The sequence below is a fragment of the Phalangium opilio genome, unplaced genomic scaffold (assembly GCF_054372755.1).
Source record: "Phalangium opilio isolate 3A_F unplaced genomic scaffold, DU_Popi_V2 ptg000009l_1, whole genome shotgun sequence".
Taxonomy (NCBI): Eukaryota; Metazoa; Arthropoda; class Arachnida; order Opiliones; family Phalangiidae; genus Phalangium; species Phalangium opilio.
Window position 1 is genome coordinate 6,026,756 of NW_028324146.1, and position 72,089 is coordinate 6,098,844.

General features: G+C 36.7%; 3 protein-coding genes and 2 long non-coding RNA genes across 5 annotated transcripts; 3 read left to right on the forward strand and 2 right to left on the reverse strand.

Moving 5' to 3' along the window:
* Positions 1-19,470: 19,470 nt before the first annotated feature.
* LOC149713548 (uncharacterized) lies at positions 19,471-20,571 on the reverse strand. The gene has a single exon (XM_089843953.1). The coding sequence runs from the start codon at positions 20,569-20,571 to the stop codon at positions 19,471-19,473; it is 1,101 nt and encodes a 366-aa protein (XP_089700079.1).
* A 1,023-nt stretch (positions 20,572-21,594) lies between these two features.
* LOC149713549 (uncharacterized) lies at positions 21,595-22,803 on the forward strand. The gene has a single exon (XM_089843954.1). It carries the CDS (start codon positions 21,787-21,789, stop codon positions 22,801-22,803), a length of 1,017 nt encoding a protein of 338 aa, XP_089700080.1. The 5' UTR covers positions 21,595-21,786.
* A 25,441-nt stretch (positions 22,804-48,244) lies between these two features.
* Positions 48,245-53,493, forward strand: LOC149713550 (uncharacterized). Its single transcript, XM_089843894.1, has 6 exons — positions 48,245-48,418; positions 48,787-48,881; positions 48,946-48,988; positions 49,053-49,232; positions 49,292-49,600; positions 53,309-53,493. The coding sequence occupies exons 1-6, from the start codon at positions 48,392-48,394 to the stop codon at positions 53,339-53,341; spliced, it is 687 nt and encodes a 228-aa protein (XP_089700020.1). The 5' UTR covers positions 48,245-48,391; the 3' UTR covers positions 53,342-53,493.
* Positions 53,494-59,356: 5,863 nt separating this feature from the next.
* LOC149713551 (uncharacterized) lies at positions 59,357-60,883 on the forward strand. Its single transcript, XR_016371401.1, has 2 exons — positions 59,357-59,685; positions 60,045-60,883. It is a non-coding gene; the product is annotated as an uncharacterized LOC149713551 (long non-coding RNA).
* Positions 60,195-61,352, reverse strand: LOC149713552 (uncharacterized). Its single transcript, XR_016371400.1, has 2 exons — positions 60,619-61,352; positions 60,195-60,556 (listed from the first exon to the last, which is right to left on the reverse strand). It is a non-coding gene; the product is annotated as an uncharacterized LOC149713552 (long non-coding RNA).
* Positions 61,353-72,089: the final 10,737 nt, after the last annotated feature.

Genomic DNA, 72,089 nt, shown 5'->3' on the forward strand with positions numbered 1-72,089 from the left:
GTGAAACATAGAACAGAAAGAGTGAAACATAGAACAGAAAGAGTGAAACCTAGAACAGATAGAGTGAAACCTAGAACAGATAGAGTGAAACCTAGAACAGATAGAGTGAAACCTAGAACAGATAGAGTGAAACCTAGAACAGATAGAGTGAAACCTAGAACAGATAGAGTGAAACCTAGAACAGAAAGAGTGAAACATAGAACAGAAAGAGTGAAACATAGAACAGAAAGAGTGAAACATAGAGCAGAAAGAATGAAACATAGAGCAGAAAGAATGAAACATAGAGCAGAAAGAGTGAAACATAGAGCAGAAAGAGTGAAACATAGAGCAGAAAGAGTGAAACATAGAGCAGAAAGAGTGAAACATAGAGCAGAAAGAGTGAAACATAGAGCAGAAAGAGTGAAACTTTGAACATAAAGAGTGAAACTTTGAACATAAAGAGTGAAACTTTGAACATAAAGAGTGAAACATAGGACAGAAAGAGTGAAACCTAGAACAGAAAGAGTGAAACATAGAACAGAAAGAGTGAAACCTAGAACAGAAAGAGTGAAACCTAGAACAGAAAGAGTGAAACCTAGAACAGAAAGAGTGAAACCTAGAACAGAAAGAGTGAAACCTAGAACAGAAAGAGTGAAACATAGAACAGAAAGAGTGAAACATAGAACAGAAAGAGTGAAACATAGAACAGAAAGAGTGAAACATAGGACAGAAAGAGTGAAACCTAGAACAGAAAGAGTGAAACCTAGAACAGATAGAGTGAAACCTAGAACAGATAGAGTGAAACCTAGAACAGATAGAGTGAAACCTAGAACAGATAGAGTGAAACCTAGAACAGATAGAGTGAAACCTAGAACAGATAGAGTGAAACCTAGAACAGATAGAGTGAAACCTAGAACAGAAAGAGTGAAACCTAGAACAGAAAGAGTGAAACATAGAACAGAAAGAGTGAAACATAGAACAGAAAGAGTGAAACATAGAACAGAAAGAGTGAAACATAGAGCAGAAAGAGTGAAACATAGAGCAGAAAGAGTGAAACATAGAGCAGAAAGAGTGAAACATAGAGCAGAAAGAGTGAAACATAGAGCAGAAAGAGTGAAACATAGAGCAGAAAGAGTGAAACATAGAGCAGAAAGAGTGAAACATAGAGCAGAAAGAGTGAAACTTTGAACATAAAGAGTGAAACTTTGAACATAAAGAGTGAAACTTTGAACATAAAGAGTGAAACATAGGACAGAAAGAGTGAAACCTAGAACAGAAAGAGTGAAACATAGAACAGAAAGAGTGAAACCTAGAACAGTAAGAGTGAAACCTAGAACAGTAAGAGTGAAACCTAGAACAGAAAGAGTGAAACCTAGAACAGAAAGAGTGAAACATAGAACAGAAAGAGTGAAACATAGAACAGAAAGAGTGAAACATAGAACAGAAAGAGTGAAACATAGAACAGAAAGAGTGAAACATAGAACAGAAAGAGTGAAACATAGAACAGAAAGAGTGAAACATAGAACAGAAAGAGTGAAACATAGAACAGAAAGAGTGAAACATAGAACAGAAAGAGTGAAACATAGAACAGAAAGAGTGAAACATAGAACAGAAAGAGTGAAACATAGAACAGAAAGAGTGAAACATAGAACAGAAAGAGTGAAACATAAAACAGAAAGAGTGAAACATAGAACAGAAAGAGTGAAACATAGAACAGAAAGAGTGAAACATAGAACAGAAAGAGTGAAACATAGAACAGAAAGAGTGAAACATAGAACAGAAAGAGTGAAACATAGAACAGAAAGAGTGAAACATAGAACAGAAAGAGTGAAACATAGAACAGAAAGAGTGAAACATAGAACAGAAAGAGTGAAACATAGAACAGAAAGAGTGAAACATAGAACAGAAAGAGTGAAACATAGAACAGAAAGAGTGAAACATAGAACAGAAAGAGTGAAACCTAGAACAGAAAGAGTGAAACATAGGACAGAAAGAGTGAAACCTAGAACAGATAGAGTGAAACCTAGAACAGATAGAGTGAAACCTAGAACAGATAGAGTGAAACCTAGAACAGAAAGAGTGAAACCTAGAACAGAAAGAGTGAAACCTAGAACAGAAAGAGTGAAACCTAGAACAGAAAGAGTGAAACCTAGAACAGAAAGAGTGAAACATAGAACAGAAAGAGTGAAACTTTGAACATAAAGAGTGAAACTTTGAACATAAAGAGTGAAACTTTGAACATAAAGAGTGAAACTTTGAACATAAAGAGTGAAACTTTGAACATAAAGAGTGAAACTTTGAACATAAAGAGTGAAACTTTGAACATAAAGAGTGAAACTTTGAACATAAAGAGTGAAACTTTGAACATAAAGAGTGAAACTTTGAACATAAAGAGTGAAACTTTGAACATAAAGAGTGAAACTTTGAACATAAAGAGTGAAACATAGGACAGAAAGAGTGAAACATAGGACAGAAAGAGTGAAACATAGGACAGAAAGAGTGAAACATAGGACAGAAAGAGTGAAACATAGGACAGAAAGAGTGAAACATAGGACAGAAAGAGTGAAACATAGGACAGAAAGAGTGAAACATAGGACAGAAAGAGTGAAACATAGGACAGAAAGAGTGAAACATAGGACAGAAAGAGTGAAACATAGGACAGAAAGAGTGAAACATAGGACAGAAAGAGTGAAACATAGGACAGAAAGAGTGAAACATAGGACAGAAAGAGTGAAACATAGGACAGAAAGAGTGAAACATAGGACAGAAAGAGTGAAACATAGGACAGAAAGAGTGAAACCTAGGACAGAAAGAGTGAAACCTAGAACAGAAAGAGTGAAACCTAGAACAGAAAGAGTGAAACATAGAACAGAAAGAGTGAAACATAGAACAGAAAGAGTGAAACATAGAACAGAAAGAGTGAAGCCTAGAGCAGAAAGAGTGAAACATAGAACAGAAAGAGTGAAGCCTAGAGCAGAAAGAGTGAAACATAGAGCAGAAAGAGTGAAACATAGAGCAGAAAGAGTGAAACATAGAGCAGAAAGAGTGAAACATAGAGCAGAAAGAGTGAAACATAGAGCAGAAAGAGTGAAACATAGAGCAGAAAGAGTGAAACATAGAGCAGAAAGAGTGAAACATAGAGCAGAAAGAGTGAAACATAGAGCAGAAAGAGTGAAACATAGAGCAGAAAGAGTGAAACATAGAGCAGAAAGAGTGAAACATAGAGCAGAAAGAGTGAAACATAGAGCAGAAAGAGTGAAACATAGAGCAGAAAGAGTGAAACATAGAGCAGAAAGAGTGAAACTTTGAACATAAAGAGTGAAACTTTGAACATAAAGAGTGAAACTTTGAACATAAAGAGTGAAACTTTGAACATAAAGAGTGAAACTTTGAACATAAAGAGTGAAACTTTGAACATAAAGAGTGAAACATAGGACAGAAAGAGTGAAACATAGGACAGAAAGAGTGAAACATAGGACAGAAAGAGTGAAACATAGGACAGAAAGAGTGAAACATAGGACAGAAAGAGTGAAACATAGGACAGAAAGAGTGAAACATAGGACAGAAAGAGTGAAACATAGGACAGAAAGAGTGAAACATAGGACAGAAAGAGTGAAACATAGGACAGAAAGAGTGAAACATAGGACAGAAAGAGTGAAACATAGGACAGAAAGAGTGAAACATAGGACAGAAAGAGTGAAACATAGGACAGAAAGAGTGAAACATAGGACAGAAAGAGTGAAACATAGGACAGAAAGAGTGAAACATAGGACAGAAAGAGTGAAACATAGGACAGAAAGAGTGAAACATAGGACAGAAAGAGTGAAACATAGGACAGAAAGAGTGAAACATAGGACAGAAAGAGTGAAACATAGGACAGAAAGAGTGAAACATAGGACAGAAAGAGTGAAACATAGGACAGAAAGAGTGAAACATGGGACAGAAAGAGTGAAACCTAGAACAGAAAGAGTGAAACCTAGAACAGAAAGAGTGAAACCTAGAACAGAAAGAGTGAAACATAGAACAGAAAGAGTGAAACCTAGAACAGAAAGAGTGAAACATAGAACAGAAAGAGTGAAGCCTAGAACAGAAAGAGTGAAGCCTAGAACAGAAAGAGTGAAACCTAGAACAGAAAGAGTGAAACCTAGAACAGAAAGAGTGAAACATAGAACAGAAAGAGTGAAGCCTAGAGCAGAAAGAGTGAAACATAGAACAGAAAGAGTGAAGCCTAGAGCAGAAAGAGTGAAACATAGAACAGAAAGAGTGAAGCCTAGAGCAGAAAGAGTGAAACATAGAGCAGAAAGAGTGAAACATAGAGCAGAAAGAGTGAAACATAGAGCAGAAAGAGTGAAACATAGAGCAGAAAGAGTGAAACATAGAGCAGAAAGAGTGAAACATAGAGCAGAAAGAGTGAAACATAGAGCAGAAAGAGTGAAACTTTGAACATAAAGAGTGAAACTTTGAACAGAAAGAGTGAAACTTTGAACAGAAAGAGTGAAACATAGAACAGAAAGAGTGAAACATAGAACAGAAAGAGTGAAACATAGAACAAAAAGAGTGAAACCTAGAACAGAAAGAGTGAAACCTAGAACAGAAAGAGTGAAACCTAGAACAGAAAGAGTGAAACATAGAACAGAAAGAGTGAAACATAGAACAGAAAGAGTGAAACATAGAACAGAAAGAGTGAAACATAGAACAGAAAGAGTGAAACCTAGAACAGAAAGAGTGAAACATAGAACAGAAAGAGTGAAACATAGAACAGAAAGAGTGAAACATAGAACAGAAAGAGTGAAACATAGAACAGAAAGAGTGAAACATAGAACAGAAAGAGTGAAACATAGAACAGAAAGAGTGAAACATAGAACAGAAAGAGTGAAACATAGAACAGAAAGAGTGAAACATAGAACAGAAAGAGTGAAACATAGAACAGAAAGAGCGAAACATAGAACAGAAAGAGTGAAACATAGGACAGAAAGAGTGAAACCTAGAACAGAAAGAGTGAAACCTAGAACAGAAAGAGTGAAACCTAGAAAAGAAAGAGTGAAACCTAGAAAAGAAAGAGTGAAACCTAGAAAAGAAAGAGTGAAACATAGAACAGAAAGAGTGAAACATAGAACAGAAAGAGTGAAACATAGAACAGAAAGAGTGAAACATAGAACAGAAAGAGTGAAACATAGAACAGAAAGAGTGAAACATAGAACAGAAAGAGTGAAACATAGAACAGAAAGAGTGAAACATAGAACAGAAAGAGTGAAACCTAGAACAGAAAGAGTGAAACATAGGACAGAAAGAGTGAAACCTAGAACAGATAGGGTGAAACCTAGAACAGATAGAGTGAAACCTAGAACAGAAAGAGTGAAACCTAGAACAGAAAGAGTGAAACATAGAACAGAAAGAGTGAAACATAGAACATAAAGAGTGAAACATAGAACATAAAGAGTGAAACATAGAACATAAAGAGTGAAACTTTGAACATAAAGAGTGAAACTTTAAACATAAATGGTGAAACTTTAAACATAAATGGTGAAACTTTAAACATAAATGGTGAAACTTTAAACATAAATGGTGAAACTTTAAACATAAATGCTGAAACTTTGTACATAAAGAGTGAAACTTTGTACATAAAGAGTGAAACTTTGTACATAAAGAGTGAAACTTTGTACATAAAGAGTGAAACTTTATACATAAAGAGTGAAACTTTGTACATAAAGAGTGAAACTTTGTACATAAAGAGTGAAACTTTGTACATAAAGAGTGAAACTTTGTACATAAAGAGTGAAACTTTGAACATAAAGAGTGAAACTTTGAACATAAAGAGTGAAACTTTGAACATAAAGAGTGAAACTTTGAACATAAAGAGTGAAACTTTGAACATAAAGAGTGAAACTTTGAACATAAAGAGTGAAACTTTGAACATAAAGAGTGAAACTTTGAACATAAAGAGTGAAACTTTGAACATAAAGAGTGAAACTTTGAACATAAAGAGTGAAACTTTGAACATAAAGAGTGAAACTTTGAACAGAAAGAGTGAAACATAGAACAGAAAGAGTGAAACATAGGACAGAAAGAGTGAAACATAGGACAGAAAGAGTGAAACATAGGACAGAAAGAGTGAAACATAGGACAGAAAGAGTGAAACATAGGACAGAAAGAGTGAAACATAGGACAGAAAGAGTGAAACATAGGACAGAAAGAGTGAAACATAGGACAGAAAGAGTGAAACATAGGACAGAAAGAGTGAAACCTAGAACAGAAAGAGTGAAACCTAGAACAGAAAGAGTGAAACCTAGAACAGAAAGAGTGAAACCTAGAAAAGAAAGAGTGAAACATAGAACAGAAAGAGTGAAACATAGAACAGAAAGAGTGAAACATAGAACAGAAAGAGTGAAACATAGAACAGAATGAGTGAAACCTAGAACAGAAAGAGTGAAACATAGGACAGAAAGAGTGAAACCTAGAACAGATAGAGTGAAACCTAGAACAGATAGAGTGAAACCTAGAACAGAAAGAGTGAAACCTAGAACAGAAAGAGTGAAACATAGAACAGAAAGAGTGAAACATAGAACATAAAGAGTGAAACATAGAACATAAAGAGTGAAACATAGAACATAAAGAGTGAAACATAGAACATAAAGAGTGAAACATAGAACATAAAGAGTGAAACTTTGAACATAAAGAGTGAAACTTTGAACATAAAGAGTGAAACTTTGAACATAAAGAGTGAAACTTTGAACATAAAGAGTGAAACTTTGAACATAAAGAGTGAAACTTTGAACGTAAAGAGTGAAACTTTGAACATAAAGAGTGAAACTTTGAACATAAAGAGTGAAACTTTGAACATAAAGAGTGAAACTTTGAACAGAAAGAGTGAAACTTTGAACAGAAAGAGTGAAACTTTGAACATAAAGAGTGAAACTTTGAACATAAAGAGTGAAACTTTGAACATAAAGAGTGAAACTTTGAACATAAAGAGTGAAACTTTGAACATAAAGAGTGAAACTTTGAACATAAAGAGTGAAACTTTGAACATAAAGAGTGAAACTTTGAACAGAAAGAGTGAAACTTTGAACCGAAAGAGTGAAACTTTGAACCGAAAGAGTGAAACTTTGAACAGAAAGAGTGAAACTTTGAACAGAAAGAGTGAAACTTTGAACAGAAAGAGTGAAACTTTGAACAGAAAGAGTGAAACTTTGAACAGAAAGAGTGAAACTTTGAACAGAAAGAGTGAAACTTTGAACAGAAAGAGTGAAACTTTGAACAGAAAGAGTGAAACTTTGAACATAAAGAGTGAAACTTTGAACATAAAGAGTGAAACATAGGACAGAAAGAGTGAAACATAGGACAGAAAGAGTGAAACATAGGACAGAAAGAGTGAAACATAGGACAGAAAGAGTGAAACATAGGACAGAAAGAGTGAAACATAGGACAGAAAGAGTGAAACATAGGACAGAAAGAGTGAAACATAGGACAGAAAGAGTGAAACATAGGACAGAAAGAGTGAAACATAGGACAGAAAGAGTGAAACATAGGACAGAAAGAGTGAAACATAGGACAGAAAGAGTGAAACATAGGACAGAAAGAGTGAAACATAGGACAGAAAGAGTGAAACATAGGACAGAAAGAGTGAAACATAGGACAGAAAGAGTGAAACATAGGACAGAAAGAGTGAAACATAGGACAGAAAGAGTGAAACATAGGACAGAAAGAGTGAAACCTAGAACAGAAAGAGTGAAACCTAGAACAGAAAGAGTGAAACCTAGAACAGAAAGAGTGAAACCTAGAACAGAAAGAGTGAAACATAGAACAGAAAGAGTGAAGCCTAGAGCAGAAAGAGTGAAACATAGAACAGAAAGAGTGAAGCCTAGAGCAGAAAGAGTGAAACATAGAACAGAAAGAGTGAAGCCTAGAGCAGAAAGAGTGAAACATAGAGCAGAAAGAGTGAAACATAGAGCAGAAAGAGTGAAACATAGAGCAGAAAGAGTGAAACATAGAGCAGAAAGAGTGAAACATAGAGCAGAAAGAGTGAAACATAGAGCAGAAAGAGTGAAACATAGAGCAGAAAGAGTGAAACATAGAGCAGAAAGAGTGAAACATAGAGCAGAAAGAGTGAAACATAGAGCAGAAAGAGTGAAACATAGAGCAGAAAGAGTGAAACATAGAGCAGAAAGAGTGAAACATAGAGCAGAAAGAGTGAAACATAGAGCAGAAAGAGTGAAACATAGAGCAGAAAGAGTGAAACATAGAGCAGAAAGAGTGAAACATAGAGCAGAAAGAGTGAAACATAGAGCAGAAAGAGTGAAACATAGAGCAGAAAGAGTGAAACTTTGAACATAAAGAGTGAAACTTTGAACATAAAGAGTGAAACTTTGAACATAAAGAGTGAAACTTTGAACATAAAGAGTGAAACTTTGAACATAAAGAGTGAAACTTTGAACATAAAGAGTGAAACTTTGAACATAAAGAGTGAAACATAGGACAGAAAGAGTGAAACATAGGACAGAAAGAGTGAAACATAGGACAGAAAGAGTGAAACATAGGACAGAAAGAGTGAAACATAGGACAGAAAGAGTGAAACATAGGACAGAAAGAGTGAAACATAGGACAGAAAGAGTGAAACATAGGACAGAAAGAGTGAAACATAGGACAGAAAGAGTGAAACATAGGACAGAAAGAGTGAAACATAGGACAGAAAGAGTGAAACATAGGACAGAAAGAGTGAAACATAGGACAGAAAGAGTGAAACATAGGACAGAAAGAGTGAAACATAGGACAGAAAGAGTGAAACATAGGACAGAAAGAGTGAAACATAGGACAGAAAGAGTGAAACATAGGACAGAAAGAGTGAAACATAGGACAGAAAGAGTGAAACATAGGACAGAAAGAGTGAAACATAGGACAGAAAGAGTGAAACATAGGACAGAAAGAGTGAAACATAGGACAGAAAGAGTGAAACATAGGACAGAAAGAGTGAAACATAGGACAGAAAGAGTGAAACATAGGACAGAAAGAGTGAAACATAGGACAGAAAGAGTGAAACATAGGACAGAAAGAGTGAAACATAGGACAGAAAGAGTGAAACCTAGAACAGAAAGAGTGAAACCTAGAACAGAAAGAGTGAAACCTAGAACAGAAAGAGTGAAACCTAGAACAGAAAGAGTGAAACATAGAACAGAAAGAGTGAAACCTAGAACAGAAAGAGTGAAACATAGAACAGAAAGAGTGAAGCCTAGAACAGAAAGAGTGAAGCCTAGAACAGAAAGAGTGAAGCCTAGAGCAGAAAGAGTGAAACATAGAACAGAAAGAGTGAAGCCTAGAGCAGAAAGAGTGAAACATAGAACAGAAAGAGTGAAACATAGAGCAGAAAGAGTGAAACATAGAGCAGAAAGAGTGAAACATAGAGCAGAAAGAGTGAAACATAGAGCAAAAAGAGTGAAACATAGAGCAGAAAGAGTGAAACATAGAGCAGAAAGAGTGAAACATAGAGCAGAAAGAGTGAAACATAGAGCAGAAAGAGTGAAACATAGAGCAGAAAGAGTGAAACTTTGAACATAAAGAGTGAAACTTTGAACATAAAGAGTGAAACTTTGAACATAAAGAGTGAAACTTTGAACATAAAGAGTGAAACTTTGAACATAAAGAGTGAAACTTTGAACATAAAGAGTGAAACTTTGAACATAAAGAGTGAAACTTTGAACATAAAGAGTGAAACTTTGAACATAAAGAGTGAAACTTTGAACATAAAGAGTGAAACTTTGAACATAAAGAGTGAAACTTTGAACATAAAGAGTGAAACTTTGAACAGAAAGAGTGAAACTTTGAACAGAAAGAGTGAAACTTTGAACAGAAAGAGTGAAACTTTGAACAGAAAGAGTGAAACTTTGAACAGAAAGAGTGAAACTTTGAACAGAAAGAGTGAAACTTTGAACAGAAAGAGTGAAACTTTGAACAGAAAGAGTGAAACTTTGAACAGAAAGAGTGAAACTTTGAACAGAAAGAGTGAAACTTTGAACATAAAGAGTGAAACTTTGAACATAAAGAGTGAAACTTTGAACATAAAGAGTGAAACTTTGATCAGAAAGAGTGAAACTTTGATCAGAAAGAGTGAAACTTTGATCAGAAAGAGTGAAACTTTGATCAGAAAGAGTGAAACATAGAACAGAAAGAGTGAAACATAGGACAGAAAGAGTGAAACATGAATGAATGAATGAAACATAGGACAGAAAGAGTGAAACATAGGACAGAAAGAGTGAAACATAGAACAGAAAGAGTGAAACATAGAACAGAAAGAGTGAAACATAGAACAGAAAGAGTGAAACATAGAACAGAAAGAGTGAAACATAGAACAGAAAGAGTGAAACATAGAACAGAAAGAGTGAAACATAGAACAGAAAGAGTGAAACATAGGACAGAAAGAGTGAAACATAGGACAGAAAGAGTGAAACATAGGACAGAAAGAGTGAAACATAGGACAGAAAGAGTGAAACATAGGACAGAAAGAGTGAAACATAGGACAGAAAGAGTGAAACATAGGACAGAAAGAGTGAAACCTAGAACAGAAAGAGTGAAACCTAGAAAAGAAAGAGTGAAACATAGAACAGAAAGAGTGAAACATAGAACAGAAAGAGTGAAACATAGAACAGAAAGAGTGAAACATAGAACAGAAAGAGTGAAACATAGAACAGAAAGAGTGAAACATAGAACAGAAAGAGTGAAACATAGAACAGAAAGAGTGAAACATAGAACAGAAAGAGTGAAACATAGAACAGAAAGAGTGAAACATAGGACAGAAAGAGTGAAACCTAGAACAGATAGAGTGAAACCTAGAACAGATAGAGTGAAACCTAGAACAGATAGAGTGAAACCTAGAACAGATAGAGTGAAACCTAGAACAGATAGAGTGAAACCTAGAACAGATAGAGTGAAACCTAGAACAGATAGAGTGAAACCTAGAACAGATAGAGTGAAACCTAGAACAGAAAGAGTGAAACCTAGAACAGAAAGAGTGAAACCTAGAACAGAAAGAGTGAAACATAGAACAGAAAGAGTGAAACATAGAACAGAAAGAGTGAAACATAGAACAGAAAGAGTGAAACATAGAGCAGAAAGAATGAAACATAGAGCAGAAAGAGTGAAACATAGAGCAGAAAGAGTGAAACATAGAGCAGAAAGAGTGAAACATAGAGCAGAAAGAGTGAAACATAGAGCAGAAAGAGTGAAACATAGAGCAGAAAGAGTGAAACATAGAGCAGAAAGAGTGAAATATAGAGCAGAAAGAGTGAAACATAGAGCAGAAAGAGTGAAACTTTGAACATAAAGAGTGAAACTTTGAACATAAAGAGTGAAACTTTGAACATAAAGAGTGAAACATAGGACAGAAAGAGTGAAACCTAGAACAGAAAGAGTGAAACATAGAACAGAAAGAGTGAAACCTAGAACAGAAAGAGTGAAACCTAGAACAGAAAGAGTGAAACCTAGAACAGAAAGAGTGAAACCTAGAACAGAAAGAGTGAAACCTAGAACAGAAAGAGTGAAACATAGAACAGAAAGAGTGAAACATAGAACAGAAAGAGTGAAACATAGAACAGAAAGAGTGAAACATAGAACAGAAAGAGTGAAACATAGAACAGAAAGAGTGAAACATAGAACAGAAAGAGTGAAACATAGAACAGAAAGAGTGAAACATAGAACAGAAAGAGTGAAACATAGAACAGAAAGAGTGAAACATAGAACAGAAAGAGTGAAACATAGGACAGAAAGAGTGAAACATAGGACAGAAAGAGTGAAACATAGGACAGAAAGAGTGAAACATAGGACAGAAAGAGTGAAACATAGGACAGAAAGAGTGAAACATAGGACAGAAAGAGTGAAACATAGGACAGAAAGAGTGAAACATAGGACAGAAAGAGTGAAACCTAGAACAGAAAGAGTGAAACCTAGAACAGAAAGAGTGAAACATAGAACAGAAAGAGTGAAACATAGAACAGAAAGAGTGAAACATAGAACAGAAAGAGTGAAACATAGAACAGAAAGAGTGAAACATAGAACAGAAAGAGTGAAACCTAGAACAGATAGAGTGAAACCTAGAACAGATAGAGTGAAACCTAGAACAGATAGAGTGAAACCTAGAACAGATAGAGTGAAACCTAGAACAGAAAGAGTGAAACCTAGAACAGAAAGAGTGAAACCTAGAACAGAAAGAGTGAAACCTAGAACAGAAAGAGTGAAACATAGAACAGAAAGAGTGAAACTTTGAACATAAAGAGTGAAACTTTGAACATAAAGAGTGAAACTTTGAACATAAAGAGTGAAACTTTGAACATAAAGAGTGAAACTTTGAACATAAAGAGTGAAACTTTGAACATAAAGAGTGAAACTTTGAACATAAAGAGTGAAACTTTGAACATAAAGAGTGAAACTTTGAACATAAAGAGTGAAACTTTGAACATAAAGAGTGAAACTTTGAACATAAAGAGTGAAACTTTGAACATAAAGAGTGAAACTTTGAACATAAAGAGTGAAACTTTGAACATAAAGAGTGAAACTTTGAACATAAAGAGTGAAACTTTGATCAGAAAGAGTGAAACTTTGATCAGAAAGAGTGAAACTTTGATCAGAAAGAGTGAAACTTTGATCAGAAAGAGTGAAACTTTGATCAGAAAGAGTGAAACATAGAACAGAAAGAGTGAAACATAGGACAGAAAGAGTGAAACATGAATGAATGAATGAATGAATGAATGAAACATAGGACAGAAAGAGTGAAACATAGGACAGAAAGAGTGAAACATAGAACAGAAAGAGTGAAACATAGAACAGAAAGAGTGAAACATAGAACAGAAAGAGTGAAACATAGAACAGAAAGAGTGAAACATAGAACAGAAAGAGTGAAACATAGAACAGAAAGAGTGAAACATAGAACAGAAAGAGTGAAACATAGAACAGAAAGAGTGAAACATAGAACAGAAAGAGTGAAACATAGGACAGAAAGAGTGAAACATAGAACAGAAAGAGTGAAACATAGGACAGAAAGAGTGAAACATAGAACAGAAAGAGTGAAACATAGGACAGAAAGAGTGAAACATAGGACAGAAAGAGTGAAACATAGGACAGAAAGAGTGAAACATAGGACAGAAAGAGTGAAACATAGGACAGAAAAAGTGAAACATAGGACAGAAAGAGTGAAACATAGGACAGAAAGAGTGAAACCTAGAACAGAAAGAGTGAAACCTAGAACAGAAAGAGTGAAACCTAGAAAAGAAAGAGTGAAACCTAGAAAAGAAAGAGTGAAACATAGAACAGAAAGAGTGAAACATAGAACAGAAAGAGTGAAACATAGAACAGAAAGAGTGAAACATAGAACAGAAAGAGTGAAACATAGAACAGAAAGAGTGAAACATAGAACAGAAAGAGTGAAACATAGGACAGAAAGAGTGAAACATAGGACAGAAAGAGTGAAACCTAGAACAGATAGAGTGAAACCTAGAACAGATAGAGTGAAACCTAGAACAGATAGAGTGAAACCTAGAACAGATAGAGTGAAACCTAGAACAGATAGAGTGAAACCTAGAACAGAAAGAGTGAAACCTAGAACAGAAAGAGTGAAACCTAGAACAGAAAGAGTGAAACCTAGAACAGAAAGAGTGAAACATAGAACAGAAAGAGTGAAACATAGAACAGAAAGAGTGAAACATAGAACAGAAAGAGTGAAACATAGAACAGAAAGAGTGAAACATAGAACAGAAAGAGTGAAACATAGAGCAGAAAGAATGAAACATAGAGCAGAAAGAGTGAAACATAGAGCAGAAAGAGTGAAACATAGAGCAGAAAGAGTGAAACATAGAGCAGAAAGAGTGAAACATAGAGCAGAAAGAGTGAAACATAGAGCAGAAAGAGTGAAACATAGAGCAGAAAGAGTGAAACTTTGAACATAAAGAGTGAAACTTTGAACATAAAGAGTGAAACATAGGACAGAAAGAGTGAAACCTAGAACAGAAAGAGTGAAACCTAGAACAGAAAGAGTGAAACATAGAACAGAAAGAGTGAAACCTAGAACAGAAAGAGTGAAACCTAGAACAGAAAGAGTGAAACCTAGAACAGAAAGAGTGAAACCTAGAACAGAAAGAGTGAAACCTAGAACAGAAAGAGTGAAACATAGAACAGAAAGAGTGAAACATAGAACAGAAAGAGTGAAACATAGGACAGAAAGAGTGAAACATAGGACAGAAAGAGTGAAACATAGGACAGAAAGAGTGAAACATAGGACAGAAAGAGTGAAACATAGGACAGAAAGAGTGAAACATAGGACAGAAAGAGTGAAACATAGGACAGAAAGAGTGAAACATAGGACAGAAAGAGTGAAACATAGGACAGAAAGAGTGAAACATAGGACAGAAAGAGTGAAACATAGGACAGAAAGAGTGAAACATAGGACAGAAAGAGTGAAACATAGAACAGAAAGAGTGAAACCTAGAACAGAAAGAGTGAAACCTAGAACAGAAAGAGTGAAACCTAGAACAGAAAGAGTGAAACCTAGAACAGAAAGAGTGAAACCTAGAACAGAAAGAGTGAAACATAGAACAGAAAGAGTGAAACATAGAACAGAAAGAGTGAAACTTTGAACAGAAAGAGTGAAACTTTGAATTTTAGATAACGTTTCACGGTGATATAAAAGATAGCAACCCAACTCTTTATACTGAATTCATATTGTATGTTCATACGTTCTGAAAATGAACGTTAATCTTCATCACACCATTTTAAAAATAGGTTTATTTTCTTAAATTCTTTGAACAGTAATTAGAACCCTTTGAATAGTAATAGGAAAAGTTAAGAATAATAAGAAATATTAGGCAGATGACTGGGAAATTTAGCAGATGAAGGAATAATTAACTAGATGATTTGAAAATATAGCATATGAAGGAAAAAATTAAGCAAAGGAAAGAAAAGTTAAAAAAATTTTTTTAAAAATATGAAGTTTTTAAAACAGAAATAAGAAAAGTTTGAACAGAAACAACAAAGGTTGGAACAGAAATAACAAAGAATTGAACAGAAAAATGAAAGGATTGATGGGAAATAACAGTTTGAATAGAAATAAGAAAGGTTTGAATAAAAAATAACAAAGGTTTGAATAGAAATAAGAAACGTTTGAACAGTAATAGGAAAGGTATGAACAATAGTGGGAAAAGTATGAAAAATAATTGGAAAAGTATGAACAATGATTGGAAAAGTATGAACAATGATTGGAAAAGTATGAACAATGATTGGAAAAGTATGAACAATGATTGGAAAAGTATGAACAATAATAGGAAAGGTATGAACAATAATAGGAAAGGTATGAACATTAATAGGAAAGGTATGAACATTAATAGGAAAGGTATGAACATTAATAGGAAAGGTATGAACATTAATAGGAAAGGTATGAACATTAATAGGAAAGGTATGAACATTAATAGGAAAGGTATGAACATTAATAGGAAAGGTATGAACATTAGTAGGAAAGGTATGAACATTAGTAGGAAAGGTATGAACATTAGTAGGAATAGTATGAACAATAATAGGAAAGGTATGAACAATAATAGGAAAAGTATGAACATTAGTAGGAATAGTATGAACAATAATAGGAAAAGTATGAACAATAATAGGAAAAGTATGAACATTAGTAGGAATAGTATGAACAATAATAGGAAAAGTATGAACAATAATAGGAAAAGTATGAACAATAATAGGGAAAGTATGAACAATAATAGGGAAAGTATGAACAATAATAGGGAAAGTATGAACAATAATAGGGAAAGTATGAACAATAATAGGGAAAGTATGAACAATAATAGGGAAAGTATGAACAATAATAGGAAAATTATGAACAATTATTGGAAAATTATGAAAAATAATAGGGAAGGTTTGAACACTGATAGGAAAGTTTGCTCTAATCATATTGACTTTAGAAATGAATTAAACGCATGGACTTGAGCGTGGGTAGTTTGAAAGTCGACCCGCCATATTTCTGAAATTAGTTCACTTCTGCACTTATCAATTTAACCTTTGCTCGCTCGCGCTCGGAGGAAATTTACCGATGATTTGGAAATGAGTTTTACCCTTTTATCATTGTTTAGTATGGTTTGAATTTGATTTTGTTTGTGTTTAGGTGATACAATTGCCATCTTTTCTATTTACTTTTAATCCATACTTTTAGGAAGATCAAATATTTGTTCATTTCCTCGGTATGTATGTGAAAGAATGGATAAATCGAGGGATATGCTTTTATCATTTCAAAATCATTATTGGTTCTCTTATCAGATCGAAAGTTCACTCTACTGTTGGCAATGTGAGACAGAGTTTTGGACATAGAGTTTATCTCCCTTATCAGTTCAAATAATAACAATATATTATGGTAAGAGACATTTTATGTTTTTAATAATAAAAATTAATAAAATTAATATTTTATGGGTGTTATAAGATTTAAGATAAGCCAACCAAAAAGTTAGAAACACATTAAGTCAATTCAATTATTTGTATTAGTCATTACAGTTTAAGATGTTCCCATTAAGAGGGGCGCCTGATTCGCTGACGTCATAGGAGGACTGTGGCACGTCATGTACGTTTCCACGTCCTTATTATTCGCTATTTCACATAGTAAGTCGTCTAATATAACGAAGTTCCTCACACTAGCATCTAGGGTGCTAACATCTAATAAACCCTCGTGAAATTCTACACTCGGAGTATGGGATAGTATATCGCCGTATCGTTTCGAACCAAATTATTCTTTCGGGGGTGGGCGAAATACATATATCCTTATGCTTAATTAATTCTCCTACGAAAACACTTTTTCCACAGCCGGTGACTCCAGCCACTAGTCCGGTAAAGGGGTGTTGCATACTTAAATCCATATCGATAAATGCGGGAGGAATTAACTACCGTAAACTTATATTTAAAAAAATTTATACTTACATTTTTCGGATCTGGATCGGTACTTCAAGGAAGGATGTAGAATGCCTTATCTTTAAACCGTCCTCGTCTTTTATACTTTAATGTCACGTGACTTTCTGACCATGTAAACATGGCGCTCTTTTTAGACCAATCATGTTCTTATAGTGGGCATGACGTTTAAACCACGTGTATGACAAGGGTTATTTACCACGTTGCCGAATATGACGCTTAAGCCTAAAATTGACGCCATGATTGATTCACTGTCGCCATGTACGTTTCACTGACGTCACAACAAGATTGGGGGGAGGGGAAAATGTTTGATTCACTGGCGCCATACGAAGAAAAATGCGGTGGACGCCATGTTTGATTCATTGACGCCATATTTACTGGTGCCATCTGGCACTGTCTGACGCCAGTGGCCCAGAAGTGACACTTTCTATCTACTTACGTCCTCAAACTTAACTGTTTCTACGAGTACCTATAGCAAATATTTCACAGATACGTTTCTTAGCTGTGCGATAAAAGTATCAAAGGTATATTTTATTGTATCCAATGATTTATATTTACATTATATTTAATACCGGCTATATTTCGAAACAGGTTTCGTGTAAATCGATCTTAACCTAATGTATTGATTTAAGGTACAAATATTAGTTAGTATTCTTGAAGTACCTATTAGATACAAATCTTATTATGTCACTGAAATGCACGGAATGTTAACAAAAGACCCATGTTTTTAATGTTATTTACGTCATTGATATCACTCACCTGACTACAACACACGCATTTAACGTTTATCACTGTACCTGCTGTGGTATTTAATTGTTTTTGTACACACTTATGTGTGGCCATGCATTCAACGACGCTTAATTAGGGAATTTGGCATCTGCTACCTAAGATCAACTTACTATTTACAAATTCACAATCTGTCATTTAACGGCACACTTGGGCTTCCCCAAGCTACTGTATATTATGTTTCTGGTTTATATTTATCCATGGTTGAAGCATGGATAAAGAATGCCCGTGAGGAAATTTGTTTTTAATTTATAGGATAGGCAACTCCCTATCTCGAACGACAGCTTATGCTGTATATACTATGTTACAACATCGCTTGTCACCACGAGCAAAACAGGTCTCTATGCAATTTAGCTTTGTGCGTGCTGACAAGAGAAAAAAACTCGAGGATCTTCAGGATTTCAAATATCCGCGAGTTTTTTAGCTCAAGTGCACGGACCTCTAGGCCTTAGTTTCAGATACGTGTAGTAGGCTCTAGGCAATTTCACCCGTATTTGAAACAAAGGCCTAGAGGTCCGTGCACTCGAGCTAAAAAACCCGCGGATATTTTAAATCCTGAAGATCCTGAAGTTTTTGCTGTCATGACAGCGCATACAAAGCTATGTTACATAGAGACCTAGGTTTGAGCGTGCTGACAATCGATTTTGCAACAGAGTATATACAGAATAAGCTGTCGCCGAGATAGGGAGTTGAAACAAATTTCTTCACGCGCATTCTTTATCCATGGTTTAAGTATGTTTCAAATCGGGGTTTATACAAACATAAGTACTGCGAGATTCCTTGATGTTCATGTTTTACAATACAAGGACAGTAAGACATTATGTGGGGGGTTCTTTTGGCCCATTTGGAATCTAAAATATTCCGTGACATTTTGGAAAAAAAAGCGCACCACAAACATAATTCCTTTAAAAACTTTCGGAAACAAACTGTATAATACCCAACCTTTGGTCTAAGACTCTTATGATAAAAAAGTGTTTATCGGCATTCCTCAAGGCACAATATTTACCAGAACAAAGATATGTTTCGTAAACAATCGAACACATTGAATGTCCCTAGATTATCAAGGTACTTTCTGCTTAATGGATACAAAAACGCTTTTTACAATCAAATGAATAACAGTGTAGAAAATATCCTGACAATTATATATCTCGCCGCTTCTAAGTGTTCATTACTAAATTATTATAGATTGCAAAGTTGTTCGATTATATATGTAAGGCTTTACTTAAAGTAGAATGTATAGGATTTACTAAACATTTACGCCAACGTATTTTGGTTATATTTTAACATCAGCATAGTTTCAAACATATCATCATCCAATCGATTACGCCTTGGGGTTTGAATTTGGCCTCCAGAACTAAAGGCCCGTTCTACTGCGGCTGAAGAGGGTAATATTGTGTTGTACTTGAGAAAGATTTCCTTCACCATCGGATATTGATTTAACATGGGGGGGGGGGTCTCTGCGTCTGTTCTCCAAATAAGCAAGTATTTGCATGGTAATTTGATTTGTATTAGAATCATCCGAATTAATGTCGTCGTTAGTGTTGAGGAACGAAAAGAAGGAGTCTGGTCCATTTGATGCATCTGGTAGGGGTTTCTCGGTTATGGTGCGTCGGCTTTCTAATGCACTAGTTTCATTGAACAACTTGGTAGCTTCCGACAAGAACAGTTGTTTCACGTGTTCTAGCTTGTCCTCTTTTTCACTTATGGATAGCCACTGTAGTTTGAAAAAAGGTAGCGATACTGTAGCTAACATATAGGGATTACTATTGGAGTTCTCTAATGAAATAATTTCTGAAACCGCATATTTATGCCTTCAATGACGGCCTTTTTCAACGGGTGACATTTCTCTAACCCCTCCATATCAGACAATGTTCGCTTGATCTGATATAAAGCAGGAAGCACCAGACCAAGGTAACACTGTTTCTCTCCTTGAAGAAGATCTAATGCAACAGCAATTGGACGCATAACTGAGAGATATTCTGCGATGAACTCGAAATCTGCAGTTTTAAACTTAGGTTGATCTAGAATATCAGCTATAGCTGGAAGGTGTTCCTTCGCCTTATTTATTTCTAACAGGCAATCATAGAAAGCATTCCATCTAGTTGGACATGGAGTAGGCAGCTTTTTTGGTAGAAGATCATGAACGTAATCAGACGATTGCGACGACCTACTTAGTTTGTTCCAGATGGCGCAACATTTTCCTATAGCAGTATTGTACCTTTTTTTGTAAGTGGCATCACTGAGAGCTTTTGCGGCATCCGTGGATGCAACCAAATTTAGGGAGTGAGCAAAACATTTGAAGTGTTGTGGTAGCTTAGACTCTTGCACGAATTCCATGGTTACCGAGGCTTCAGGGAACTGTTCAACAGCTATGGTCGTCCGATAATCATCGTCCAGAAAGGACGTATCCTCGTCAGATATATTGTCAGGAACACTAAAGACTCTGAACGCTTTTCCGAAATTCGACGCATTGTCCGTCACGGTACCAACTAGTTTTGGTACTGTTAAACCGTAGTTGGAATATACTCCGAATAACGCCGATGATATTTCGATGTAAGTGTGTTTATATTTCAACCTTTGGCATGCAAGTAAGAAGGATACACGCTTAAGTGATTCGGTATGGATATAGTGTCCGGTAACTCCAATGAATGACTTATGATTCGAGCTCCAAATGTCAGCTGTTGTACAAACGTAATTGGCAGTTGCCAATTGATTTCTTACGTCACATTCCATTTCCTGGCGTTTAGCTGCGAGTTCCGTCTTGAAACACGTACCATAAGGAGGTTCAACACCACCAGATAAGCGTTGTACCATACGTCGAAATGTAGGCTTCTCAACAGTATATATTGGCCGCATTTCGGATACTATGTAATCCATTATGACTTCATCCACCTTTGAAAGTACAAATGTGTATCAGACATGAATATCAAAACAGATATAAGGACGCCTTTGTCCCTTATGCACAGCTGCAACCTTATATTCTCATTTTAAAGGTGTTCCATGTAGTAATTAGCAAAACGGAAGAACAGCAACATAGTACACATCAGGATAAAATAACCGCGTTTGACCTGTACTGGGCTAGATAAGAACGTTTTCCATTCCTTAAATTTTACGCCTTCCGAACCAGAAATTAACTATGATGCCGTTAATCACTTGCACCACTTTCTTATTAAATTCAAAATGTAGAAACTCTTAGGTATTGTGATAATACTTTGCTGGTCATCAACTAATCACGCATACATACATAGGTGAAGATATATCGTAGTACTTACTTGATCTTTGGAGGGAGGATACAAGCACAATCGCTTTGAATGTGTTCCAATAGAATCTACATTCTTTCTTCTGGCAGCTTTCTTCTCCTCAAGCTGTTTTAAAACGGTAGGGTGTTTTCTCTGTATAAATATGCATAGAGATGAGAACATGATCCGAATAATATTTGTATTATAGGTAACCAATTTACACTCGTTTAATTTAGATATATTCCTAAAATATACGATGTTTTCATGAACTTAAAGTATGTTATACAAGGTCATGATAACTCTAAATAATCTATTACGCTTTGAATAGAAACCCCTCATTACTTAAGACTGATGTCAATACATAAGTAATCTTAAATGTGATTAGGTTGCAAATCGCGACGTCAATGGCAAGAACTACTGTTGCAGCCCTTGTACACGTTGCTATTGTAGGCAGCCAACTTGTTATTGTAGGCCTACCGTATACTGAACTCGGGATTTTAACCCTTTACCTATGGAAAGTTTTATGGAACGTTTTGGGAAACGTCGGTCACCTCTCGCTCTTGCGAATCTGGGGGATCGAACCCAGAAGGGGGGCGAGAGGAAAACCGAGGGAAGGGAACACTAGGTATTTTTTGGGGAGAGCTGTTTTTGCAATCGTGAAGTGCGCGTTTATTTTCGAGGAAATAAAGGATAACATTTTATATATAAAGAGTCGGTTATTTCTTAAAACTAAGCCTAACTATACTTAAGAGTGCGACATTTCTTGGTGTCAGAAGTGGGATAATATCACAGATGCCCTGTTACGTCTGCTAGTTACCCACAAAAACAACGCGAAATAAAAGAAAACTACGTTATGGCGTGCCACGCAAATCCAAGTTTGCAAATTAGCTACTTCTCGGGAGACCACGGAGAATCAGCTGAAGAATGGCTGGTACAGTACGAGAGATTAGCGGCCCAGCTAAAATGGACTGCAGCGATAAAACTGAGCGCCGCTCCGGGATATTTGGTCCCCAACAGCACGGCTTATAATTGGCACAGAGTGAAAGGTGAGGCAAGCGCTGATTTTGATACCTGGAAAGGTGCTTTCTTGGCCGCTTTTCCGGATCGTTTTTCCAAGGATGAATGGAAATTACAAATGAGGGCTCGTACGCAATTCCCTAATGAAAACCTAGAGTCTTATGTTTTTACAAAACTCGATCTATGCAAGAGATGTGGTCTAGATCCGGATGACGACGAAACGAAACAACATTTATTAGCTGGTATGGCTAACAGAAATCACGCGGCTGTTATCAGCTCGAAGGAACCAAAGACGTCAGATGAAATATTGAAAGAAGCGAAAACACTAGCAAAGTCTGACCACTTTCATCAAGTTGGAAGCCTACCCCCGTCGGTGCCGGTCCCTTTTGCTTCGCTACCCGGTCAGGCGTCGGTCTCATATGCTCCTCACGCTTCCGCTCCATACGGCTTTTATCCCGTCCCGGGTCCATACCCAGGTGCCCACGTTCAATCGTATAACCCGATGGCACCCATCGCTTATTCACAAAGATTTCCGGAAACGAACTCCCAGAGTAGTGCCAGCACCAAGGATACGCGTGAGAACGACCTGAAGTATCAAGCTTTATCGGACAAAATATCCAAGCTTGAAATAGTTTTAGAGAGAAGACCCGAGCCACGCTATCAGAGGGGAGGATATCACAACTCGAGAAACTATCGGCAGAATTTTTTCCCTCGTGGTTACGGCTGTTATAATTGCTGGAAATACGGTCATCTAGCGCGAGATTGCACGGCTTCACGTGACGATAACAACGCGTCGAGAGGTCCCAACGACGGCCCTACTTCCAGGTCGGGAAACGGGAGGTCAGCTCCATAACGGAGGGGTCCGAGCTGTCTAATATCCACCACAATCCCTCCCACAATATTGGACCACACGCGGTAGTTCCGATCGTGAACGCGTTAGTTACTGATATCGGTATAACTAGTGCCTTGCTAGACACAGGTGCTCGCAAGTCGGTTATTGACGCGGATCTAGTGACGAATCATAGGCTACTAGAGAAGATGAGGCCATGGGAAGGCCCACCAGTTATCGGCTTTGACAAACGAATCGCGACGCCCAAAGGTGTTCTAGACTTGACCGTGTCAGTTGACGGTTTTGATGATGTTTTAGTAGAGTGTTTCGTGGTATCAAATTCTATCCTACCGATGGTTTTGGGGGTTGATTACTTTTCTGCTCTAAACGCGGGGATAGTTTTCGACGAAAACCGTTTTCACCTAATATCCATGGATCCACAAAGAGGACTGCGATACCTACACCCGGAATCAACAATCATAACACCCAATCAGATATCTACGGACAACGTTGAAATTGAAGGCAGAGGACTTTCAGCGGAGACATTATCCCCACAAGAAGCGAGTGTTACGGTTGAAAATCTTGAGGTAAAAGAACAATTATTTAACGTAGTGACTACAGAATCCCAAACCATTCCGTCAAGGTCTGGCATTTTCGTGAATGCATGTATACAATATGGTAACTCTAAACTTTTAAATCGGGATGTGTTAATACACGTTCATAATTGTAGCGATCCGCGTAAAATGTTTAACGTTCCCACTAGTATTGTTAACGTAAAGTCAGATTTAACCCAGGTATTTGTTGTAAACCCTCAGGACGAGCAGATTTCTTTTAAAAAGGGAGAAAAAATTAGTAATGCTAGCGAATTAGTGGAAGAATATATTAAGGAGGACGAGCCTTTTAATTTCTGTACCATTCAGCTGGAGGGAAGACGAACAGAAATCAAAGGAGAAAGGCCCAGTGGTTGTTTAGATACTTTGGCTGAGATGAATGACATTGAGTTAGGCGTGAATTTATCTGAAGATCAGAGACAGAAGGTTCGTTCTCTTTTGAGTCAATATAGGAAATGTTTTGCATTTAATAGTAGAGAGTTAGGAAAAACAGATATAGCAGAACACACTATAGATACAGGGGACCACCCTCCTATAAAACAATACCCACGTAGGATTTCGCCAACTGAGAAACAAATAATTTCCGATCAGATTGAAGAGATGCTCGATGCAGGGATAATTAGAGAGTCATTTAGCACTTGGTCAAGCCCTGTAGTTTTAGTAAAGAAAACGAACAATACGTGGCGATTTTGCGTAGACTATAGACTTTTGAATAACGTAACCAAAAAGGACGTTTACCCCCTACCTCGTATTGACGACACATTGGACCAATTAAGCGGAAGCAAGTATTTCAGCTCGTTAGATTTACGTAGTGGCTACTGGGAAATGGGCGTGTCTGAGAGAGACATAGAAAAAACAGCCTTTGTGACTCATCAAGGCTTATATGAATTTACGAGATTACCCTTTGGATTATGTAATGCTCCCGCCAGTTTTCAAAGGCTCATGGACCGTGTCCTAGGTCGTTTAAAATGGACGATGTCTCTAGTATACCTAGATGACATTATCGTCTTTTCAAAAACGTTCTTGGATCACTTGGACCACCTTACCCAAGTTCTTACCGCTATTGAAGAGGCGGGACTGACATTACAGCCGTCAAAATGCGTTTTCGCATCACAAAAGATCAATTATCTAGGACACGTCCTTAGCGCTGAGGGTGTCAGGCCAAACGAAGATAATCTCCGAGCAGTGCGTGATTTTCCAACACCAAAAACCATACGTGAAGTTCGCGGGTTTTTAGGGCTTACGTCCTACTACCGTAAATTCATTCGTAACTATGGAGAACGCTCTCACACACTAACAAACCTTTTAAAGAAAGACAGCCCATGGTGTTGGGGGGTGGCCCAACAACTAGCGTTCGATGATCTGAAGAATGCGCTCCAGAACGCACCCATATTGGGCCACTTCTCCGAAAACGACAAAACTGCTTTGCACACAGACGCTTCGGGACATGGGCTGGGAGGTGTTCTTGTACAGTATGACCAAGAGGGACAAGAGAGAGTTATTGCTTATTTTAGCAAACGGTTGAGTGAGGCAGAGGAGAAATTGCATTCAAGCGAATTGGAGGTGATGGCTGTCGTCTTTGCGATCGACTACTTCCGACCCTATCTTCACGGCAGGCCGTTCGAAGTCGTAACTGATAATAGTGCTCTACTATGGCTACAAAAGAAGAAAAACAACAGCGCCAAGTTCGCTCGTTGGGCGATCTGTTTGGAAGAATACCTATACACGCCTGTCCATAGGAGCGGAAAAAAACACTTAAATGCCGACGCTTTGTCAAGAGCACCAGTCCTCCCTCACGATCCCAATAATACCGCCGATGAAATAAAAACTTGCGTCATAAGTTTTGAAGCCATTCCCGTAGAAGAGCTCGCGTTAGCGCAACAAAGCCTGCCCAAGCTGAAAAGTTTGATGATAAAGTTACAGCGACTAGAAGAGACAAGTGATGAAGAGGCGCGACTAGGAGAATATACTTTAAAGAATGGAGTACTTTTCCGGGACAATCCTCATGACAATGGTAGAAAAAAACTATTAGTTGTTCCACCCTCATTGCGACGGACTATTCTTGGACTAGCACATGATTCAGAGACAGGTGGCCACATGGGATTCAATAAGACATTGGCCAAGATTCAAGAAAGATACTGGTGGCCCAAACAGAGGAAAATGGTGCGGCGTTATGTGGAGTCATGCGGTCCTTGTCAATTTCGGAAAATACCGCCGGGACCTTCAGACGCTTTACTCCACCCGATTCCGCCACCGACCGAGCCTTTCGAAGTGGTCGGAATTGACCACTGTGGCCCTTTTTTAAAGTCAGATAGTGGAAACAAGCACATCCTTATCGCCGTCGATTATCTCACAAAGTGGGTTGAAGCACGTGCAGTCCCGAGCACCGAATCAGTGCACGTCACAGATTTCGTTCGCAATCAAATAGTCCTTCGTCATGGAAGTCCTCGGCTTCTCATAAGTGACCGAGGAAGCGCCTTTGTATCAAGAGAAACAGAAAAGGAACTAGAAAAATGGGGAATTAAGCCTGCCGCAACTTCAAGCTATCGGCCTCAAACAAATGGACTGGTCGAACGGGCCAACCAAACCATGGCGAAGATAATTTATAATTACGTCAACCCAGAACATACAGACTGGGATGAACACCTACAGTCTGCTGTATTCGCTATTAACTCTTCAGTTCAAGCAACGACGAAAAGAAGTCCATTCGAACTTCTCTATGGTAGAATCCCAGTTCTTATGGGCGAAGGAAACGTCATTCATCCATTGGGAGACCCTGTGGACGAAGACGAGCGAATTCGGCGGGTTCAGAAAGAAAGAGAATTGGCGGGCGACAGAATTAAGACGAGTCAAGTGAAACAAAAGCAACGTTATGACAAAGGAAGGCGCGGTGCACCCTCTTACGAACCCGGAGACTTGGTGCTGATACGAAACTTCGCAAAAAAGAAGGGTAGAACAACCAAGCTACTCCCACGGTACCGCGGTCCTTATCAGGTCGTCAGGAGAACTGGACCAGTCAGTTATAAAGTTGAGGACCCGCCATACATGCGTACGAAGAAGCGCCACCATATATTTACTGTACATGTGGACCACGTGAAGCCATATCGAAGTCGCGATCTCGAGGACTGCGAAGATTTAGAGGACTCCGAGTGGTCCGACATAGATGATGACAGTACAAGTAGTTCAGATGACACTATAATTTACGACCCAGAGTCCCCTAATGGCGAGCTTACAGATAAAACACGAGTTGAAGAACAACCCCTCCCTATTGAGAATAGGCCGCGCCGCATTCGTTACCCGGTAGCCCGTTATGGTAACCCTGTATTATTTTGTGCCTTTATAGCACTATGTGTGTTCTGTTTTCTGTACGTATGATTAATGCAAGTGCTACGTTATTGTTCATTTTAGTTTTTTTTTCAATGTTTGTTTTGATTTATTAATGGATTGTTTTTATTGTTTAATGTTAACCTTTGTTCCTAACTGATTATTTTGATTGTTCTTCGTTTATTGGTATTTAATCCTTTTGATAAGATTTGTTTTCGAATGAGGTCATTCGTATTTGCAGGATGGCCGAGTTTGTTGCAGCCCTTGTACACGTTGCTATTGTAGGCAGCCAACTTGTTATTGTAGGCCTACCGTATACTGAACTCGGGATTTTAACCCTTTACCTATGGAAAGTTTTATGGAACGTTTTGGGAAACGTCGGTCACCTCTCGCTCTTGCGAATCTGGGGGATCGAACCCAGAAGGGGGGCGAGAGGAAGACCGAGGGAAGGGAACACTAGGTATTTTTTGGGGAGAGCTGTTTTTGCAATCGTGAAGTGCGCGTGGATTTTCGAGGAAATAAAGGATAACATTTTATATATAAAGAGTCGGTTATTTCTTAAAACTAAGCCTAACTATACTTAAGAGTGCGACACTACTTCACTAAACACTTTGTGTAACTTTATATACAATCTATAATCAAGGTTTCCTAACCATATGCACTAAGTATGTTCTTCGTAGTGGCTAGCACCCAGTCAGATGTTAGTAAAACATGTCTTGAAAATATGTAATTATTTAAAAAAATGGATTAGACCTTTTCAAATCGATTTCAAAGAGTCAAGAGAAAACGCGGCTTAAATTCCGTACATCCATGAACAACACAGTTGATGTGAAATGGATGAATGCCTGACTTTAAGCTATGAAACCAAGGGAAACCATATTGGCTCATTTGTTGATACACTTGTTAATGTAATTAATTATCGAAATGGTGCATCATGTTGTCGGCCGTTGAAAGATTCACACGATATCAGGGGTCCCCAAAGTTTTCGAAGGGCTACACACTATTTTCACGATTATGAATTTATGACACACATTTCCATGTCTTTCTATTTCAAAGAACTTTGCCACGATTCTATTCGACTTAACATTATTACTTATTGTCTACAACAACTACTAGAAATCAGAAACCCTCCTAGAGTCAGTGAGTTAATTTATTGGGGCAATTTTGGGTTTTATTTGGGATAAACCTAGGCTACTATAAAAGTTTAGACATGGAGTTTTTCAAAGCTGATCTGAACGTCACACGACACAATGTATCGCGTCACTGCATTTGGGATGCACTGATGAAACCATTGTAGAGTTATACTCCCAAGGAATTGTACATTGTCTAATGATAGCATACCTTAATGTGCTTGAGCAAGTTACCAGTTGATGTTCTAGCAGCTTTCAAAATCTTTCTATCAGGGCAACTCAAACAATGAACATTCATTGAACTGTCATCGTTGTTGGGGTCCCTCAGTGGTAAAAAAAACTCCCCATCCAAAAGATATGGAAGTTGAACATTAGATCCATGATTCGGTTGCGTGCTACACTCGCGTTTCGCGACACTTTCCTGTTCAGGATGTTCACATACTTGAAGCACGCGGTTTGCAGTACAATTTGTTATAGTGCCACTAATATTGTTGACCTCCGACATTCTGCGCTAAAGCTGTCTTGGTCCGCAGCAACAAAAACAAAACTTGATTCCAGGTAGCTGCAAATGCTTATATAACCTACGTAGGTGAGATCCTTAGTGATAAAATACAAAAACCAACTTTGTACCTGTGAAATATGGCTTAGGCGTTATTATCTACTTTTTTACCAAATATACACACAAAAAACATACTCCAGAGCGGTATTAAAACTTAGATAAAAAAAGATATTCTACCCAAATGTGTTTCATGTCAATGACTGTAGGCATAGATAAAAGGTATCGTCACTGTATATTTTTTATATGCACGGTAGTTTTTGCACTTTAGTACCTTTAATCTTTGAGGCTTTGATCTTAAAACTAGAATACTTTAAAAAGGATCTACATTCGAATCTTAGGTACGTTTATCTAGATATCGCTGAACACTGCAAACTTGTAAGACGAATAATTTTGAAGTTTCATTTGAGGTCAAAGCACCTTGTCGACAATTCATTTGTTTGCCTTATTCTTCTGAATTACAGTCCAAAAATTGACCATTGGGTCGACTGTCCTTTCGATTGTCATATTTCTTTCTCTGCAGTAAAACTGGGTCGAGTCAACTTGTTGGGGTTCATGCAGTATACCTAAAGAAAAAGAAGAACTCGTTTAGGAAAAAATTAAAAATCATGCTCACTGTAATGTAGCGTCCATTTTTTATCGATACCTATTGTTTCTCTAATGGAACCAACCAACCATTAGCGAGATTCTAAATCGCGAGGAAATTACTAGTGCAATACTTAATGTACGTAAATAAACCTGTCGTTACAGAACGCTATCATTGCGAAAAAAACACGGCTCTACTTCGAAAGGTGGATTGGATCAGAAAGGGAAGTTATCTAGACTTTGAAATATTTCGGAAATCATTGTGTATTTCATTATTTAAATAGAACAAAAATAATTTGTTCCGACTTAATATGTCCATGAAGGTCGTGATATTAAGAGTAAGTATTACTTATGCCTTAATGCAACGGTTTCCCCCTTCGAATCGCCTCTGTGTGCTCTTGGTTATCAACTAATTCTAAACTAAAAGGAATCTATAACGTTGAGGGAAAAATAGACATTGACACAGCATGCAATGCATAACCCTCACATACCAAGTTAATATCCTCAATTGTTGAAAATAGAGGATTGAACTGTAAACATGGTGAACGTTAATGGCGAGCTGCATGCTTGAAATCAGACGTTCTCTTGTTGTTCACGCGTCAAAGATAGACAATACGCTCCTATAACTACTCGAGGCGCTGTCGTCACTTTCTTGGCGAATTGAGAAATGAATTGTAAAATCTTATTTTAGAAAAATTATGACGTTGAGAAGAAAGTTTTTGACACTGGAAAATTTCACCCTGGAGATAGGCTTGCTAGGGAATTCCTATGCTATCCAAAAGGCCGGTAAATTTTGAAATTGTTGCTAGCTTATTTTAAGTTAAGATAAACCTTCAATATTTATTGGCAGAATTAACTTTACGTACATTCCCAGCGATAATATTTTCAAGACGGTAAGTTTTGTTTTCGGATTAAAACTGATGAAACTGCGCGAATAAGAATTTCAATTATTTTACATTCGAATTAGGATGGAGAAGTTTATCTTAGTAGGGCAAGGGTTGATTCTAACTATCTGGAGTCTTTCGAGAAGATTAATCGAACTTTCACCTACCCGATTTGGCTCTACGAGTCGAATACGCTGTCTTATTTCCAAGAAGCCGATTATCAAATATCACTTAGTGGAATCTTTGAGGTCTTTCGCCTGAAGGTGTGTACTTATTTTCAACTTTAGAATACTTCTTCTACCTAAAACCACTGTCTTTCGAAGGACATTGATCACAACATAAATAATTTGGACGATATATTGAAGCACCCTGGCATAAGAATTGTTATTGATCATAGCACGCTACAGGATATGCGGGTATGAATCACTGTTTCGGAACAAGAAGTTATATTGGAGGAAACGAAGGTCCATTAAGTAGGCCTATTAGAATCAATAAGATATAACTTAGAAATCCTCGATTTTTTTCCTCATTATTTTAAACTATTGCTACACCGTTCACTCGGTAATTTATATTTTCACGTGCTTATAGGGCATAATTTTCAACAACGTTGAATTGTGACCACTTTATTCATAGCTTGACAGCTTCACTCTTAAAATCAAAGGTGTGATTTAGCACCTTTTGTCTTAATTTTGACGGGTCCAAAAACAGCACCATTAAAGTGGTTAAATAACGCCTCTGAAGGTTTTAAATGGCACATTTTCAACAGTTTGCGTCTTAAAAATATTTTCTCCCGACTCATTTATTACACCTTATAAAGCTTTATCTTACACCTTTTAAAAACCATATATTTAAAATGTGTTCTCAAAGTGTCTGTATATTCTTCTAATATTCTTCAAAAGGCGTCAATTTTGGCTTGAAGTGTCAAATAGTGCAGAAAAGGAATATTACACTCTTAAAACAAAAGGTGTGATTTAGCACCTTTCATCTTAATTTAAAGATGTTAAACAACACCTCTGATAGTGTTAAATAGACCATTTTTAACACTGCATCTTAAAATATTTCTCACTGACACATTTATTACACCTCATTGAGCTATTTCTTACACCTTTTAAACACAATATTTTTAAAAGGTGTTCTTTAAGTGTTTGTATGTTCTTCCAATATTCTTCAAATGGTGTGAATTTGAACTACTGAAGTGGGAAATACTGCAGAAAAGGCGTGAAATATTGTACGAAGGCTCTATTACACAGCGTGATTTTAATACCGTTTGCCACCTTTACCACATCGTGCTACACTCAATACAGGTGCTATATATACTTTTCACAGTACACTCAAAAATATTTAGTGTGTTTTAACACCTTTAAAAGTCGTTTTTATTGGTTCACATTTCAGACAGACCGAAACCATAATTTGAAGGTCCCATTTGACCAAACTCCCGCAATTTTGGCGGTTTTCGAACAGTGGTAAATAGCCTCAAATGACTACACCGCTAAAATTACTCTGATAATAATAGAGTTGCAAAGTGATACATTATCTAACGATTTGAAGGCTTATCTAAATGTAAGGGAAAGGTGAAATAAGCCATAATCCATAACATATCCCTTGTTATTATTGTAAGATGATGCATAATAAGATAGATTGATATTTAAATTATGGTAAATAAACATGTTCCAGTAAATTGTTGAGATATTTATGGATGAAAGGTTTGTCTGTATTTCAAATTTACATGCGCAGAATCACGAAATTTTGGTGCAGAAGAAATTTTCTTATTATATGGATTTTCTAAACTATTAATTCAACCATAAGTAGAATAATCTTAATCATCTCCTTTTGATTCAACCGATAACGGATACTTTGGGCCGTATACGCAGAGTGTGGGCGTCGTGAGCACACACAAAAAAAATTGAGTGTTTCTTTGGAGTGAAAATGGTGACTTTTTAGATACACCTATATAACACCTAACATTTTCACATGAATAACAAAAACGGTGTTATATTGGTATTTTAAAGGTGACCATTATCTACGAAACAACGCTAAGTTAATATACGTGTAAAATGTATCTGGAATTACTCCTTTTTCTCAAAAAGGGTGTTATAAGGGTAGATCTCAGACCTTAAATTTTATAAACTGGTAATTTTTAGCACAATTCTGTAAATTTTTTATATCTATATTATATAGTTAAACTGTCTCATACAATAACGCGAGAGCGGCGAGAGAGGCGAGAGAACAATTTCGCATTTTTTCACTGATTTATGATTATTATTAATATTAATATGAAATAGTTTTGTGGACAATTAATATTTAGCGAAATGGAAGTTTCAAAAGAGTGTAATTCAAGAAAACTCTTTTTCACAAATTAAAAACACCCAAAATAGAGTTTCGTCACCTTGAGTTTTCCGGACAATTTAAGGTGTAAATTCGGTAATAAAAACCTTTAAAACACCGTTTGAAATTAAACACGGAAATTAAATAATAATACTGCGGGATAGAAAATCAATAACTTGTTTCTTAAATGAGGTCTTCCGTTTCTGTTTTAATTTTGAAGTCAATCCAAAGATTATAAAGTCAAGGAAAAAGACTTAATTGTTCGTATTAAATTAAATATAACAGCATTTTTAAAGATGATATTTTCTTTAGAAAATATTTTTATCCCTGAGTAAAACGTAGCCAGGAGCAGATGACGTAGCTAAGAAATTGGTGATCAGGTGGTATGGTAGCTTTATAAAACGCGGCATTCTTAAAAGTGTTACGCGACACTCTTAAAGGCGTTACGCGACACTCTTAAAGGCGTTACGCGACACTCTTAAAGGCGTCGCGACACTCTTAAAGGCGTTACGAGACACACTTAAATGTGTTATTTTAAGCTCGCAAAGGTGCTGAACAACACACATAAAAGAGTAACAATTATCTTTTAGTACGAAAGACGAGTTGAAAAGGTGTTAAACTGCACCTCTGTTGAACAATTTCCATTCTTATTTTCGACACCCATTGTTCAATTAAGTGTGTTTAAATCCTTTCAGCTTAATATCTAAAGAACAGTTTCTAAGTCTACCTTATTTGACATTTCCCATAAAGTTCTATAATCATTGTTTTGACACATTGCGTCCCGGGTTTAACATTTTTAATTTAATCAAACAAGGTTAATTTATCGTTAAGTGCTCACGACGCCCACACTCTGCGTATACGGTCCAAAGTATAATATAATAACAAAATTTCTTCTGCACTAAAATTTCGTGATTCTGCGGATGTAAATTTGAACTACAGACAAACCTTTCATTAAAAATCCATAAATATCTCAACAATTTACTGGAACACGTTTATTTACCATAATTCAAATATCAATTTATCTTTTTAAGCATCATCTTACTATAATAACAAGGGATATGTTATGGATTATGGCTTATTTTACCTTTCCCTTATAATTAGATAAGCCTTCAAATCGTTAAATAATGTAACACCTTGCAACTCTGTTATTATCAGAGAAATTTTAGCAATGACAAGTTGGGAAAACCAAAATATTACCTCTCCGAGTCAAGACGACTACTTTCAAACTTATTTACCCAGATATGGAAATGTTTCTTAAGTTAAAATTTATGAAATATTAAAGCAGTATACAAAGCATAGCAAATTTACTGTAAATCAGACGACATTTTACATCCAATAATGATATACTTGTACACATTAAAATCATCCGATGGGGGAAAAACGGGTCATCGGCGTTTTATAAATGACGCTAGCGCAATAAAGCGTGCAAGGTACCAAGGCTTAACAAAAATTGTAGGATAACATATTTATAGAGATAGATAACAACTTTTATAATTAAAATTAGAAACTAACATATCCCTTAAAATTCTCGCGTGATCAACTGGTTTCACGCCAATTAAATAGCTATAGTCCCATACAGCTATTTGTATTAATTCCTCCATGGTTTTTTCGCCAAGCTGAGAACTACGCGTTTTACGTCACGTTATCAAAAAAGCAGACTATTTTCTTTGAAGACCGCGCTAGCTCAGCGCTAAGCACCGTGACGTCAAAATTCAAAAACAAAATCCCTGGGCCGCGTTCAGCAGAGCCACCATGATTATAAATCTAAGCCTAATTATTTAAAAGTGTATTTAACTTTCGGCTCACTCTGAACCGTTAATGTCTCTGCATTACAGAAACGAAAACTAAACCCAAACTTTTACTTTTTGGTTCACTAGGCCTATTGACAAATAAGAGTTCATTTGACCAACATAGCAGCGTTGTGCTTGTATTCACTATGATTTTAGAAAGGATTATGCTATAAACAGATGTAGTATAGCTTAAGTAATATATAAACATCCATTTTAAATAATAATATTAAAAAAAATCTTTGGAATATCAAAATGAAATAGAGCTTTAAAGCTACAAAAGTACTAAATGCATCATAATTACGAAAAATATTTCCACATATTCAGTTTATATTAAGGATAAAGGGAATATTATGGTTGTGTTGGATTTCTTTACACATCAAAACGAAACGAACTTCTAACGCAGCGCACTACTGTAACAACGGACGGACACATACAGACAAAAACATAGACTGCTTTTAACTCTTTCCGTATTAATTTTAAATTGAGAAACAAGATTATCTTAAATATTAAAATAAATATAATTAATATTTAATATTTTCTTCGTTAGTTATTCGCCTTATTGAACGTTACATCGTTTTAAAAAAGAACAATTAAACATTCTTGAGAGACTTGACTAATATTGGCGTTTGAAATGAAGCATACGCCGGTTGCTTCGCTAACCATAATAAAGCATCACGATTTTAACCTTTTAAACCCCCCTCCCCTCCCCAATTCAAAAGCTGAGTTAGTGTAAGATTGAGGGACGTATTTGATTGAAACGAAGAGAAATTGTGCGGGAAAGTTTATTTAATGAACTATTGTCTATTGGACACATTCTAACTTCTTGTTAATTCTAATTTCTAAAGAACCTAATTCCAAGAAAATTTAAAGGAAGGAGCTGTTGTGTAACTGAAAAAAAGCTTCTTGTTTAATCAAAAGAACATGTCAAATAATGAATCTTTCAAATTGAAACCGTGTGTTTATCTACAATATTAAAGAAGATATGAGCAATTAACGTAATTAAGCCTAAAGCCTATTTGTGTAGCAGACGACGTGGGTATAAAATTCTATTGGACGAATAGTACCACCTGACTTATTTTTTCCTTGCTTATATCTTCTTTAAAATTGTAGATAGACCCATAGTTCCAATTCGAAATATTAATTATTTTACATAATCTTTCTAATAGAAAAGAAATAATTCTGATAAGGATATTTAATTGACGAGAAAAACGTTTTTGAGATTAAACTCTTACGACCATCAATATTGATCACTTGTAATAACCAGCACTTTTGTTCAGCCCTGACAAATCTTTCCCAAAACAATCTAAATCGGAATTTTCGTGCTGGTTCAAATATACACCTTTAACCTCCACTTAAGACGAAGACTAGAGCGATTTTTGACTCTGTTATGGGAAATAAACCAGATGAAAATTTTTGTGCGGAATTCATGACTCGTTCGTACGAGCCGAGGCTTAACGGGGAATAAATAAAAAAGAGAGAAATCTCTCTTAAACAGTTTAGTTTCACTCCCTCGAATTTACTCCCAAAAACTATATAGCTCTTAATCTTTGGCATTACTAAAAATAGATTGGCCTGCGCATAAGAACGAACGGTGAATGCGCCATCAGCTTAATAACTATGGGGTTTTTTTTTAAGTTTTTATTGAGAAGAGCGTATATTAATGAAGATAACAGCAATTAATTTATTTATTGTTAGTTAGAGACCTATCTGTATTCTGTAAAGGAGGCAGTGGAAGAATTGGTCAGGTGGTAGAGAAAGAATTGGTCAGGTGGTATACTAATCGTAAAATAGAATTTTATACTTTAACGTCGTCTGCTTTACAGATAGGACTAACAGCTTAATCTATAAATCTTATATCAACTTTTATATTCATTACTTTATACGCGCTTTCCAATAAATAGAAAACTAACTTTAAATCGATATTTAACTATTAATAAATAACTAACCCCTATGTATCTCCCATGCACCTTATTTAAATTAAATTTTAAGTCGCCCATCAATATTTTAAACTGTTAAAAGTTTATTTATCTATTTATATAAACGCCAGATTAAATTAATCTCGAATCGAATTGAATTGAAAAAAAAAATCTTCAAAAGCAATTTTGATTAAATTTTTATAGTCTATCGGCTAGCCTTCTTATATATGCCATCGGAAATATTTTTGGCAAAGGTCAAATTTACTTTTTGTAGAGACCCCCAATGGAGTTAAGACCATAAAAATCTTAAGGATATCTATAAATTTAGACAAGTACAAGTTGGGAAAACCAAAATATTACCTCTCCGAGTCAAGAGAAGGACTACCTACAAACTTATTTACCCAGTTATGGAAATGTTTCTTTTTTTTATGAACAAATACTGAAGTTAAAATTTATGAAATATTAAAGCAGTATACAAAGCATAGCAAATATACTGTAAATCAGACGACATTTTACATCCAATAAGGATATACTTGTACACATTAAAATCATCCGATGGGGGAAAAACGGGAAATGAAGAGATAAAACTTTGGAGGGATATTACCTTTACGTATTTGTAAAGGCCCAATTTGCTACTCCTCAACTGTATACCCTCTATGTTCAAAGCCATATTCACAACAGGGTTGCCATGTAAACACTATCCTCTCCTTTCACCTCAACAATTTTCTTAGTTTGTCAACATGACGATTAAAGTTACATAACACCAAAGCTAATTTGTGGCTACACACACTGAAGGTAAATGCGCACCATAAAAAGCATGAACACACGAAGCTATAATCCGATTACGATCAGACCTTTCACTGATCTGGGCTGCGTTCAGCAGAGCTCACCAAAAAAGACAGCGGATTTTGGAAAACGTTTTCTGGTGAGATCTGTCGTCATAGCTTTTCTCCGGTCATCGGTCTTTTAAAAATGAAGCTAGCGCAATAAAGCGTGCAAGGTACAAAGGCTTAACAAAAATTGTATGATAACATATTTATGGAGATAGATAAGAACAACTTTTATAATTAAACATAGAAACTAACATGTCTCTTAAACTTCTCGCCGCTCTCGCGTGATCAACTTGTTTCACGCCAATTAAATAGCTATAGTCCCATCAGAATCAGCAAGAGCTATTTGTATTAATTCCTCCATGCTTTTTCGCCAAGCTGAGAACTACGCGTTTTACGTCACGTTATCCAAAAACCCGACTATTTTCCTTGAAGACCGCGCTGGCTCACTGAGCACCGTGACGTCAAAATTCAATAACAAAATCCCGTTCTGGATGACACTGCTAACAGCGCCTGACAGCGCTGAGCTCTGCTGAACGCGGCCCAGATTTCCACCATGATTATAAAGTCTAAGCCTAATTATTTAAAAGTGTATTTAACTTTCGGCTCACTCTGAACCGTTAATGTCTCTGTATTACAGAAACGAAAACCAAACCCAAGCGTTTACTTTTTGGTTCACTAGGCCTAATGACAAATAAAAGTTCATTTGCCCAATATAGTTGCGTTCTTCTTGAAATCACTTTAGAAAGAATTATGCTATAAACAGATGTAGTATAGCTTAAGTAATATATAAACATCGATTTCAAATAATAATAATAAAAAATATTCTTGGGATATCAGAATGAAACAGAGCTTTATAGCTACAAAACCACTAAAGGCATCGAAATTACGAAAAATATTTCCATATATTAATAATATATTATGAGAAAACCAAATATTAAGGTTTTGTAGGATTTCTTTCCACAAAACAAAGCGAACTGCTAACGCGGTGCACTAACGGACGGACACACACAGACTAAAACATAGGCTGCTTTTTAACTCTTTCCGTTTTAATTTTGAGTTGAGAAACTAGATTATCTTAAATATTAAAATAAATATAATTAATATTAAATATTTTCTTCGTTAGTTGTTCGCCTTATAGAGCGTTACATCGCGTTGATAAAGAACAATTAGACATTCTTGAGAGACTTGACTAATTTTGGCGTTTGAAATGAAGCATACGCCGGTTGCATTACCTTACTCAAATAGGTAGTATATAAGGGTGTCGAACTACAGCTAAAAGCAAGAACAACCGCAATTGCGAAAACCTTTGGTGGACAACCCACCCTAGGGAGGCTAGACGTTTCTCGTAACCCTAGCTGATCGCCGCGAATGTCTTAAACCAAACGATGACAATGGAGTTAGAAGCCAATAAGACAGATTGGTGTCTATGTGGAATAGACGGAAGACCGGTAGATGGTGGTGTTTAGAAGCCAGTATGTACAGACTGGTGTCCAAGTGGGATGGACGAAGACCAGAAGATGGTGGTGATTAGAAGCCAGTATGTACAGACTGGTGTCCATGTGGGATGGACGAAGACCAAAAGATAGTGGAGATTAGAAGCCAGTATGTACAGACTGGTGTCCAAGTGGAATGGACGAAGACCCGAAGATGGTGGTGATTAGAAGCCAATGAATACAGACTGGTGTCCATGTGGGATGGACGAAGACCAAAAGATGGTGGTGATTAGAAGCCAGTAAGTACAGACTGGTGTCCGTGTGGGATGGACAAAGACGAGAAGATGGTGGTGTGAGAACTCAAGTAAAGGAGCCATTTCCGTGACTGTGAAAGCAGTTCGGAAATGGCGAACACGTTTGCTCCAATTTGGAAACTGCGAACGCGGTCACGTGGGTGTAACAACAGACAAACACACAGACAGACACACACACACGTCGAAATTAGAACCTCTCCGTGACATACGTCACTCGGAGAGGTAAAAACTTAAGTGTAGTCATTTGAGGCTATTTACCACTGTTCGAAAACCACCTAAATTGCGGGACTTTGGTCAAATTGGACCTTCAAATTATGGTTTCGGTCTGTGTAAAATGTGGAGCAATAAAAACTACTTTTGAGTGTACAGTGAAAAGTATGTGTAGCATCTTTAGTGAGTATAGCACGATGTGGTAAAGGTGGCAAACTGTATTAAAATCACGCTGTGTAATACAGGCTTCCTACAATATTTCACGCCTTTTCTGCAGTATTTCCCGCTTCAGTAGTTCAAATTCACGCCATTTGAAGAATATTGGAAGAAAATACAAACACTTAAAGAACACCTTTTAAAAATATTATTTTTGAAAGGTGTAAGAAATAGCTCAATGATGCGTAATAAATGTGTCAGTGTGAAATATTTTTAAGATGCAGTGTTAAAAATGGTCTATTTAACACTTTCAGAGGTGTTGTTTAACATCTTTAAATTGAGACGAAAGGTGCTAAATCACACCTTTTAAGAGTGTAATATTCCATTTCGGCACTATTTCACACTTCAAGCCAAAAATGACGCCTTTTGAAGAATATTAGAAGAACATACACGTTTTAAATATATGGTTCTTAAAAGGTGTAAGATAAAGCTTTATAAGGTGTAATAAATGTGTCGGGAGAAAATATTTTTATGACGCAAAGTGTTGAAAATGGGCCATTTAAAACCTTCAGAGGCGTTATTTAACCACTTTAATGGTGCTGTTTTTGGACCCGTCAAAATTAAGACAAAAGGTGCTAAATCACACCTTTGGTTTTAAGAGTGCACTTAACAATAAATTAACCTTATTTGATTGGATTAAAAATGTTAAACCCGGGACGCAATGTGTCAAAACAATGATTATAAAACTTTATGGGTAATGTCAAATAAGGTAGACTTCGAAACTCTTCATTAGATATTAAGCTGAAAGGATTTAAACACACTTATTTGAACAATGGGTGTCGAAAATAAGAGTGGAAATTGTTCAACAGAGGTGCAGTTTAACACCTTTTCAACTCGTCTTTCGTACTAAAAGAAAATTGTTACTCTTTTATGTGTGTTGTGCAATTCGTTACAGGATGTGTCTCAGCACCTTTGCGAGCCTAAAATAACACTTTTAAGCGTGTCGCATAACAATTTTAAGAGTGTCACGTAACGCCTTTAAGAGTGTCGCGTAACGCCTTTAAGAGTGTCGCGTAACGCCTTTAAGAGTGTCGCGTAACACATTTAGCAGGTTTTATAAAGCTACCATACCACCTGATCACCAATTTCTTAGCTACGTTTTACTCAGGGATAAAAATATTTTCTTAGGAAAATATCATCTTTAAAAATGTTGTTATATTTAATTTAATACAAAAAATTAAGTCTTTTTCCTTGACTTTATAATCTTTGGATTGACTTCAAAATTAAAGCATTTATAAAAACGGAAGACCTAATTTAAGGAACAAGTTATTGATTTTCTATCCCGCAGTATTATTATTTAATTTCCGTGTGTTATTTCAAACGGTGTTTTAAAGGTTTTTATTACCGAATTTACACCTTAAATTGTCCGGAAAACTCAAGGTGACAAAACTCTATTTTGGGTGTTTTTAACTTGTAAAAAAGTGTTTTCTTGAATTACACTCTTTTGAAACTTCCATTTCGCTAAAAATTAATTGTCCTTAAAACTATTTCATATTAATATTAATAATAATCATAAATCAGTGAAAAAATGCGAAATTGTTCTCTCGCCTCTCTCGCCGCTCTCGCGTTATTGTATGAGACAGTTTAACTATATAATATAGATATAAAAAATTTACAGAATTGTGCTAAAAATTACCAGTTTATAAAATTTAAGGTCTGAGATCTACCCTTATAACACCCTTTTTGAGAAAAAGGAGTAATTCCAGATACATTTTACACGTATATTAACTTAGCGTTGTTTCGTAGATAATGGTCACCTTTAAAATACCAATATAACACCGTTTTTGCTATTCATGTGAAAATGTTAGGTGTTATATAGGTGTATTTAAAAAGTACACCATTTTCACTCCAAAAAAACACTAAATGTTTTTGTGTGTTTAAACGTTTTTGGGGCTTTTGCAACCAAGACGACATCCGTGGCCTTTCTCTAACTAATGATTTATTAAAAGACTAAATTTCTAGTGCACCTTTTTAATCGAACTGTAGATCTGTACACAAACAGTTTTCATTGAATTGTGCACAGACAGAAGTGATAGACTTGCGCAAAATGGGCTGTCATAGCTTGTGCACAAACAGATTTCATTGACCTGGGCACAAAAAGATTCCTTACCCATTTTCAAAAAAATATCGTGTACACCAGTACGAAACATATTCCTTAGGCCTGTGCACAAACAGATTCCGTAGGCCTGTACACAAACAGGTTCATTAGGCCTGTGCTCAAACAGAACTCACAGGCTTGTGCACAAACAAATGTCGTAGACTTGCGCAAAAAGAGATGATATGGACATGTGCATATCAGATTCCATACCCAATGCTAAAATAGATTCAATACCCTTTTGTACAAAAATATTCTGTAGACCAGTACACAAACACATGCAGTAGAGTTGTGCACATACAGAAGTCACAACGCTTGCGCATTAATAGGTGTTACAGACTTGTGCATAAATAGGTGTTACAGACTTGTGCATAAATAGGTGTTACAGACTTGTGCATAAATAGGTGTTACAGACTTGTGCATAAATAGGTGTTACAGTCTTGTGCATAAATAGTTGTTACAGACTTGTGCATAAATAGGCGTTACAGACTTGTGCATAAATAGGCGTTACAGACTTGTTTATAAATAGGTGTTACAGACTTGTGCATATAGTATTTGCATAAGCAGATGTTATAGTTTTGTGCACAAACAGATGTTAGAGACTTGTGTACACACGGATGTTATAGACTTGTGCATAAACAGATGTTATAGACTTGTGTACACACTGATGTTATAGACTTTTTCACAAACAGATATTATAGACTTGTGTACACACTGATGTTATAGACTTGTGCATAAACAGATGTTATAGACTTGTGCATAAACAGATGTTATAGACTTGTGTACACACTGATGTTATAGACTTGTGTACACACTGATGTTATAGACTTGTGTGCACACTGATGTTATAGACTCGCTCACAAACAGATAGACTCGTTCACAAACAAAAGTCATAGACCTGTGCGCAAAACGATTCTTCAGACTTATGCACATAAAGATTCTTCAGACTTGTGTGCACATAAATATTCCATAGACCTGTGTACAAAAAGATTGAATCCTCATTTGCTTTAAAAAATATTCTATAGAACTAGCTGTGTAAAAAATATTCCATAGACCAGTGCACAAACATTCCATAGACCTTGTTGCATGGACCTATGGACAAAGAGATTTTTACCCCTTTGCACAAAAATATGCTGTAGACTTGTGCACAAAAAAAGCCTATGCACAAAAGATTCTTCAGAATTATGCACATAAAGATTCCATAGACCTGTGTACAAAAAGATTCAATCCTCATTTGCAAAAAAATATTCTGTAGAACTAGCTGTGTAAAAAAATATTCCATAGACCAGTGCACATAAAGATTCCATAGACCTGTGCACAAAAAGATTCCAGAGACCTCTGCAAAAAAGACTCCATAGAGCTGTAAGCAAAAACATTCCATAGACCTATGCACAAAAAGATTCCATAGACCTGTGCATAAAAAGATTCCATAAACCTGTGCAAAAAAGACTCCATAGACCTGTAAGCAAAAACATTCCACAGACCTGTGCACAAAACGATTGCATAGACCTATGCACAAAGAGATTTTATGCCCCTTTGCACAAAAATATCCTGTAGACCTGTGCATAAACAGATTGTATACCCCTTTGCCCAAAAATATTCTGTAGACCAGCGCTTAAACAGATTCCGTAGACTTGTGCACAAACAGATTTTAGGGACTAGACTTGTGTGAAAACAGATTTCATAGACATTGGTAATCTAGTCTAATTATTTTAGTGGTTAATCTAGTTTAATTATCTTTAATCGATAATCCAGTTTAGTTATCTTCAAGTTTAATTATCTTGAATAGGTAATATAATTCTATTATCTTTAATTGTTAATATAATTTAACTTTCTTTAATTGGTAATCTAATTTAATTACCTATAATTGGTAATCTAATTTAATTACCTATAATTGGTAATCTAGTTTAATTACCTATAATTGGTAATCTAGTTTAATTACCTATAATTGGTAATCTAGTTTAATTACCTATAATTGGTAATCTAGTTTAATTACCTATAATTGGTAATCTAGTTTGATTACCTATAATTGGTAATTATCTTTAATTGCCTATTATCATAATTAGGAAATCTAGTTAAATTATCATAACTAATAAATCTAGTTTCATTTCATTAATTGGCTATCTAGTTTAATTGTCTTTAATTGGTAATTCAGTTTAGTTATCTTTAATTTGTATTCAAGTTTATCTAGGTTTAATCTGCACATCGTAACTGTGGACGCGGAAAAGTTAAAATGACAATTTAGCCCTACCAATTTGATTAGCTAAAGCGGAGCCTCCGAGATGGTCTAGGCCCGTGCCTATCGCGAAGCGAGAATATTATTTAAATAATTTAGTTCGCCGTGTTTTCTCACTTGGGGGTGCTTTTAGTATCGTAAAATTAAAATAATCACGATTTAAATCAGTGATTTGAATAAAAATCGACAAGCACGGGCCTAGATATCCCGGAGGCTCCGGCTAAAGTCAATATATCCACGGTAAAAAGACACTACTTAACCCATGCTAAAACTTCCACAGTTTAAGGTAAACTACGTAATTCAATTTCAGAACATGTAGTTAAAACTATGAAAAACAATACTTCAACTTAATTTTTCGTAATAAAAAAATAAGCACCAATTATAAGTTAAGGGCTTTCATTTAAGACCGTTTTCAAATCAAACAAACGTATTGTTAATTTTTAAAGGGTAGTAGGCCTAACGAAATGGGTTATGTTGGCAAAATTTTCCATGCTATTTCTATGGCCATTTTCTAGTTTTTCGCCAAAATCTGCGAATAATTTTATGGAAATGAAAACCATCCTTAAAACTTAATATTTTATAAAATAAACTATTGGATGGATCATCTTGAAAATTTTACCACACATTAAAGGCCCGGATTTTAGTTGAGTAAAAAATTTCAAAACAATAAACTTAATACGAAAAAAGTTACAACCAATCCAAAAACCTTCCTCCTACATTAGAGCCGTCATCAGGCCTTATCTTAGAATACCTCTATAATACAATACATATAGTCAGAGAAAATCCATTATTTAATTTCAAAGGGATCAATTTGTTGAGTAGAACATTGAAAGTGAACCCATAGTTTAGAAAAAGCTTTGCTAATAATTTGGATGTTCCTTAATTGCTGTGTAGTCGAAACGATATACCCGTTATTTCATCCTCTCTTTTACATATATTATGGTACTTTAGCAGTTATTTTTCATTATAATTAGAATATGCGTAAAGACGTTGTGTTAGAATACGAAAGAAGATTCCGAAAATTCAACAGAAGAAAGGGTGACGAAAACAAAGTCTTCAATCGAGGGAACGCTGTCTTCATCGCCACTCATACTCATCTGGAATATTTTTGCCTTCACAACTACAAAGCGGGAAAAGCTTTACATTACGGCACAAATCCTTTCCACTCGGTCGCCAACGCTTTCCACTTGTCCAAGGTGGCCTTGACTACAGTGAAAGACGTCGTCAATATAAGGTAATTAATAATCTATTCTATTTCCTAAAATAGTTTTGTGACACTCTCTTTCTCGACAGACTAATGAACTTTTGGGAAACTGGACATCAAATAAGAGCCAACTACTTGCTGAACAAGAACGCCTGTTCAAAATACCTCAAGAAAAAGCGAAGCTCGGAGTTTTCAAAGACATCTCTCGGTGATGTTGGCGCCGTATTTCTCGTGTATGTCTCTTTAATGACGATGTCCCTTTTGGTAATGCTTGGCCAGTTTCGACACGCATTCAACAACAGACATGTGGAACGAAGGCTCCAAGCTCTTGAACTGCAGAGCTACAGCATGCACTGAAGATTAAAATAAACCACTCTTGTCATACTTCAAATGAACAAAACTTTAAAATAATGTATTACAATTTAAAAATAAGTTATATCAAATAAGTGTTTTAAGTGACTTTAAACAGGTTCCTTTTTATGTCAAACACGGCAAAAGTGTTCCTAATTGAAGATATAAAATATATTCACGCGTTTCTATTTATATGTAAAACATGTTTCTATTTAAGTAGTAAACGTAAAATATAATTCTATTTATGTAGAATATATAAAACGTATCTGTGTTTGAGTAGAATATGTGAAAAATGTTTCTATTTATATAGATGAAATATTTCTGTTTGTGTATAGTATATAAAACATGTTCCCTTTTATGTAGAGTATTTGAAACATGTTTTCATTTTTGTAGAACTTTTAAAACATGTCTATATTCGGGTAGAATATTTAAGACAAGTTTATGTTTGTGTAGAACATTTAAAACATGCTTCAATTTGTGTAGAATATGTAAAACATGTTTATCTTTATGTAAGCTATTTAAAACATGTTGATCTTTATGTAAGCTATTTAAAACATGTTGATCTTTATGTAAGCTATTTAAAACATGTTTATCTTCATGTAAGCTATTTAAAACATGTTTATATTTCTGTGGATTATTTAAAACATGCTTATATACATGTAAAATATTCAAAACTCGTCTCTCTTTATGTAGAATATTAGGAACATGTTTCTCTTTATGTAAAATAAATAAAACATATTTCTCGTTATTCACATTTTTCATTTTAAATGTTACCCTAATCTTATAACAAGTTTGTGTAACGAAAATAGAGCATTTGGACTAAATACTGGCGTCGACGATAACTGTTTGATTTTGGCCAATTGGCTGAATTCCTTGATATTAGATGCAAGTGAAATATCACGTCAATTTTTTGTCTTACTCCTTGGCTACTAAAACACAGCTTTACAAGTCCATAGTTAATGTCTCTGTGTAACTTACTTAAGTGCATCGCATCAATTTGGTCGATTCTGGGTTATAACAAAATACAATTTCTAAAAACGTCGCGTCCTCAAGCGCAAATTACGAGAACAAAGGGGTTCATTAAAAATTAACGTAATAAAGTTAATAGTTGGATATAATAATCGGGACAAATAATGAAACCATTGTTTCACAATATTAAAGATAATATATAGTATATTCTAGAACCCATATCTTTCGACTCATATTGTTTCTCTAATGGTTCCATTAGAGTTGCACTAAATCGACTATAAATTATAAACTTCATATTAAATTTGGCTGTGCAGTACATGTTATCTCAAAACCTTTTACGGTGTAACAGTTCCGAAGTAAAGTGTGTTAACGTTTTTTGTTAGAATGTCACTTCTTTTGGTAGGTAGACCTCCATTTTCCATTTCTCTATAAATTAAATACGACCTAAAACCCAAATTTCAAGTCTCTATCTCAGCTAGAAGTATACTTAGAATACGGAAAAATAAGGCCACTTTACTGTTAGATATTTCGTAAATAATAATAGGTTCAAACTTGTACTGTTAAGGGTCATTGTGAAAAAAAAACGCTTCTATTTCGAAAAGTGGATTTTGTTAGAAAGGTACGCCTGTAGTGAATGAAGTCCCAATAACAGTCGGGATAGTCTCCACAGTTGCATGGGGTAGATGATTTTGAAGTTTTATTTGAGGCCAAAGCACCTTGTTGGCCGACAGCATTTTTCAGTACATAACTGCATACTTATTTTGGTTCTAATTGCGTTCGGCAGACACTCCTTTTGTTGGCCATATTCTTGTGCATAACAGTTCAACGAATGGACGATTCGGCCGACTGTCCTCTTCATTGTCAAATATTTCTTACTCTGCAGTAAAACTGGGTCAGGTGAACTAGTCGGGGTTTAAGGGTACCTAATGAAAAAACGGGAATTAATTAGGAAAAAATTCAAAATCATGCACAGTGTAATGTAGCGTCCATTTTTTACTTTTTACCGCCATAGATGGCGTTAAAAAGTAATGCATTTATACCTAAGATTTACTACCTCCACTTTTACCCCACCGAATTCTTGTATGGTCCGTTGCTTTTATAAGATTAGAGCTGGTAGAGACAAATCCATCTCGAGTCTAGGCGCGTTTCGCGCTAAGAGAGAGAAATTAAATAATCGCCCACTGCCACGTTATTATGACATTAAGTCGGCCTCAAAGTCACGTCTGAAGCTTAGAGTTCTTTTCCTATAACCTTATCAGTCTTGAATGTAGAGAGAAACGAATTAGCAGGCAAAGTTCACCATGAGTTAACCAATGATATCAACTCTTGAAAACTCGTCTGCTACTCTGCTAAGTTAAGCGAGCAGTCCACGTTTACAAGTGAGATTAAAAATAACTTTATAAATAATGATGTAGTTTAATTAAGTTTAAAATTAACCGATTGAGGAAGTTACAATAGTTCAATATATATTATTCTGTAATTTAATTAAGATTAAAATAAATATATATTCACGAGTGAGATTAATGATAATTATAAATAATGATGTTTCAAGTAAGTTAATTGAGGAATTTACTGTAGATTAATTAATATTATTTTAAAGTTAATATTATCCGAACGTAGATTCCTTACACCACTTTTTCTTTTTATTTTTTAGTAAAATAGCTTAAAAAGGATTCTAATTAACCTTGAAACATTTGCAATTTTTACTTGGTTTTTTCCAACTCTATTTATAAAATCGAATTCCGAATCGAAACCACAGATATTAATATCAATTTTATAGTGAAAAACGTGATCTATCTAACGATTAAAGGTTTGTTATCGTGGGATTATTTTAACTCTAGCTAAAGCTTATTCCCCGATGGTATTGTATTAAGCAACACCTAAAATTGGCATCAACTTAAGTTGATTAGTCCGAGTTTGGGGTGTATATAGGTTCGCATCTTTCATCCACGTATTCCTACAATGTTCACACCATTTTTATCGTAATCCTCAATATTCAATCTTCAAATAGAGCCCTTTTAAAAGGAATTTAAGCCGCCCAAAAATTAGTTACTAAATTTTAAAGAAAAAATAGAATCGTTCACATTTACCAGTACCAACCCTAGTTTAATAAATATTATTCTGTAGTTTAATTAAGACAAAGTTCTGTAGGTTAAGTTTAAAATGAACCTAATGAGTAAGTTACTGTAGTTTATTACTAGATTGATTTTATTCATAATAGGAATGCTATTTTATAAACAATGAAAATAAAACCCCGAAATTCTAAATTAGCTGGGGTCATCTTATAATGAATATAGTAATAGTAATTCTTGTCACTAGAGGGCGGTAAAAAGTATATGACTGGGTCATCTTGTTATCGATCCCTATTGTTTCTCTAATGGAACCAACCAACCATTAGCGAGATTCTAAATCGCGACGAAATTACTAGTGCAATACTTAATGTACGTAACCTGTCGTTACAGAACGCTATCATTGCGAAAAAACACGGCTTTACTTCGAAAGGTGGATGGCATCAAAAAGGGAAGTTCTCCAATTGCCGCTTTCAGAACTTTTTAATATTTCGGAAATCGTTGTCAATTTCATTTTTAAAAACAGCAAGAAGTCGTTGCTGAGGTTGCTACGACTCAAATATGTCCATGAAGGTCGTGATATTAAGAGTAAGTAATAATTATGTCTTAACGCATCAGTTTCCTCCTTCGAATCGCCTCTGTGTGCTCTTGGTTATCACTTAATTTGAAAGTGAAACTAAAAGGAATCTATACCGTTGAGGGAAATAGACATTGACACAGCTTGCATTGTATAACCCTCACATACCTAGAAAACTCAAATGTGAAAATAGACTATTGTACAGTACTGTATACATGATATTAAAGCCCAAGCATGATAAAGCGAGCTGTATGCTTGAAATCGGACATAATTATGCAGTTCCCGCTTCAATGATAATAATCCGCTCCTGTAACAACTCGAGGCACTGTCGTCATTTCCTTGGCGAGTTGAGAAATGAATTGCAAAAATCTTATTTTAGAAAGATTATGACGTCAGGAAGAAAGTTCTAGATATTGGAAAATATCACCCAGGAGATAGACTCTCTTTGGAATTCCTATGCTATCCGAAAGGCCGGTAAATTTTGGAAAGGTTGCCAACTTATTTTAGGTTAGGATAAATGTTCCATATTTATTGGCAGAATTAACCTGTCGTACATTCCCAGCGATGATATTTTCCAGACGGTAAGTTTGGTTTCGCGATGAAGGTGCGCGAGGCTGAATTTCAAATACATTAATTTTGGTTTAGGATGGAGACGTTTATCCTAGCAAGACAAATATTATTCCTCATAATCTGGCGTATTTAGGGAGGTTTAATCGAACTTTCACCTACCCGACTTGGCTCTACGAGTCGAACATAATGTCCTATTTCCAAGAAGCCGATTACCAAATATCACTTAGCGGAATCTTTGAGGTCTTTCGTCCGAAGGTGTGTACATATATTCTTCTTTAGGAGACTATGTCTACCAAAACCACTGTCTTTCGAAGGTGTGGACGGTTATCGTTCTTTTTCTCTTCATGTTAAATTTTATGGCTGTTGCGACCCGTTTTGTGCCGAGACTTAGGAGGTTTCTCGTTGGGGTCTCTGACAATTTCCCGAACAAATTCGAAGCTGCCAAGAAGGTTATTTTGGCAACCTATTTCGTCGGTTGTTTCATTTTGGTGGAACTCTTCAAAGCCCACTTGTCGACCAAATTGACGGTGGACATTGATCGCAACATAAATAACTTGGACGATATATTGAAATATCCTGGCATAAGGATTGTTATGCATCCCAGCGCGCTACAGGATCTGCAGGTATGAATCACTGTTTCCGATGAAAAAGTTATATTCGAGGATACTAAGGAACAATATGTATCAGAATCAGTGAGATATAACCTAGAAATCTTCGATTATTGCTCCTTGTTTTAAACTATTGGCACTCAATAGTTTTTATCTAATAACTTGCGAAAGACGGCGAACCCAAAAACTTTGTTTACACAAGTGTGTTTGTTTAAGATGTTCATTAATTCCTGTAAAATTAAGCTTGTGATTGTCGTGGCGCGTTGTCGCATGTATTTTCGCTCGCGCTATTCTTAATTTCTCGTAAATTTCAGTTTTAGACTTACCACTTTCTGACAAATTTCTTTTTTTCCAAATTCTTATTTTACAACCGTTTTCGATACTTCTTGTTGTTACCAAATGTGGATGAGAGGGAAAGTATGACAATGGCCATAGAGCCTGTGTTAAAAAACGCGGACATCAAAGTTTCGCCAATAACTATTTAGTCTACTAGTAACTGATGGACTTGCAAACTGGCGACTGAAAGCAGTTCAGACATTTATGCTCCTTGGTTTAACCATAGCCCACTTGATCACGCGCATCACGACGCAAGCTGCTCGCGCTATAGCTAAATTACCGAGATTTGTTTTAAACGTATCTAGTTTTATGTGCTCTTCTATTGCTTCGATAACCTTACTAAAATCCATATTATACCTTCAAATACCTTTTAAAACATTACCAGCTACTCTGTCCTGACTACAAACACAAATCGAGGAAGTTCTAGCATACACAATAGCAGACGACGGTAACCGCTTAACCGCGAATTAACACAACTTACACAAGACCTATTTTAAGGGAGTAAACAGGCCCAGTATAGCTACGCCAATAAAACGGTCAACTACGGCGAAACTCTGATGACTCGCGACTTTTGGCCATTTTCATACTTTTCCTCTCATCCACTTTTGTTGTTACTAAACTTTCTGAGTGAACAAGTGGCTCCAATCTTCCCCGAGGTCTTAAAGGTGTCATTCACTGGTTCACGGATGGTTTACCGAAAATACACGGATGGTTTATCGTGTTCGGATTCTTGGGTTGATCACTCTCGCTCATCTATATGGTGACGTGGAATTCGGTTTCTCTGTTCAGTGTTTGGACACCAGCTACTCCTACGCAACCTTTGTTACGTACTCCACTGCGGACTCTATTGGTCACTTACGCTCACCTAATCGATTTCATTTGGTTCCGCCAACACTTGCCTTACTGGATGTGGTTTCTGAAGTTTCGCCAATAATGGCAGTGCGCTTTAACCATTTGATATCTAATGGTGACGTGGAATTGAATCCTGGTCCGATCTGGAATTTTGGGTGGCCTTGCGGGCATTGCCATTAACATGTCTTTGACAATCAATTGGCTCTTGTCTGCAAGGGCGACCTTTGTCAAAGATGGTTTCGTGTGAAATGTGTATCCATGCGCAGTGCGAATTACAATCGTCTCGGATCATCCGACAAGACCTGTCTATGTCCCACCCGTTATCTACCGGCTTTCACTGACTCATTTTTTTGCTGCGCAAGATGTGCCGTCCCCGGATAATTCTGCGTACTCTGCAAAACCCCTGAATGATCGAGATTTGTCTCTTACCTACATGCCAATGTTCGCAGCCTGCGCTCTAAGCATAAGGATCTGTCTCTCCTGAACTCTTCTCAATATGATGTCATCGGTCTATCAGATACATGGTCCTTCTGTTCTGGATTCCGAGTTACTACCCCCTGAATATATCACTTTCCGGAAGGGTCGTCCAACACGCGGTGGTGGTGTATTATTGGCCTTGTATGAAACCCTACATCCGGTTCGCATTGAGCTTCCCGCTGAACTCCTGACTTCTGAAGGTGGGATTTCTATTGAAGTGGTCTTGCGATCTTTTCCTGCGGTTCTCGCTCAGCTGTGCTTGGTTGCGTCTATCGTCCGCCGAGTTCTTCACTGGCTTATATGGTTACGTTTTAAGAACTTTTTGGACACCTACATGAAACACTTCCGCCGCATGACGTCTTTCTTTTGATGGGAGACTTTAACGAGCACATATCTTGGTTGCAACCGTCTTCGAGAAGTGCGGTTGAACAGTTGTTTTGTGACCCTGTCCTTGGCCTGGGGCTTCAACTGTACACACTCCCACACGTGGCAACAATTTCTTTGACCTTGTTTTTATTAATGACGAAAGATTCCTACATGACACTTGCACTATTGCCAATCTACCAGTTGCGACCATTCTGCGGTCACTGGCGCTCTCTAGATTCCGCGTCGGGACTCGCTTTACCCAACGCGTTAACCGTTTGGTCCTGAACTACAAAGAGTTGGTCTTGGAGGGCCTTCGTTATATGATTCGTGACGCTCCTTTTGACTTGGCCTTCTTTCCTAGCTATAGCATTGATGAGTCCTGGGAACTCTGGTTAGACATTTTTTGGGCCACTGTAAGGGATAACATCAAGTCAACTACCATACGGGGCAGAAAGCGATCGCCTAGCATCTCTAAAGAACTCGTTCATCTGAGCCATAAAAACAACTCGCTTTATAATAAAGCCCGGAACACCAATAAGGATTCAGACTGGAATAAATATAGGCAGTTCAGTAAAGTACGACGACACGTGAGGCTTATGACAGGTTTATTGGGAACTTGTACTATAGCCTGGCAACGTTTTCCAAACGCCTTTGGAGCTTTGTGAGGCCAAGATATCTTTTGCCACCGCCTTCGTCCTTTGAGGGACCGAATGGAGTCTTGTTTTGCCCTTGCGCCATCGCCACTGCTTTCGGAAACAATTTTTTACACAGCTTCCGTCCACGGGGGTCAGGAGTTGACCTTACTACTCCTTCGTCAGCCTGAACTTTGATTCACCTTCGATCGCGTTGATTTCTCTAACGTTGCCTCTGCCTTGACTCGCTTAATACCAGGTTCCGCCTGCGAACCGGATGTATAACACCACGCTTATTACAGTTGATGGCTCCTGTGATTATTGGTCCACTGACTAAACTCGTAAACTACTTCCATGCCCTCTGGATGGAAATAGGCCCATGTGGTCCCGGTTTTTAAGGGTTCTGAAAAACGGAATGTTATCTCTTACATCCGTCGTTGGGAAGGTCCTTGAATCGATCATAGCCGAGAAACTAGGCAAATTCCTCGAAGACAACTCTCTGCTGCCTTCATCACAGTTTGGATTCAGGACTGGCCGATCGTGCATGCAGCAACTTTTACAATTATTTCACCAATTGTCGTCTTTCCTTGAAGAGGGGGGTCCTCCAGATGTACGTGTTGACTCTTTCGACTGGTCGAAGGCTTTTGACTCGCTGCCTTGCCTTGAAGAATTCATTCTTCTACAAAAACGCTTTTTAAACCTGAAAATCTCACAGCAGACGTACCTCAATCATCGATTTTACAATTTCGGTCTTTAATTTCGCAATTTTTCCTAGATGCCTGGGACTCTGATTTTCATTCAAATTAATTAACTTTCATTCATTTTATCTTTTGTGTATTTATATCTGTCTATTAAGTGTTTTAGTATTGTTCCGGTAATCACCACGAATAGGCTTTGCCTCTGTGGTTGCCTGCGGTTTTCTCCGCTAAATAAATATTATTATTAAAATCGAAAGGTTTTTCTGCTTATTTCAGTCTCCCTTTCACATATATTATGGTAAAAAAGGAAGGTCTTTATTTTCGAGTGTGTACTATTGGCATTTATTTTTCATAATAATTAGAAGATCCGTCAAGACGTTGTCTTAGTATTCTAAGAAGATTCCGAAAATTCAAACGAAGAAAGGGTGACGACGACGATGTCTTCAATCGCGGGAATGCCGACTTCCTAGCCACTCTTTCTCATTTGGAATATTTTTGCCTTCACGCCTACGTAGCGGAAAAAGCTTTACATTACGGCGCAAATCCTTTCTCGCCGGTCGCCAACGCTTTCCACTTGTCCAAGGTGGCCTTGACTACAGTGAAAGACGTCGTCAATATAAGGTAATTCATAGTCTATTCTATTTGCTAAAATAGTTTTGTGACACTCTCTTTCCCGACAGACTAATGAATTTTAGGGAAACTGGGCATCAAATGAGAGCCAACCATCTGTTCAACAAGAACGTCTGTTCAAAATACCTCAAGACAAAGCGACGCTTGGAGTTTTCGGAGACATCTCTCGGTGATGTTGGCGCCATATTTCTCGTGTACATCTCTTCAGTGACTATGTCCATTTTGGTAATGCTAGGCCAGTTACGACACGCTTTCAACAACAGGCATGTGGAACGAAGACTCCAAGCTCTTGAACTGCGGACCTACAGCCTGCGCTGATAACTAAAAAAATCTGGAACCGCCTCTCACCTGTACTTCAAATGGACAATTCTTTAAAAAAATGTGTTTTAATTTAAAATTGAGTTATTTCAGAAGTTTATGACTTCTTATCCTGGGAAGTATTGGACTCTAACCATCTCTGTTAGCCAACTTCTTATTAGGTCCGGTCAATGCGCCACCTACGGCATTTGCCTCATTTTGAGTTGTCAGGCTGATTTGCGCGCCAGCAGCGGGCAAGAAACGAAACTTTAAGGTGTGTCCTGTGGTTTGAGGTAACGAAACAGAAACGGTGACAAGAACAGCTGTTTTAATAGACTGCTAAAAATTCCGGTCAAACTTGTGTGGGGTCCTAGGCCCACGGATTGTAATGGATTTCCATAGAGTTCTAGCCAGACGGCTTTTCAACGATTTGCGCTGAAGAACTTTTGAACACGTCCCACAGTTTGAGTGCCACAGCCTCTCGGCGTGGGATTTTTTTCAGTAGATTAGATAGTTTTCCTAGTGGGGAGGAAACTTTCGACCCTCTTTTACGATAGCCTTAGGCAGATTTGACTTGCAGGGATGGATACTATATAATGCCTTAGTGTCCAATACTTCCCAGGGTAAGAAGTCATCAACTTCTGGTGTTACCATTAGTGTAGAATATTTAAACGTGCTACCATTTGTGTAGAATATTTAAACGTGCTACCATATGTGTAGAATATTTAAACGTGCTACCCATTTGTGAAGAATATTTAAACGTGCTACCATTTGTGAAGAATATTTAAACGTGCTACCATTTGTGAAGAATATGTAAACGTGCGACCATTTGTGAAGAATATTTAAACGTGCGACCATTTGTGTAGAATATTTAAACGTGCTACCATTTGTGTAGAATATTTAGACGTGCTACCATTTGTGTAGAATATTTAAACGTGCTACCATTTGTGTAGAATATTTAAACGTGCTACCATTTGTGAAGAATATTTAAACGTGCTACCATTTGTGTAGAATATTTAAACGTGCTACCATTTGTGTAGAATATTTAAACGTGCTACCATTTGTGTAGAATATTTAAACGTGCTACCATTTGTGTAGAATATTTTAACGTGTTACCATTTGTGTAGAATATTTAAACGTGTTACCATTTGTGTAGAATATTTAAACGTGCTACCATTTGTGTAGAATATTTAGACGTGCTACCATTTGTGTAGAATATTTAAACGTGCTACCATTTGTGTAGAATATTTAAACGTGCTACCATTTGTGTAGAATATTTAAACGTGCTACCATTTGTGTAGAATATTTTAACGTGTTTCCATTTGTGTAGAATATTTAAACGTGTTACCATTTGTGTAGAATATTTAAACGTGCTACCATTTGTGTAGAATATTTAGACGTGCTACCATTTGTGTAGAATATTTAAACGTGCTACCATTTGTGTAGAATATTTAAACGTGCTACCATTTGTGTAGAATATTTAAACGTGCTACCATTTGTGTAGAATATTTAAACGCGCTACCATATGTGTAGAATATTTAAACGCGCTACCCATTTGTGAAGAATATTTAAACGTGCTACCATTTGTGAAGAATATTTAAACGTGCTACCATTTGTGAAGAATATGTAAACGTGCGACCATTTGTGAAGAATATTTAAACGTGCGACCATTTGTGTAGAATATTTAAACGTGCTACCATTTGTGTAGAATATTTAAACGTGCTACCATTTGTGAAGAATATTTAAACGTGCTACCATTTGTGTAGAATATTTAAACGTGCTACCATTTGTGTAGAATATTTAAACGTGCTACCATTTGTGTAGAATATTTTAACGTGTTACCATTTGTGTAGAATATTTAAACGTGTTACCATTTGTGTAGAATATTTAAACGTGCTACCATTTGTGTAGAATATTTAGACGTGCTACCATTTGTGTAGAATATTTAAACGTGCTACCATTTGTGTAGAATATTTAAACGTGCTACCATTTGTGTAGAATATTTAAACGTGCTACCATTTGTGTAGAATATTTTAACGTGTTTCCATTTGTGTAGAATATTTAAACGTGTTACCATTAGAGTAAAATAGTGAGTCTATTTGGTGAAACCGGGTTATTCCCGCGAAGCAAACGAAATCAAATTTCTAAAAACGCGCGAATCACGAGAACAAAGGGGTCCATTAAAAACAAACGTAATAAACTTAGTTGATATAATTACTTGGACAAATAATAAAATCAATGTTTCACAATATTAAAGATAATGCATATTATATTCTAGAGCCCATTTCTTTTGACTCCTATTCTCTAATGGAACTATTTGAATTCTTCAAAATCGATTGAAAACCCAATCGAGCTCAACATAACCGTCCTTTGATTTTATTGGCTCCGAATTGTCTTGTTAATTTGTTGTAAAATTTCGAATCATAACAAATGCAATTAAAACCAAATTTCTCACAGCGATTAAACTTACTCTTTCAAATTGCAATGCATACATTAATTTCAGGCCCTTTGTGGGTTTGATGAAATTTTCACGTTTCGGCAACGATAGTGTATAAATGTAGCGAAGCACAAATGGATTTTGTATAATTTAGTCTTTGTAAGAAAGAAAAGCAGTCGTGCACGGCCGAGTAAATGTAAGTTAATGATAACCAGCTTAAAACAAATTTTATTTTAAAAGATATAAAAATGTCGTTATGTTAAAAATAATTTTAAAATATTTAACTCGATAGCGGTGGGAATTCTTGTAAATCGTCGATTGCGGAGGATGCGTTGTTGCCGTGTCCAAGGGCGGCTTCGATCGGTAATTGACCCATGGCGTCCAGGGATAATCCTCGATCGCGTAGGGCCAACTGGATGCAAGTGGTCAATTGGAAGGAGTTCATTTCGAGGAGCCTGATTCGCGCTTGCTGTCCGTCTCGTTCTTCTTCCAGTTTGTGCAAGAGGTAGGCATCGGCAAGGACCATTTCGTTCAGGGATCGTTCGGCTTGCGCCAAGACCACAGATTCCCTTCGCGCCATTTTCATTTCAGATCGGCTCCCGCGTTCCATTTTCTCCCGCGATTCTTTCTCCAACGCGTATAATTCGTTCCGTTCCGACACCTGCAATTAAATTAAATTTAACTAAATTAAGAAGTGATCTGATCAGCCATATCTTAAGAAGTTCTGACGATTATAGTGCTAGTATCTGATTATGTACTAATGTAATATTTTTTCAAAGAGTACCAGTTAATTTAGTAACTTAACAACCTGAGCACAATGACTTTAGGCTAACACATCTCAGATACTTTCATCCTCGATACGGTACCTTTCAAATAGTGATCACTTTCAAACTTCTGTTGGCCATGATATACCAGAAAAACTACCTTCGCCCCTTTTTTTAGTTCCCCACCCTATGCTTTCGAATTCAACTATTTTAAAAGTACAAAGCCAATAACTCCCACGCAACTAGATTGTACACTATTTGTGCTGAAATTTGATCTTGATATATAAAGACCCTTATTCGTGTGTCCCGTAGTTTGTGCATCGACAAATGATCATATTCCTACATTTATAAGATACTTGATAATGACCTGTGACAAGTGCTTCATGAAGTCACGGTTATCTCTACTTGGTTTCATTGGCTTGGCCTCGGGTACTTTGCAGCCAGCTTTGATAAGCAGATGAGCCAAGTGAAAATGAGCCTGATCCATGGCGTACTTGGCCGCGTTGCGTCCCACGTCATCGCGTATATCAACTTGGACCTTGTCGGATTTCACCAGGATCGAAACCATCTCGATGTCGTTTCTTTTGGCCGCGAAATGCAGCGCTCGCTTCCCTCGATTGTCACCCGCGTTGACGTCGGCGCCGTGCTCCAACAGTAACCTTTTGTTAAAGACAGATTAATGAAGCTTAAACAAGACGACCCAAGGGCTCGTAATAGTAGCCACATCGTACCGTACTTAACAGGCGTACGTAAAATTTATGTGAATAACCCCTCGATGCGCTAATTTTAACTGTGCTAAAATGATTAGCCATAATCCTTACTTCCACAAATTTATGTTATAATTGTAATAGTGTGACAGAAAGAAATTTTGAGTAAGTAGCCCCTCGATGCGCTACCCTTAACATCGCTAAAATTATTGCCCGTAAGACCATTCTAAAAACAAGTATGCTAAAACGACTACACACAAGTAACCCTTAATAGAAGAACAGAAAGTTTTAGTTTTTACCCCTACGATGATCGAATTACCTTTAACAAAGCTAAAATGATAACGTACTTAACGCTCGATTAATACAAGTACAGTAGGTTTTACTTTACAACATAGACTTATGCCGACGCATAATTTTCGCGTCTTATAAATTTCTATACCATGTCCAGAAGTTTTTGAAAGAGAAAGAATTCCTTAAAACAACCAAAACTTGTAATATCCCCGTGCCTTAAGACCATTATGATAGTAACGTCAGTAAATACTTTCTTTTGCTTTCAAAATTTGCCTCGATTTCTTTGAATGTTGAAATAGGGGATCGGTATTGAATGCGTGAAATCGTATTGACGACGGGTGAGAGAAATTTTAAAGGGAGATTATATAGCTTAACCTTACTACATAATTCCCTTCTTTTTATGTAGACGAACGAACAATTTCATCTTCACCACAATTCTCTCCCTTTCACTTTCCCTTCAATGACGAACGAAAACCTTTTTACTGCTAAAGGCGCTACTGTGACAACCCTACTACTACGACAACAACAGGGCAAGTTAAACTAAGAGCCTCATCCTAGATCTACATCTTATGATGTGGATAACAACCGCTATTAATTGAGTTAGAATGTTATATTACAAAGTTGTCACAGGTCAGGGATAACAAGGACAAGCTCAATTAGTTTAGAAGCGGCGCGAAAGGTTCCGTTAATGCAAGAAAGTAAGATTACGTCTAAAAGGTCACGGAAAATATCAAGAATTAAAGAATAGGAACAAAAGGTGACGGAATCACTGGAATTTTTACTAAGTTGGGAATTTCGTTAAAATTAGCAAAGAATATTTCTTAGGTTTATGAAAATTTGGAAGTTAAACAAGCTTCAATGCACGTTACAATAAATTAATTTTAATAGATAACGTTAAAATGAAATTAAACCCCAATGTAAAGAAATAATTGATGAAAAGTTACTATTAAAACCAGGAGTTCATAATAACCCGAAGTACGAAACTGGTTAAAAAGCCCGTAACAACAAAGTTTTGCCGTAAAGCTCAGCGGATTCATACACCGCTTAACTCCCAAAGAAATAGTTACCCCATTTTTTAGCGCCCGCGCGCATTTTCTTACACACTTCCGGTTTAGCACTATTTTTATCTTGTGATTTTAGGAGCGAAAATGGCTCACGTCTGCTTCTGTAGGAACGGTGTAAATTAAGCCTTGGCTAAGAAGTTGGCTTTTAGCCGGGGTTTCTAGTTTTCTACAAAACATTTTAACGATCGTCAATAATGTTCTGTTGTGATCATAGATATATTAAAAGGGTAGATACACAATTCAATGGGAGGTCGACGTGGAAGGGGCAACGAGCAGACAGCCGCTATTTTCTGGGGGTAGCCGTATAAAACGCCATCTATCGGGAACTTTCGAAACTAAATTAAAGGATGAGCTTAGAGTAGTGGCACTCTATGTTAACCCTCTATAGGGCATAATAAGTCAAACCCTCGGAGATGCCATTACTCCATTTTATACGAGCTAAGAGCAGAAAAACGTATTTTATAAATTTTACACCTGTAAAATCGTTTAAAAAACACTTGGAACTTGTATTTCTACTTACTTTCGAGGAAATACCACCGTTTTCTGAAGGTAAGAGTCTTTTTTTATACATTTATTAGTAATAAAAACATTTAAGGCGAGCTAAGCCTTGGTCTTGTAAAACACGGCAGATTAGTGATTAGCGTTGTTTTCAGCGTTGAAAAACGTTATTTTATCATGATAAAAAAACGTTAGCAACGTTTTAAGGTACTGATATTTAAATATCCGGACATTAAACTGTTACATATTCTTAAAATAAGAGTCGACAATGGTGCCCACCATAACAAACTTTGTTAAGTGTGTGTCTCTATATTTAAAGGCATAAAACAAAATATAACATAAACGTTTATATTTACTTATTTATGTAACAATCATGGCTTCAACTCATGTTTGCTGCGTTCAAACTGTAGGTGTAAAGAACGTTTTCTTTCTTACCACAACTTTCCGAAAGAGACTGCCACTAGAAAGAAGTGGATTAATTCTATAACAACAGCTGTAGGACCTCTGTCCACTGATATCTCCAGTTTACGGATTTGTTCAAAACATTTTACAAAATCAGATTTCTTTCCCACCACTGGAAAGAGACTACGTAGAGCGCTCAAACCGTACGGTTCGCGATTCCATCCTAATTTGGAGATCAAATTAATGTAACCGATGAAATTATCCCTAAACTGACTCTCCGTAATTTGACTCTCGAGCAACAATCTGAAGCATTAGAAGAAATGGGAGCGTTGTCCTTTGATCATGGATTGAAGCATGAACCCGCTGCTTTTTCAAATATTCAGGCAACACATCAATACCCAGTGTCACACCTCTGTGGGTTTGATTGTTAATCCACAATTTTGCTTCTTTGGGGCAAGCCCCGATTGCCTTATACTGGTTGAGGACCAGCTGTACTTAGTGGAGATCAAATGCCCTTACACTATTTTCAAGAATAAAGAAACTATCAGAGGAAAAGCAGCTTCGGGTAACTTTTACCTTTACATTGACGAAGAAACGGATGAACTGGAACGTCTATCATCAGATTCAGGGTCAGCTTTTCGTGTGTAACGTACCCGTATGCTTTTGGGCAGTATTTGTGCCACCCGATAACATCGAAATCTTGATGATAGTGAAAGACAACCAATTCATCAATGATACCTTGCTTCCAAAATTATCCTCTAAATATTTCATTAGTCTCCTAGGCCTACCTCATTTTGCCATAGAAATGTTCGAAAAGCCTAAAAAATAAATTTTCCAAGTCACAAAAGTACAGCCTCTTTTCTCTATGTGCAAATCAAATCTACATTATGGCCATGACCAAGGCTTAGCTCGCCTTAAATGTTTTTATTACTAATAAATGTATAAAAAAAGACTCTTACCTTCAGAAAACGGTGGTATTTCCTCAAAAGTAAGTAGAAATACAAGTTCCAAGTGTTTTTTAAACGATTTTACAGGTATAAAATTTATAAAATACGTTTTTCTGCTCTTAGCTCGTATAAAATGGAGTAATGGCATCTCCGAGGGTTTGACTTATTATGCCCTATAGGGGGTTAACATAGAGTGCCACTACTCTAAGCTCATCCTTTAATTTAGTTTCGAAAGTTCCCGATAGATGGCGCTTTATACGGCTACCCCCAGAAAATAGCGGCTGTCTGCTCGTTGCCCCTTCCACGTTTTTTTCGTTAAGCCTAAGCCAGCGAAGTGGATCTAGACCCTTTTTAGTTTTACTATATCTATGGTTGTGATATATGTGAGTGAGACTTCCGTGGTTAAATTTGAACGGTTTGGACAAATTTATTCGCAGTATCTTTAATATAAGAATTGCAACGTGTTTCTATGTCCACCATATCGCCATGTTTCTTTTCGACGAAGATCCCAGATAACGGAAGTTTTGGAACGAAAACCAAGGAGCATAGATACAACTACGATATACTGTAAGGTTGTATGTCCATAAACAGGCTAATCCTTTCTATGCGCAACGACAGAATCTTGTTGTTCGCGATTTTTACCATTAGCTCTATGGCCAGTTTCATACTTCCCCCCCGAAGGGGGGTTATTATGAACTCCTGTTAAAACTTGTTAAACTATGACTAAAAATATATAGGCCTAGATAATATTTGACTTTTTTTAATTTTAGATTGATATCTTTATTTACAATTTACTGGTTAATCCTCAAAATATACTCTTAACATTACCAACTAAAAATAATAAGGACAAATTATAATCTAGCATTAAAAGTCAGAAAACAATTTCAATTGTCACAACCCTGTACTAGCTCCCATTAAAGGGAGGGTGAAGTAGAAAATCAAGTAATTATTTATCAATTCTTCTACTAATTACAAGACCAGTCTGCATAGTGAAATATTCAGGAAATTCTTCCGAATGATTTTAAAATTCAAATTTGGTTCAGATTTTAAGGATAATTTTAAAGAAGGACCTCCGACCAATCGCGTAACGTCCTGCCTTCCTGTTTACAAAATTCAAGTGGCACGTTCCGTGTCGAATGAAATTTATCACGAGATTTGATAAAATTTGCGCGTGACGTGACAATCGTTCGGAAGTATTCCCTGAATGTTTGACCATGCAGAACTGGTCTTATAATTAGTAGAAGAATCTGTAAAAAATCACTTGATTTTCTACTTTACCCTCCCTTTAAGGCGAATTTCAAATTTAAATTTTGAGATGAATACTTACCGAGTGATATCCTTGTTCCCAATGCGCGTGGCGTAGTGCAAGGCGGTTCTGTTCATATTATCTCTAGTGTCGACAGGAAAACCATCTCGAAGTAAAGACGTTACAACTCGGGACTGTTGTTGAATAACGGCCAAGTGTAAACGAAACTTATCCTGTTGATTTGTGGTGCCGCCTATGGAGATCATAAGTGAAGACCCGAGATTGCTCAATTTAAGATTAGAAGCCGACATTATTAGAGAGAATTTACCGCGTTTGAACTTGACCACGTTTGAAACAAAATGAAAATGAAAATGATAAGCGTTTCCTTGTACTAACGTAAACGGCTCTCCTATAGACCGAGTAGTGCCAATAGACCAAAAATGACGTCACAGTTCTGTTTTTTGTGAGAAAAAAATGCGAACGCGTCATGTTAACGTTTATTCGAAAAAAGGTGGCGCTATTTTCAAGAATCGGTTTATGTCGGCATGCTTCATTTCGCTGCAGGCATTAATAGCGCTACCTATCGCCAAAAAGAGGAAACAAGATCCGTTCCCCGTTTCTTTTCACAAAAAAAAGGATTTTGACGTCATATTTTGACGTATTGACGCTACTAAACCTATAAAAATTCTGCTTAGAAAACTAAATTGTGTTAGTAATTATTTTTCTTAATTTTTTTGAATAAGATTGAAATGGACCAAAAACATCTGCTTTCACCTGTTTAATAAAAAATACACTCGAGAAGGTTGAAAAGTGAACCACTTCTTTTATAGTTAAATAAATTATTGTCGTGTTTCTGCCTAGAATCTGAAAACAGCCATTTTACAGCTTATTGGCACCCAATAGTTAAATGCACTATCCCAATGGGAACCTTTTTAACAAGTTTGTCAAGACAAAAATATTAGCCACATCGTGTGATCGTAAAGTACGTAAATTAGAACAACGAGATCAATTGGAAAAACTTCTTCCCGGTCGGTTAAAATTTATATAATATACTTTTTGCCTCTCCTACCGCGAAGTTATATCTCCTGGCCTCAAATAAGATCATGACTCCTAGTTGAAGAGATAGAGAGAGAGGAAGTGCATTTTTCTATAGTAACCTTGGGAGACCCTGTCTCCGACAAACTCTCCGAGACTAGTCCTCTATTCGCGAGCGTTTCTTAGCAAGCGGTTTTAGGCGAGGCTACTTAGTACTGGGCTGGCGAGCGATAGGTCCGCGGTTCGATTCTCCGTGGAGGAAGAAAATTTACAAAGTATAATCTCTTCCCTGTATCAAAAGCGTATAGAAAACCATAAAGTGAAGGTCAGTAACTTATCTTAGGCTTTGGCTTTGGTTAACATGTAAAATGAGAAGCTCGCGGGATCTAAGTAAGCTCCTCCGATTAAACAACCAATCACCTTCCACTTGCATTACCTCATCCGAATCGTAGGCAGACGTCATACTCAAGCAAGAAATAGTTTTGCGACGCTAGCGGCGCCGGCTACTTCAGGGCAAAAATAGAAACACTAAAATATCGTCTGCTTTTTTTAAACAACCCCGGAACGGGAGTCGGGAGCGCTTCGGGTCTTCGCCTCTTCGGGTACCGCGTTAACGCCACGGCACGCTAAGTCAGGCGGCAAGGCCTAAAGTACCCCGACTTTTTTCCTAACTTCCCAAGGTGATAATTTAATTGTTATATAAATATTTAAAGTAGACTAGTTTACTAAGTTTAGTTTAGAATATGTAGTTGTCGTGGTAGTTCTTTTAATGATACAAATATTATAAAGCCGTTATTATTATTATTCGTTTTTGAAATGCCTCGGGAAAAAAACCACAGAGCAGATTGCTCTTTTAGCTTTAAAGCCAAAAAACCAAAGTACGCAATACAATTTTTATGTGAAAGAATGCCGTACTTTGGGTGTACAAACGATCATAAATATACCCATTCCTAAACTAAATAAGGACATATCAATTCAAACGGAAACCGATAAGAAAGTTGTTTCTCCAACTACCGAAATTGGACGGCACACTCGTCTTTAGGCCTAATAATATAAGCAGCCGACGCAACTCCTACGAAATTTAGTGGAGCTATATTTTGTAGCCAACTCACTCATGTACCTTGTGTAACACTACGCGAATTTAATCTTCCGCCGCGACGAAGCGGCATCGTACCGGCTCTAACGAGGAGGGGGGTCGGAACAACGCGATAGAGAGGGGGCTCCTACTTTTACACGTTCAGCCCAGGCGGTAAAGACCTTCACTTTATGGTTTTCTATACGCTTTTGCCTGTATCAAGTTTAAAACTCCACCTGTGAACTGTAACGTTAACTAAAATGAAAAATATTTTCTCTCGACGTTCAAAAATGACGAACGATACTGCCAAAGGCAGGACTATGGCACTACTACTACTACTACGAGAATGACAACAGGGCAGGTCAAACTAAGAGCCTCATCGTATACTACGATGTGGCTAAAAACGTACTATCCCCTCTTGGGGTAGGAAAATTTCGGACCATAGGCGTAGAGTTTCGTAAATGTTTGGTGGGGCCCGGCCCAACCGGTCTGGACCCATACATAGATAGCATCAAGCATGATGCATGCATATGATGTATATAAATTCCTAACGAATGTTTAGTACTAAATTTATATATACTACATTATATAGTATCAAATGTGGATGAGAGGTAAAGTATGACAATGACCATACAGCCTGTGTTAAAAAACGCGGACATCAAAGTTTCGCCAATAATTATTTAGTTTACTAGTGACTGATGGACTTGCATACTCACGACTGAAAGTAGTTCAGACATTTATGCTCCTTGGTTTAACCATAGCCCACTTGATCACGCGCACCACGATGCAAGCTGCTCGCGCTATAGCTAAATTACCGAGATTTGTTTTAAACGTATCTAGTTTTGTGTGCTCTTCTATCGCTTCGATAACCTTATTTACATCCAAATTATACCTTCAAATACCTTTTAAAATATTACCAGCTACTCTGTTCTGACTACAAACACAAATAGAGGAAGTTCTAGCATACACAATAGCTGACGACGGTAACAGCGTAACCGCGAATTAACACAAGAGCTATTTTAAGGGAGTGAACAGACCCAGTATAGCTACGCCAATAAAACGGTCAACTACGGCGAAATTCTGATGACTCGCGACTTTTGGCCATTTTCAATCTTTTCCTCTCATCAACTTTTGATAGTATATTTATTAAGTATATCCATGTACTATGTTTTCATCTGAAGATAATATAGGCCGTTTTAAGACAACTTTATCCGTATTTGCGCATTGCAATGCGAATGTAAAAATCCTTACAAACATTTCGAGACCACTTTCAAAACTCGGGAAAATCACCAAATTAGGAAACTATGAGAGCGACTTAACCCATAAGACTAATTTATACTTGTGCTTCGAAAAACATTTTGAAACTTGTTTATCTACTCTATGGAGTTTTACCAGCGCCGCGCCTTACCAGGGATACTAGATGTTTAAAGAGGGATTATCAACCCGAGACTTTCACGTACGTTCAGACGAGACGGCGGCAGAGGGTTTTTTAACGGGGATCTATAACGCGCGCCGTCTTCTTTTTCCCTATCAAGGACAAATTGAATTCTTATTCCGAGTATTCCCCCATTTTTGCGTTCCACCGGACCTAAGCCGTTCCACAGCGCGCCTATTTCTCTCAGATTTCGCATCCTCCCGCCATCATCCTTGATTTGGCTTTGAATTACACTAAAATCTACAAGTCTGGTAGACTGTACTGCGCATGACACGCCGATAACTCTGTCGCAATTTTCGTCTCCCTTCGAATTCCTCTTAAAGCATCTAGTATCCTTGGCCTTACATTCGTCGCACTATTCCAAACGCGGATTATGCTTCAATCATAAAGTCCCACTTTTCCATAGCTTTGGCCATAGATTTCATGACATTTCCGAAGTAAAAACTAAACAGACGAACAAAAAAGCTTTTAACCAATCATAAGCCCCTTAACCGTAGATAGCTTCTTTAAAGCCAGACATATCGGCGTCGGCTATTACTATTTTCTTGCATGGGACCCCGATTCGACCTCGCCGGTGACATAACCGGGAAGCTCGAAAGGCAAATTTGCGGTATCGTTCGTTAGTCGATATAATATATTAAACGTTTTAAAGCTCAAGTTAAGGAAATTTTCGAGTCATTTAATAAGTTTTCAACTAAATATTATAAGAATTTTTTTAATTTCAACAGAAAAATAATAGTAGACTCGAAAACTACACTAAGCCTCGGCTAGTTATAGGCGGTATCCCGATTCCCGAGCCGACAGCGGCTGGGCTCGACGTAGCCGCGAGAACAGAAAAATATCCTCGTAAAAAACAGATACACGGCGTCTTAAATAGTCTAAGCAAAAGCTACCCAGATTGATAAGATCTTCGTGCCTTACTCCCAAATAATCTTTGGTATTGTGTATAGTTTTAACTAAAGAATATTCAGTCTTTATAGTAGTTCCCTAATTCATGTACCTGGTAAATCGGTTCTTAAAGCGGAAGGATCGCAAGGATCCGAAGGAGCCGCCCTACCGAATTATATTCCTCCGCATAAGGGGGGTTCTTTCCCAGGAGCTTGGAGAATATCGTGTAGCTCCTCCGGGCACAATGGCACATGTTACGTAATCGGCTTTAGACTATACTAGACTAGAGCATGCTAAAAACGGGTTATTTTCAGAAGACCAGTTGCACTTTTCTATCCCATCCCTCATTCCTTCCATTATTTGTGTCAACGGTCAACGAAATTGTTGTAGTATCTAAATTTAATTGACGTGAAAACCTTGAAAACCAGCCAATCTGGTTAGGATGGGCTGCCAGCCGCTGCTGCCTTGACCGGTCGATTCACTTTTTCAACGAAATGGAAAAAAAAATCTCTTAGAAACTACACTTTTAGCCACATCGTATTATATACATCTACGATGTGGACATTAGTATGATCTGCCCTGTTGGCGGTGGCATTGAAGGAGTGTCTCTGTACTGCCTTTGGCAGTATAAAATTTTTCTTTCCTCATTGAAGGGAGAGTCAATGGGAGCTGATGGGAGAGGATTGTGGTGAGGTTATACTTTTCGTTCGTCATTGAAGTAAAAGTTAATATATGAGGATTAAGCATTGCATTAAATTGAACTAGTAAGGTTAAGCATTGTTTGTTTCACATTTGCTCTATGTTTCAAGCGAGAGAGAGAGAGAGCATTATGATATAGCCTTAAAATGCAAGGTTTAATACTCCCTTTAAAATTCCTATCACCCGTCGACAAGTATTTCACGCTTTCAATCCCACTCCCCTATTTCAACATTCAAAGAAATTGTGAGGAATTTTAAAAGCAAAAGCTTCTCGGAACCGGGTTATTACAATTATAACATAAGTTAATTTCAAGCTTTCTGTTTATGTTGCACTATTTCAATTATAACATAAGTGAATTTATTGAAGTAAGAATAATTAAATAGATAACAATGTGGCTACTATTATGGCCCAGCCCTTGGGTCGTCTTGTTTACATTTTACAGAACAAAATAAAACTATACTGTTCGGAAAACACTGCTCTGTAGTGCTTTTAATGGTTTTTTGCAGTCATTTAAACGCAAAAATTATTTTTATGAGGTCACTATCTTCATGATTTCGGTATTATGGATGACAAATTTTTGGAGGGGCCCGTGGCCACTTCTAAAATTTTTGGGGGGGCTCGGGCCCCACGGGCCTATAGAACTCTACGCCTACACTCTAAGAAATGGAAGTGTTAAAAAGGTGTTAAAACGGTGTAAACACCGTAAAAACACCCAAAAGAGTGTTTTATTAGCTTGAGTTTTTAGAGGCCAATTTAAAGTGTAAATTCGGTGTAAAATAACACTATTAAAACACCGTTCGAAATTAAACATGAAAAATTATAATACTGCTGGTTTCTTAAATAAGATCTTTCATTTATTTTTCATTAATGTTTTAATATTAAAGTCAATACAAACAGTAAAATATTATTGAAAAACGTACTTGTTAAACCTTTTTTAAAGATGATATTCATGAAAGAAAACAGTTTTAACCTTTAAATAAAATTAACAAAGAAATTGGTAATCTGGCGGTGTTGTACCTTCATAAAACTATGCTAAACGTGTTAGGCGACACTCTTACAGGTGTTAAGCGATACTCTTAAAAACCGAGACTAGGTTAGATACTGGCCTCACAGTAGGGCCAGCTTGAGAAGCCAAAGTGGGTGACTTGCTTTTGTGACATGTTTTATCAATATTTTGAGAAAAATTAGAGTACTAAATGAATTTTTTTTTGTAAAATCTGTAGTGCAAATTAGATTAAACGCGTTTCTGGTGCTCGAAAAACTCTTAGTGAAAAGAGATTATTAAATTTAACAAGAACGTCTATATCTACTGCTTGAATATTATAGCCTCCAAAACTAATTTAATACTCTATGCTTTTGTACGAATTGAAAACTTTCTGCCTTTTTCAGAAGTTTATAAACCCGTAAAAATGACTTTATACGCAACAACCCTCGCTTAAAAAGGTATAGTTCTGCATGTGAGAATTTTCCTCCCTATAGGTGATGAAGTTCTCTCAAGATGGAACCCTGCTATGAATATAGCATTAATTGCTAATAATACTGCGGAATGGCGGATAATCAAAATTTAATTAAACAGGAAAACCATACTCGATATTTGAGTTATGCCTCATGAGTGGTCAAAATGTAGCTACTATAGTGTTTTTTTACGTCATCGGTTTTGCTCTTAAGTCTAGGAAAAGTACTAGAATTTCTCCTACTATCCTACCAAAAAATCTCCCACTTTTAAAGATGTTACGCGACACTCTTAAAGGTGTGAAGCGACACTCTGAAAGGTGCTATGCCGCACCCTTTAAGGAGTTGCACAACACTAATACGAGAGTAAAAATTCATTTTCCGTGCGATATAAGAGATAAAAAGGTGTTAAACTGCACCTCTGATGCACAATTTTATACTTATCTTTGCCACCAATTGCTCAAATAAGTGTTATAAGGGGTGTAAATGAACCCCTGTAACGGTGTCAAATTTGGACCCATATAAACTACTTTTAAAGGTGTTAAAGCACACCCCGTTTTCTTAGAGTGTAAGTGTGATTAAATCCCTTCAGGGGTGTAAATGTACACCTGTAACGGTGTCAAATTTGGACCCATATAAAGTACTTATAAAGGTGTTAAATCACACTCCAATTTCTTAGAGTGTATGAAATTTCCGTTCCCCACCATGAAAGGCTTTTGACGCTACCTAGCGGTGTAATTTTCGTCCCATAGACACTAATGTTAAAAAATGGAATTTTAAAATGTACTCTCAAAAATTTAAATGTACTTTTGGTACTGAAGACTTCAAAATATACCGAAAAAGTGCAATTGTACTTCTCAGAACATCACTAATTTGCAGCCCTAAATTTTTGTACGGGATACTATTGAGAATAAAACATGTTGTCATTAAAAATTTTATTCATTTATTCATGCTGCGCTAATCAGTTAACAAATTAGAGTTTACAAAATCACTCGGGATATAACAAAACTTCTAGTACGTAAGCGATCCTAGGGCGAAGTGCCTATAGGCTGGTTTACTGAGCACCTCTATTGTTTGTAAATCGCGCACAATCATGGTTCACTTTATGTAGACCGCGCAAAACACGCTTAATGGTTTTACGTATTGAGGAAGGTGGACGATATTTGTTCTCTGTTCGGAACCATCCAATCACGAGGCACCCAATGCAAGCGAAAAGTTCTCTGGCGTACTCGCTCACTTTCAGATCCTGAGGTGGGTCCGGTGTCTCTGAAATTAAGAACGTCAAATAAAGTTTACGAAGGATCAGGAACACTTTTTAGAAAATTGGAGATTAATATGTCAAATAAATTATTAAAGTGATGAGCAGGAAATCCAATACACGTGGTTTCAACTATTTTGAAAAGATTGCAGCAATTTTTAAGACTTCTCCGAGTCCGACCAATAGACCAAACCAACAAATCTTTGAATTTTTATAACGGCTCAGATCTCGTTCACGGGTTTTGAGGCGAGAAAGGGATAACCCGATTGGCTTGATTTTGCCATGCGCAGAACCTGTTTTACCCCAAGAGTCGGACTCTAATGCAATCAGAAAAATAAGCGATATATTTGCGTCGCTCAACGACAGATGGCACTACAGTCAATTTCTTTAGTCACGTGATCCTATCCCAAGTTTATTTATTGGTTGGGCCTATAGGTTTCCAGAAAAAGACGCTCTAAAAGACTAGAATACTGTCCTAATTTGGCTTAAAACTGGACATCTCTGTCCTAATTTCAAATAAAATTGCAAGAAATCCAAGTTATAGGTAAATCTTTAATGATATGAAGGTGTGATCAAACAATACCTGATCTTTAAAAATCCAATTCAAGCGCATTGAGCCAATGTAGTATGAAAGCGCGATATTATTATTAAAAGATTTAAAATATTTTTTAATCGACTTTTACCACATTTATTACAGTTGTTAACCGTATTTCTATTCGAAGAACACTATATTGTGGCAAGTAACACTTTTAATCAACAGAATAGATTTAAGAAAAACTAAATGAATCAAAACACGCTTATAACCATTTCAGACGAAATGAAAAGGAAATGAGTAAAAAATTTATTTACTGAAACATTAAGTAAAAAACATAAATTTTACAATACGAAAGAATCATATTAGTAAAAAATATTAATATTAAAAGACCAAAAAATTAAATTATAATGTTCTATTACGAGGGGATCTAAATTATAAAACCCCCATTTCAGGGGCTAACAGGGGAAAATTCGCGCTTTTGGGACTATTTCCTTTCTTTGTATGCTAAGTCCTACTTGTATGCCAAATTTTATCATTCCCGCAACCCCGGAAGTGCCCTAGAGGTTTAGATGATGACTCTAATTCTAAACCCACTTTTCAGGGGCTAAAAGGGGAAAACTCGCGCTTTTGGGACTTTTCCGTTCGCTTGTATGCTTAGTGGTACAAGTATGCCAAATTTCACCATTCTAGCACCACAGGAAATGCCCTAAAGGTTTTGATGATGTGTCAGTCAGTCAGTCATTCTCATAATGTGTCATTTTCACATAGGATTATCACAGAAACCAAATGACTTCCTAGGATTAACAGTGTGCCCTTAAGGTGCAAATATGAGTGGTGTACTATTCCCCAGTACCGAGTTACGAGGGGGTGAAAATGAGGCTGAAATGTTTCGGATAAAGGATTGCTGGTAGTGCACGACAACTTGGCGGGTGCACTGCCGTGCACCCAGATTTAATAGATACATTTCCCTGGGTGCTGTCATAAACTATTCTGTTTGTAATTGACACTCTCTCTGTAGAATTGACAGAATAAGTCTCCAAAAACTGGAAAGTAACCTTGTAGTCCCGTATGTTCAGACGACAGATCGGCACGAACCCTTTTCTCTTTTAATCTACAATCGCTTCTAGTCCAATTTGGTCGCCCAAACGTCTGTACTACAGATGTTTAAAACTACTTTTAATGATTGATTTTCTGTTGACAGGACCGTTGAGAGGGTAGGGGCAATTCGGTCAGTATCCCTAAGAGCCGCACCTTCTAGGGGCCCGAGACGCGTATAGGGCTGTCGTGAGGGGACCCGCGAGTTGGGTCTTTTTCTCGGGGTCTGTCGATTATTTTGTCTAACTATCCACCAATCTACTTCAGGCAAAATAGTTTTATAAGAAGGATTTTCGAGAAATCTACAAATTTTATACAGGGATGCAATAGCAGTTCAGGCCAATGACTTCCATAGAGTTGTATTATCCTGTTGCAATCTTTATCGTGT

Coding starts and splice junctions, on each gene's coding strand:
- LOC149713548 (XM_089843953.1), bottom strand. CDS start 20,571: ATGGATTACATAGTATCCGAAATGCGGCCAATATATACTGTTGAGAAG.
- LOC149713549 (XM_089843954.1), top strand. CDS start 21,787: ATGGCGTGCCACGCAAATCCAAGTTTGCAAATTAGCTACTTCTCGGGA.
- LOC149713550 (XM_089843894.1), top strand. CDS start 48,392: ATGTCCATGAAGGTCGTGATATTAAGA. Junction 48,419..48,786: donor TGAAGGTCGTGATATTAAGA/GTAAGTAATAAT, acceptor ATCTTATTTTAG/AAAGATTATGACGTCAGGAA. Junction 49,233..49,291: donor TTGAGGTCTTTCGTCCGAAG/GTGTGTACATAT, acceptor TGTCTTTCGAAG/GTGTGGACGGTTATCGTTCT.